The 71,574-nt window shown below is 51.6% G+C and overlaps 1 protein-coding gene and 1 long non-coding RNA gene across 2 annotated transcripts; both read left to right on the forward strand.

Moving 5' to 3' along the window:
• The first annotated feature begins 21,744 nt into the window (after positions 1-21,744).
• Positions 21,745-22,341, forward strand: LOC122465609. Its single transcript, XR_006290582.1, has 2 exons — positions 21,745-21,963; positions 22,287-22,341. It is a non-coding gene; the product is annotated as an uncharacterized LOC122465609 (long non-coding RNA).
• Positions 22,342-22,547: 206 nt separating this feature from the next.
• On the forward strand, positions 22,548-45,606 carry LOC119566010 (maestro heat-like repeat family member 5). The gene is made up of 21 exons (XM_043545682.1): positions 22,548-22,660; positions 26,711-26,853; positions 27,157-27,293; positions 27,633-27,726; positions 28,325-28,658; positions 29,400-29,578; positions 30,969-31,327; positions 32,009-32,124; positions 33,737-33,886; positions 35,311-35,465; positions 37,285-37,411; positions 38,478-38,668; positions 39,484-39,621; positions 39,781-39,898; positions 40,508-40,684; positions 41,414-41,569; positions 42,083-42,205; positions 42,594-42,696; positions 43,136-43,210; positions 44,055-44,208; positions 45,429-45,606. Exons 6-20 carry the CDS (start codon positions 29,562-29,564, stop codon positions 44,165-44,167), a joined length of 2,118 nt encoding a protein of 705 aa, XP_043401617.1. The 5' UTR covers positions 22,548-22,660; positions 26,711-26,853; positions 27,157-27,293; positions 27,633-27,726; positions 28,325-28,658; positions 29,400-29,561; the 3' UTR covers positions 44,168-44,208; positions 45,429-45,606.
• The last annotated feature ends 25,968 nt before the right edge of the window (positions 45,607-71,574 follow it).

The following is a 71,574-nucleotide window of genomic DNA, read 5'->3' on the forward strand; positions in this document are numbered from 1 at the left end:
CCGAGACAGGGACAGCATCTGTGGGGGCTGAATAGACACTGCTACCTAAAATCTCCTATCTGAGGCGTAGGGGGCACAAATACGCCTTCAGTGAAGTACCCACAGGACACTACTCGAAGAAGAATGATACTTCCTTCCTCCCACACTTTGTCTTATCTATTTAGCCCTTCAGGCCTTGTGCCATGTGTCTCTGCACGGTCCAGCACAACGGGGCCTCCAGTTCTCTTGTAACATCACCCATAATAATGTAACTCTGCTCAACTCACGAAAGGGCAAACCGCAGAGATTAGAAAATACGGAGCGGTGCAGAGACCTTCCTTCCTGCTGACAGTGAATCAGAGTCAAGAACATGTTGAACTAGATTTGATTCTTTGCAACTAGATGTGTAGCCCACTGGCGGTGTGAGTTAAAAGTCCCCCTGTGAGTCAATCCACAGAGAATACAAGATGTTACAGCCCCTAGCAGCGGTGAACTGCACCTTTCAGAGGATCTGGCCTGAGCCAGTTGGAACCCGTTGTTGTCACGCAGAGGCTCATGTCACGCAGTGCTGACTGTGGGGTGCTGGAGACTGTGTTCAGATGACAAGCTATTGTCTTAAGTGTGAGGGGGCTCCTGGTCCTGCTTGAAGGCTAGGGACCCTGTAGGGAAGTGTCAGTGTGTGATCTGGGGCCTGAGAACACAGGAATGGCCAGATCAGTGGTCCAGCTAGTCCATTGTCCTGTCTTCCAGCAGTGGTCAGTGCCAGAGGCTTTAGAGGGAATGAATGGAACAGGCCAATTGTCAAGTGATCCATCCCTGTCAAGTCCCAGCTTCTGGCAGTCAGAGGTTTAGGGGCACCCAGAGCATGGGGTTGAATCCCTGACCATCCTGGCCTGTCCTCCAGGAACTTATCTAGTTCTTTTTTGAACCCAGGTCTATTTTTGGCCTTCACAACATCCCCTGGCAACAAGTTCCACAGGTTGACTCTGTATTGTTTGAAGAAGTGCTTCCTTTTGTTTGGGTTAAACCTGCTGCCTAATAATTTTACCCGGTAACCCCTGGTTCTTGTGGTGTGTGAAAGGGTAAATAATCCTTCCTTAATCGCTGTCTCTAAATCACTGATGACTTTATAGAATTCTATCCCCTCCCCGCGTCCTCATCTCTTCTCTAAACTGAACAGTCCCAGCCTTATTCATCTCTCCTCTTAGGAAAGCTGTTCCACACCCCTAGTCATTGTTTGTTGTCCTTTTCCCAGTCTAATATATTTTTTGAGATGGGGTGACCAGATCTGCACACAGTATTCAAGGTTCGGGCGTACCAGAGACTGAAGTGTTCTCCGACTGGCTTATGAATGTTATAATTCTTGACATCTGATTTGTGTCCATTTATTCTTTTACGTAGAGACTGTCCAGTTTGATGCCCCTCTGCCATGTACATTGGTCAAACTGGACAGTCTCTACGTAAAAGAATAAATGGACACAAATCAGATGTCAAGAATTATAACATTCATAAACCAGTCGGAGAACACTTCAATCTCTCTGGTCACGCAATCAGAGACATGAAGGTCGCTATCTTACAACAAAAAAACTTCAAATCCAGAGTCCAGCGAGAAACTGCTGAATTGGAATTCATTTGCAAATTGGATACTATTAATTTAGGCTTAAATAGAGACTGGGAGTGGCTAAGTCATTATGCAAGGTAGCCTATTTCCCCTTGTTTTTTCCTACCCCGCCCCCCCCCCCCCCCGGCCTTCTGGTTAAACTTGGATTTATGCTGGAAGTGGCCCACCTTGATTGTCATGCACATTGTGGGGAGAGTGGTCAGTTTGGATGAGCTATTGCCAGCAGGAGAGTGAGTTTGTGTGTGTATGGGGGTGGGGGAGTGAGAAAACCTGGATTTGTGCTGGAAATGGCCCACCTTGATTTTCATGCAGGTTGTAAGGAGAGTGGTCACTTTGGATAGGCTATTACCAGCAGGAGAGTGAATTTGTGTGTGTGTTTTTTTTGGGCGGGGGGCGGGGCGAGAAAACCTGGATTTGTGCTGGAAATGGCCCACTTTGATTTTCATGCAGGTTGTAAGGAGAGTGGTCACTTTGGATAGGCTATTACCAGCAGGAGAGTGAGTTTGTGTGTGTGGCTTTTGGAGGGGGTTGAGGGGGTGAGAGAACCTGGATTTCTGCAGGAAATGGCCCACCTTGATTATCATACACATTGTGAAGAGAGCGGTCACTTTGGATGGGCTATTACCAGCAAGAGAGTGAGTTTGTGTGGCGGGGGGGGCGGAGGGTGAGAAAACCTGGATTTGTGCTGGAAATGGCCCAACTTGATGATCACTTTAGATAAGCTATTACCAGCAGGAGAGTGGGGTGGGAGGAGGTATTGTTTCATGGTCTCTGTGTGTATATAATGTCTTCTACAATTTCCACAGTATGCATCCGATGAAGTGAGCTGTAGCTCACGAAAGCTCATGCTCAAATAAATTGGTTAGTCTCTAAGGTGCCACAAGTCCTCCTTTTCTTTTTGCGAATACAGACTAACACGGCTGTTACTCTGAAAAGAGAAGTGTGGGATCAGAAATCAGTGAAACAAAATTTGTCAGAAATTAGGCCTAAATGGTGGACAAAATAATGAGCGGACGGGCTATTCCACCCCTCACTCCATTTTGGGGTTCTTAAAAAAAAGATTTTGGCGGGAATATATTTGAACAGATGCAGGGTACTGCTATTCTGGCTGAAAGAAGGGGAAGGAGTGAGCTTCACCATCATGGCTGCCACTCCTCCCTCCCCTGGAACCCCAGGCCTTCTTCGTCCTAATCCTGAGAGATGTCCTGACCAGAGCAGGCCAGAGAGAGGGACCCAGAAGGCAATGCCACGTCCACCAGCTCTGGCTGACTCCTGAACACCACCTGCAATGTGACGTCTGCCCCCACCAAGGCGTCCTTTTCCTGCTCTATATTATTTCTTCTCCTTCCAGTCTCTCTCCTTTTTCTTTCTGTCTAATAAGAATCTGGCTTAGCTGGCCAAGAAAGCTTATTTTGCAGCACTGCTGCGATCCTGCGACCAAAGAGGCAGCTAAAAGCTATGGCCCAAACAGCCCAGTGCTGGTGTGATTTTTCCAGAGTGGCTGATCAGGTTGTGGGCTGGCTTGTGTTTCTCCGCAGTGAGGCTGCCAGCGAGAGGCAGCACCAGAACAGAAGCTGCATTTTCTCTCTTTGCTACTCTTCTTTCTCTCTGTTGGAAAGAGGTGCCGGCATCAAAGGAAAGGAGCATCACACGCTGGAGAGAGGCAAAGGTGGGACAACTGGGGTGACTCTTGACTCTGCAGCCAGGAAGAGGAGGAACTGACTCCCTCCCAGGGTCACACAGCATATTGTCGAAAAACTACTTTATTGTGAATGATGATTTACAGTTTAATATATTCCTAAGAGAGTATTTGATGTTACTTTCTATTCTATCATGATTCCATACTTTCTATTATGGCTCCATGTCTAGTTGGCAGCCGGTATCTAGCGGAGTGCCCCAAGGGTCGGTCCTGGGGCCGGTTTTGTTCAATATCTTCATTAATGATCTGGAGGATGGCGTGGATTGCACCCTCAGCAAATTTGCAGATGACACTAAACTGGGAGGAGAGGTAGATACACTGGAGGGTAGGGACAGGATACAGAGGGACCTAGACAAATTAGAGGATTGGGCCAAAAGAAATCTGATGAGGTTCAACAAGGACAAGTGCAGGGTCCTGCACTTAGGACAGAAGAATCCCATGCACCGCTGCAGACTAGGGACCGAATGGCTAGGCAGCAGTTCTGCAGAAAAGGACCTGGGGTGACAGTGGACGAGAAGCTGGATATGAGTCAACAGTGTGCCCTTGTTGCCAAGAAGGCCAATGGCATTTTGGGATGTATAAGTAGGGGCATTGCCAGCAGATCGAGGGACGTGATCGTTCCCCTCTATTCGACACTGGTGAGGCCTCACCTGGAGTACTGTGTCCAGTTTTGGGCCCCACACTACAAGAAGGATGTGGAAAAATTGGAAAGAGTCCAGCGGAGGGCAACAAAAATGATTAGCGGTCTGGAACATATGACTTATGAGGAAAGGCTGAGGGAACTGGAGATGTTTAGTCTGCGGAAGAGAAGACTGAGGGGGGATTTGATAGCTGCTTTCAACTCCCTGAAAGGGGGTTCCAAAGAGGATGGATCTAGACTGTTCTCAGTGGTAGCGGATGACAGAACAAGGAGTAATGGTCTCAAATTGCAGCGGGGGAGGTTTAGGCTGGATATTAGAAAAACTTTTTCACGAGGAGGGTGGTGAAACACTGGAATGCGTTACCTAGGGAGGTGGTGGAATCTCCTTCCTTAGAAGTTTTTAAGGTCAGGCTTGACAAAGCCCTGGCTGGGATGATTTAGTTGGGGATTGGTCCTGCTTTGAGTAGGGGATTGGACTAGATGACCTCCTGAGGTCCCTTCCAACCCTGATATTCTATGGATCTATGATTCTATGATTCTAGGGACACCATCATAGGACCTAATCACATCAGCCACACCATCATGGGCTCATTCTCCTGCACATCTACCAATGTGATGTTTGCCATCATGTGCCAGCAATGCCCCTCTGCCTTCTACATTGGCCAAACTGGACAATCTCTATGCAAAAGAATAAATGGACACAAATCAGACGTCAAGAATTATAACATTCAAAAACCAGTCGGAGAACACTTCAACTTCCCTGGTCACTCAATTTCAGATCTAAAAGTCGCAATTCTCCAATAAAAATACTTCAAAAACAGACTCCAACCAGAAACTGCAGAATTGGAATTAATTTGCAAACTGGACACTGTTAAATTAGGCTTGAATAAAGACTGGGAGTGGGTGGGTTATTACACAAAGTAAAAACTATTTCCCCATGCTAAGTTCCCCACTGCTGTTACTCACACCTTCCTGTCAACTCTTTGAAATGGGCCATCCTGATTTTCACTACAAAAGGTTTTTTTCCTCCTGCTGAGAATAGCCCACCTTAATTGATTCGCCTGTTAGAGTTGGTATGGCAACCCCCATTTTTTCATGTTCTCTGAGTATATATATCTTCCGACTGTATTTTCCAGTGGATGCATCCAATGAAGTGGGTTTTAGCCCACGAAAGCTTATGCCCAAATACATTTGTTAGTCTCTAAGGTGCCAGAACTACTCCTCGTTTTGTTTTGTTTTTTGCTGATACAGACTAACATGGCTACCACTCTGAACTAAATGATTGCATCTCTCCCCACAATAGATCTAGAAGCACAAAGAACACCCTGGAGACCAGGCCTTTAAACATTAGGAAACATCAGAGTTAAGGTGACATGTACATACTTCGCGCAGTGCTGTTGTGCATGTGTGTTATGATACAGACTCACAAGTGTGGCCTTGGGGTCAATTCCCTGCCCCCTACAGCATCAATTTCCTCCAGAGTCCCAAGGGAAGTGGTGCTTCCTCCATCCCTTGATGAGATGCCTTTCTGGAGTCTGCTTTGGTCCAAAACTCGCTACTGCGCCATACAGGAGGCCTGTGATGTGTAGGGGGGCCAGATGAGATGATCTAACAGTCTCTTCTGGCCTTCAAGTCTCCAAATCTCTGCAAAACCGAGTGCGGCACATTGAGCATCCTCTGATGGTTCCACGTGTCGCCTGCGTGAGCCCTTGCACGACCACTGAGTGTGTGGGGGCACCCAGGGGGAGCAGCTCAAACACGCAGAGGAGCCGGCTCGGGGCAGGACATGAGCCCTGCAGGGCAGGGGTGGGGGTGGCAGTGACATCCCAAGGGCCTTTTGCAGCACTCAGCTGATTGGTGAAAGGAGGTTGGGAGGCGGTGACCTCACAGAGAGTCCACGACAACGGCCAGGGAGGACAGGCTGCAGGGCAGGGGGATCTCAGAGACCCCCGGGGCTTTGCTGCAGGGAGTCTCCTTCTTGAGGTGTCTCCTTGAGGACTGAGAGAGAATTCAGGGTCTCGTATGTGAGCGCGAGGTGGAGCCTCTCTGGAGTTTTCTCCTTTCCCACTGCTCATTGAGCGAGAAGACTGTTAGGATATAGATATTCAGGCCTGTCTGTAAAGGCCTGTACTTTAAGAATTTAGGGGTATTCTTATCACTTGGCTAGTTAGAGGTATAAAAGAAAGAATCAAAATCACTGTCTGCTGGTGTAAGGGCCTTCTCTTACTGTGACAGTCTGAGGCCCTGTTCTTAGGCTAAGGCCTTTGGCTAAGCAGCAGAGGCAGCCATAAGCCAGGAAGCGACCGGTCACATCCTCACATTCCAAACTAGTCACATTGAAAGAAGGTGCTATTGGGCTGTTAGGAATACAATCCTGTCCTGAATACAATCCTGTCCTGATAATTCCTATCACCTCCAGAGAAAGGGAAGTGGCTAGAAAATGTAAAAGGAAACTTAGTTTGATAGCATCCTGTCTGGCAAGAACTCACTTATCAATAGCTGGGATGTGAAATCCTCACTTCTGTATTGTTTTGTCATTATAGTTCCCACTTTGCTATTGTTCGTCTGTATAATCTCTGTCTGGTTCTGTGATTGCTTCTGTCTGCTGTATAATTAATTTTGCTGGGTGTAATCTAATTAAGGTGGTGGGATATAATTGGTTAGCTAATCATGTTACAATATGTTAGGATTGGTTAGTTAAATTTCAGTAGAATGATTGGTTAAGGTATAGCTAAGAATATTACTATATAAATTAGGGGCAAACAGGAAGTAAGTTGGGATTCAAAAATAAGGAAAAAGGAACTTGTATTTAAGCTTGCTGGAAGTTCACCCCAATAAACATCGAATTGTTTTCACCTTCGGACTTCGGGTATTGTTGCTCTCTGTTCATGCGAGAAGGACCAGGGAAGTGGGAGAGTGAAGGAATAAGCTCTCTAACATCTTGGTGCCGGGACTTGGATACATCGCATTGGATAGGTGAGTGGCAGCCTGTAAGTCCCCCTCCCCAACAGTCCGCGCAGCTGCTTGGAGGGGGTATGGCGAACTCTCGTGATGGTAGTTGCGGGTTCTGGCAAGCTGGGGTAACGGATTTTTTGAACAAATGGATAAGGAAGAATCAGGGCCCATACCAGGTGCAGGGGTTCACCTGGGATGAGATTGAGAAGGAGATGGGAGAGGTTTTGGGAGACCCCAAGGGAAAGGAGTGTAGGAAAAAGGGAATGGTATTACAAGGTTTGTGTGCTGGGATGGCATACTGGGTAAAAAGGGAAGCTGATCTCCTCCAACACATTAAGGATTTGGAGGGGATTGTGGATCAGCAACGCATTTTAACAGAAAAATCTGTGTTAGCAGTAGAGGTAGCGGATTTGAAGGCATGGGATGCTGCACGGACAGAGGAGTCTTGTGAGGCAATCCGGAGAGAGAGGGACGAACTGCTGGGGAGAGTAGGAGACTTAGAAGAGGAATTGTATCATTGTAAACATGGGGGCAATGGACTTGGGGACCCCAAACCATCCGCCCCACTAATGGAACTGAAGGAGACACCTCCACCACCCTACCCTGAAAAAACACTGTACCCACCACTGCCGGTGGATGTTGTAAGCCGGCGATCCACAGTTACAGCCCCTGCGAGAGAGGCTACCCGGGAGGAGCTGCAGGAGGCAGGAATAGTGGCCCCGGTTGCAGGGTGGGGGGACCAGGCCCCACAAGTAGTAGAACAGGCAGAAATCCGCCCCTTGTCCCTGAAGGACCGGGAGGCAGTACTGGGTCGTTTGGGAAAGGTACCCCGGAATGACTGGGATCAGTTTGTGCTGTGGCTGGTGGAGGTGGACAGGGAGATGGAGGGTCTAACTCGTGAGGACCAGGTGATCTTATGGCGTAGTCTTTTGGGACGAGGTACCTTGGGAATCGATGTGGCAGGAGTGGCACACCCATTTCTAATCCCCGGACAGGTGGCAAAACACTTGTTTGGGGTGTACTCTCGTACTGCGGGGATGAATAAGATGAAGCGAATCCCTGGGGAAACAGGGCGGGATACACTTAATCGCATACAGGCATGGGCACGGTGCTGGGTGGATCCCCTGGATGGTCCATGGGTGTTGCCACAGGCAGGGGCACCGGGACCTGGTGGGGGTGTGGAGCAGGGTAGGGGTGTGGAATTGCTGGAGAAATGGTTGGAGCTGAGCAATCCGCAGTTCGTGGGGCATTTAAGGTTGCAGCACCCTGAACTTGCTCCCAATCAGCTACCCCAGTTTCTGGAACAGGCAGATGTGTGGAGGCAGATGCATCAGGGGGAAGAGCCAGTCCATGCTATTACTGCGGGGGATCAATACAAGGTGGAAAGGAGTGGGTCAGCCTGGAGAGGAGGAGGTAGAGGGAGAGTTCGTGGCTTTGGGAGGGTAGTCAGGGACGAGCGGGCAGCTATAGAGCAACAGATCCAGAGACTGCAGGCTAAACTGACTACCCAGGATCTTACCAGATCAGGGGGAAAGTGGTCCCGGAGGCCAGGGGACTGGGACTGCCTGAAATGCCAGACACACAATTTTGCATGGAGACAGGAATGTGTTCGGTGCCAGGACCCCCGGTCCCCCCATGAACCAGTGGGAGGGACAGAGGTGGGTGCTGCAACTTAGGGGTGCCTTGGGAGGCATCCTGTCCATGTTCTCAGTTTAGGACGGGATGCATCTGGTCGCCCCACGCTCCAGGGGGCAATCGAAGGGAGTCCCATGAGGGATTTTTTGATAGACACTGGAGCAGCCATCAGTTTAACCACATGGGGGCAGGGGAGACCCTCAGAAGGGACTGTGACAATTGTAGGGGCAACAGGAGGGGAGACACAGTTAACCCTGAGGCGGGGACAAATCAAAGGAATCTGGGGGGAAGGGGAGATTATGTGGGGTTGTAATGAGATGCTTAATCTGTTGGGGGCAGGAGATTTACACAAACTGGGACTTGTACTGGATTTAGCCAATTGGGTGTGTTTACTGGGGCAAACGCAGGACGGTCAGGGCTATACCATTCCCATGGGGATAGCCACTATGACCATTAAAGCAGCACATGCCCTCCCACCACCCCCGGCTGGGTGGGAACACATCCCTGTGTGGGCGAAGGATAACCTGGATTGTGGTAGGGGCAGCATGGAGATACTGATGGAGGGAGGGGACCCTCCCCCACAGAAACAGTATCCTATTCCTCGGGAGGCATTGGCAGAGGTGGGGGCAACTATTGGGGAATTGGAACAGAGGGGACTGATTCGGGCAGTTGCATCCCCTTGTAATGCTGCTGTGTGGCCCGTGAGGAAGCCAAATGGTACCTGGCGCCTCACTGTGGACTACAGGGCACTAAATGCTCTGGCCAATTCGCCAGCCTCAGTGGTGGCAGCGTACCCTGAAATGTTGGCCCGTATTGGACCCCAATTCCGAATTTTCACTGTTTTGGACATAGCTAATGGGTTTTGGTCTCTGCCACTAGCTACCTCATGTCAGTATAAAACTGCATTCACATGGGAGGGCAGACAATTCTGCTGGACAGTCCTACCCCAGGGATATAGGGACTCCCCTGCAATTTTTCCCAGATACATGAAACAGGCTCTGGAGGGGGTGAATTCAGCAAGGTGCATACAATATGTAGACGACCTGTTGCTAATGTCAGGGACAGAGGAAGAAGACAGGGAACTAACTGAGCAGGTCCTGCAAGCTTTGGCAAGAGCAGGATTGAAGGTCAATGGGAAAAAGGCTCAGATGGGACAGACAAGAGTGACCTACTTAGGAGTGGAAGTGTCTCAGATGGGAAGGGAAATCGATAAGGGACGGGTGCAACTGATCCAGTCCCTGCCACTGCCTACGGATGTTAAAAGCTTGCAAAGTTTTCTGGGTCTAACTGGATTTTGCAGGGATTTTGTGGCCAATTATGCAGAAATAGCCCAGCCTCTATTTGATCTAACCCGAGCCTCAACTTGGGAATGGTCAGAAGAGTGTACTGAGGCAGTGAGAGTGCTGAAGGAAAACCTGGCCAGTGCTCCAGTGCTGGCCTCCCCGGATGGGGAGAAATTCTTTTATCTGTACCCTTTGGTATCAGACACTACCATTGGTTGTGCATTAACACAGGAGTATGGAGCAAAGGACCGACCTGTGGCCTTTGCCTCTCGACTTTTGAGTGCTGTGGAATTGAAGTACGGATGGTGTGAAAAGGTGCTGTTGTGCACCTACTGGGGGGTAGGGAAATTTAAATACCTTACGGGAATGCAGAAAGTAATAGTCCGATCTCATCATGACCCCCTGCGGCTGTTAAACATGCACACTATCTTACAGGGACAAGTGAGTGGGCAGCGTATTGCTAAATGGTTGCTGGCTCTACAGGCAGAAAACATTACAGCAGAGGTGTTAAAGGAACCCACAGTCTGGGTAGCTGGATTACATCTGGCTGGCACCCCACACCAATGTGAAGCCAGCCCAGGTAAAACCCAACATCAGGTGTTTCGGGCGGCTAACCCCAATCAGGTAAAAGAGGGGACACTGGTATGGTTTTTGGATGGAAGTTGTAGGTATCAAGGGGGACGGAAAACTGCAGGCTTAGCTGTTGTGGGAATCAGAGGAAATGAGACAGTCAGCACGATTGGTTTCTCACTAGAAGCAAAGTCAGCTCAGGAGGCAGAACTGGCAGCCTTGCTAACAGCTTTAAACGAAGTGGATCCCAAATTGGAGCCAGAATGTTGGGTGGTGGTAGATTCAGATTATGTATTTCGTGGTGCCACATTAATGCTGAGATGGTGGGCAGATAATCATTTCAGGGCAACAGACGGCTCCACAATCAAGCATGCTACCTGGTGGAAGCGAGTGGAGGAGCTGAGTCACTGTTTTACACGGATCAATGTGGTAAAGGTAAAGGCACACAAGAAAACAGGACCCCTAAGCAAAGGAAATAATCTGGCTGACGTAGAGGCCAGGCGGGCTGCAACAGAGGCACCCCCATGGCCCTGGGAGCCAGAAGAGAGAGTGCCTGTAGCAGTGATAACAAGAAGCGGGGTGGATACAGATCGGGGAGGGCGAATTCGAGAGTTGCAGGAATCCGACCCAGGACTGGAAGGCATCATGAAACTTGGGGACAGGCATGTGCCAAAGGTGGAACTAATGGAAGGGATTTGGTGTGTCTTAACAATTGAGGGACCGGTAATGTTGTGCCCTCAGGGAAGTCGGACGGCTTTCTTAAGCTGGGTGCATGGAAGCTTGGCAGGGGAACACCCTGGGTTTGAGGAGGCACTGGGAACTTTAAAAAGGTTGTGCTGGTGGCCAGGAATGGCAGCTGATTTAAAATCACATCTGGAACGTTGTTTGGACTGTGCCAGGCACAGCCCACCTCACAAGGTGCTAAGGGGAGAATTAATGAGACAAACCCCAAGGGGACCATGGGAAAGAATACAGATTGATTACACAGGACCCTTACCACCAGATCACAGGAAAAACCGATTCATGTTGGTGGTAGTGGATGCTTTCAGCCGGTGGGTGGAAGCTTTCCCCACAAAGTATCAAACTGCCCGGGTAACTGCTGCAATACTGGTAAATGAGGTATTCACTCGCTGGGGGGTCCCAAAGGTGATTGACTCAGACCAAGGAGCTGCTTTTCGGTCAGATCTGTTAGGGGAGCTATCAGCCCTCACTGGAATCACACAGTTGTTCCATATTGCTTATCACCCCCAGGCTGCGGGGCAGGTGGAACGCATGAACCGCACCATTAAAAGTGAGCTAAGAAAGGGAGTGGAAATCGGAGGAAAAAACTGGTCACAGTTACTGCCCTTTGTCTTAATGAGAATAAGGGCCCGAGAATCAAAGGGCACAGGATTTTCTCCATATGAAGCTCTCATGGGAAGGCCCATGGAACGGTGGGAAAATCTACTTACCCCAGTACCTGGGGAAGTCACTACACATGGCTTAACACAAGAATGGATTTTAACTTTAATCGAACATGTAAAACAAGTACAGCAGGCGGTGGCCTGGCGAGACGAGCAAGGAGCAGCAAGAGTCAAAGCATGGTATGACCTGCCTGGGGAGCGTAATCTACCCATGGTGGGAGATCTAGTGATGTACAAGATTCCAGGTCAACACCATCCATTCCCAGCTCCTAAATGGAAGGGCCCCTATCTTGTCCTTGACCAATTAGGGCCCAGTCTGCTATTACTGGGTACAGAGAATGGAGGACGGGAGTGGGTTCACTGCACGCAAATAAAAAGGTACAAACAGGGGATTGGGAAAGGGGACGTGTAAATTTTGTTATGTGTGTATTACAGGTTAATTCAAAAAGGAGAAAAGGATGAAAATTCCCTGGCCCTGGATGGAACAATTACTAGTGCTAATCACAATTGTCACATTTACAAATTCTATTCAGATCCCACGATGTGAAGTGTCAAAAGGAGGAAACACATGGACGGCTACACATGCAACCTGTGGTAATAAAGCTAATGAAGACTATGAGAATCTCCCCATAGAAAGATGTACCACTAATACTCCAACAGGAATTTGGCAGTGTCGGTATACGGTTTATGGATTAGATGGGGGAATCCCAACCAGGTGGAGAATATCAAATTTATCAGGAAATATCGCATGGTACTCCCTGGGTGCTGCCATGATTAACGATAGTGGAAAACACAGTTACCCAGCTATGTGGTTTGTTACAGAGGGTCCAAAGAATATAACCCTCTGGTCCCCTGGAGCAAATGAACCCTCTTGGGAAAATAGGGCCCCACATTTAGGGTGTGATGTTACCATATGTAACCACAATGGTACTTCCATGGAAGATAATCCCCGAGGGTGTGATTGTTATGTACATATTACATTAGGTGTAAAATCCCCTTTGGGACGCTGGGTGTACGATGAGTTAACCATTTTACAGAATGTAACCCTACAGGTGATATGGATGCCAAGTTGGAAGAATCCAAATTTAAAGTGGCCACAGCCTGGAGCCAAGAATATTCCCCGACGAGCAAATGTCTGGGAGCCATTGTGGGAGCAGGTGCAGCCAGCACTTTTTAACATGTCCTTTCACTCTATTACATGGGTGGTACGCCCCAAGGAATGGTGGGTGGACCAAATCCATCCTAACTGTAGTATGTACATAAGAGGATTGAAACAACAATTCAATGCATGGGTGAAGGGACACACCTGGAATCGTCGTCGGAAAAGGGGATTGTGGGCAGCTGGGAACACTATGCTGGGTACATGGAATCTGGGGGACGAGTGGGTAACCAAACAATTAGTAAGCCAAAATGTGAAATTTCAACAACAAATTAATGAATTAATGGCACAGCATCTATCAGCAGTTGCCACAGGGTGGAGGACAGCAGTAGAGGTAAACCTGCAGTTAACTCATTGGGCAGGGGACCTGGTGACATGGGTAGAGGATGGCTTCAGAAGACTAACATGGGGAGAAGTGTGCGTAGGTATTCAAAATGCTCAGTTAATAATGTTAATGGATATTATGAGAGATGCTTGGTCAGAACAATGGCCTTCAGTATTAAATCGGGAGGCTAGCCCATATCTATCCACAATTGCAAAAACATACCCATCTACCTGGAAAATAACATCCCCGACCTGTGGGGACAGTTCTTGTGTAATTGTTACTATGATACCATGGGAAGGAAATGCAAATAAGGTGGTTCCCTTGAACCCTATGGGAGTAAGTAGGGAAGGGGGAGCACGTTGGGAGCCACTAGGGAATAGGTGGGGGGGATGGAATGGGGTAAACTGGACTGTCATCACATTAAGCAGTTGTATATCCAGAGGAGGAATATGGATGTGCCCCTCTCCTATGACTATGGAGGAGCAGGATCAATGGCCTATTGCAAAGGGGGGGCATTTAGGGGTAATGTATATGGGGTACGGTGTATTCTGTTGGGAATGTATCCAATCCTGCAATATAACACTAGGAGGCAAAATCCTTCCAGTGTATGACCAAATTATGAACTTCTATACACTGCCACCTGGACTATGGTGCACCAATGGATCAGTGGACTTAATCGTTGTAAACAATCGAACCAGCACCTACTACCCCATACCGTACCAAGTAGTTGAATTGGTTTGGACAATACCAAATTTCACTGTGGATATTCAATGGACACACAATATGGACAAAAGTACACAAAGATTACAAGAGCAACTTGCTGCAAGCGCCAACAGTTGGACACACTTACAATCCACACTACAGGATGGCGCTGACAAAATTTTAACCTTATCAAAGGAGGAGAAGCAGTGTTTTTGGTGGTGGCCAGGATGTTGGACCAAACTGCAGTGGTCAGGACTCTCGGTGTTGCTGTGGATTATCATAGCAGCTGGTGTATTGTTAATTATATGTGTGTTACATTGCATATGGAAACGATCAAGGGGGGCACAACCCCCTAGAGAACAGCCACTAATTATAACCTATAAGTAATGTAGTAAGCCCCCCCAAGTGTACTAGACAACCCGGACCCAACCTTCTCGGGCCCACTATACTGGGAAGTCTGGAACACTAATTGGAATAGGTGTGGTATGCCCGTACGAGAGAAGGTGCAGGGCATGGTACTACACAAGGGGCAGTGGGACAGATGGAGCATCGACACCTTCCACCTTGATGCCTGGCCCTATCAGGAAATGTGTCGCCATATGTCCTATGCTTTTCCAGGGATACCTGGGCAGGAGGATCCCAAAAGAAAAAAGAAAAAAAAAGGGGTGGAGTGTTAGGATATAGATATTCAGGCCTGTCTGTAAAGGCCTGTACTTTAAGAATTTAGGGGTATTCTTATTACTTGGCTAGTTAGAGGTATAAAAGAAAGAATCAAAATCACTGTCTGCTGGTGTAAGGGCCTTCTCTTACTGTGACAGTTTGAGGCCCTGTGCTTAGGCTAAGGCCTTTGGCTAAGCAGCAGAGGCAGCCATAAGCTGGGAAGCGAACAGTCACATCCTCACATTCCAAACTAGTCACATTGAAAGAAGGTGCTATTGGGCTGTCAGGAATACAATCCTGTCCTGAATACAATCCTGTCCTGATAATTCCTATCACCTCCAGAGAAAGGGAAGTGCCTAGAAAATGTAAAAGGAAACTTAGTTTGATAGCATCCTGTCTGGCAAGAACTCACTTATCAATAGCTGGGATGTGAAATCCTCACTTCTGTATTGTTTTGTCATTAGAGTTCCCACTTTGCTATTGTTTGTCTGTATAATCTCTGTCTGGTTCTGTGATTGTTTCTGTCTGCTGTATAATTAATTTTGCTGGGTGTAATCTAATTAAGGTGGTGGGATATAATTGGTTAGCTAATCATGTTACAATATGTTAGGATTGGTTAGTTAAATTTCAGTAGAATGATTGGTTAAGGTATAGCTAAGAATATTACTATATAAATTAGGGGCAAACAGGAAGTAAGTTGGGATTCGAAAATAAGGAAAAGGAACTTGTATTTAAGCTTGCTGGAAGTTCACCCCAATAAACATCGAATTGTTTGCACCTTCGGACTTCGGGTATTGTTGCTCTCTGTTCATGCGAGAAGGACCAGGGAAGTGGGAGAGTGAAGGAATAAGCTCTCTAACAGGGGCTGAAGGAGATGGCTGGTGGCGTTCTGTTCCTTTCTTTGTTGGGCCTGTCCTGGAGTAGGTGACTTCTGGGTATTCTTCCTTTCAGCAGGTGGGGATTGTAGTTTGAAGAATGCTTGATAGAGATCCTGGAGATGTTTGTCACTGTCTGAGGGATTGGAGCAAATGCGGTTGTATCTTAGAGCTTGGCTGTAGACAACGGATCGTGTGATGTGGTCTGGATGAAAGCTGGAGGCATGTAGGTAAGTATAGCGGTCCAGGATAGGGTGGTGTTTATGTGACCATCGCTTATTAACACTGTAGTGTCCAGGAAGTGGGTGTCGTGTATGGCCTCTCCTTCTGCCCCTCCACCCCCACCAACATGATACAGTTCTGCGGTGACCTGAAATCCAACTTTCCACGTCTCCGACTGAAGGAATTTTTCCAACACACCTCTGAACAACACACTAATCCACAGAGACCTTCCGACCAACACGACAAAAAGAAGGATTCTGCCTGAAGTTTGAAACAGCAGACTGGACTTCAACTCGAGTGCTTCAGCCAACAAGCACGGGCTGAAGTGGTCGAAAAGCAGCATCACTTGGCCCATAACCTCAGCCGTGCAGAACACAACACCGTCCACAGCCTCAGGACCAACTGACATCAGAATCAAAAAGGCTGACAAAGGAGGTGCTGTCGTCTTCATGAATAGGTTGGAATATGAACAAGAGGCTGCTCGGCAGCTCTCCAACTTCACATTCTCCAGCCCATTCCCCTCTGATCCCACTCAGGGTTACCAAGAGAAACTGCATCCTCTGCTCAAGAAACTCCCTGAAAAAGCACAAGAACAAATCTGCACAGACACGCCCCTGGAACCCCGACCAGGGGTCTTCTATCTGCTACCCAAGATCCATAAACCTGGAAATCCTGGACGCCCCGTCATCTCAGGCACTGGCTAGGGGTGCTGGTCGCATAGGGCCTGAGGAGAGAGTCGACATAGCTAGATACTCCTGCTGTCATGATGCCAATGCCTGAGAGGATTTCATCGCAGTCTCAGGCTCCAGTGCTCTGCTCTATTTTCCCAGCCCTGTCCAGGGGGTTGTTTCCAGTTTCTTTGCATAAATCAGGCCCTATGCCAGGGGCTGGCAAATTTTTGGCCTGATGCCGGATCGGGTTTCAGAAATTGTATGGAGGGCCAGTTAGGGGAGGCTGGGCCTCCTCAAACAGCAAGGCATGGCCCGGCCCTCGCCCCCATCCGACCCCCGCTTCTCGCCCCCTGATGGCCACCCGGGGCCTCCAGCCCCATCCAACCCCTCTGTTCCCTGAGAGGTCCCAGATCCCCCCTCCCCTTAGAGCCCCCCACCACCCCATCCAATCTCCCCTCTCCTTCCTGTCTGCCGCCCGGATCTCCTGCCCCATCCAACCACCCCTTCTCCCTGACCACCCCGGGACCTCCTGCCCCCATTCATCCCCCTGTCCCCCGCCCTCTCACCGCCCCGACCCCATCCGACCCCCAGCCCCTGACCCCCTCCCGAACTCCCCTGCCCTCTACCACACCCCTCCCCCGCTCCCTGCCCCCTGACCATGCTGTCTGGAGCCCCGGGGGCTGGGGGCGGCTGCCCCAGGTCCGGCCGCCGGGCCGCACCGCACAGAGCCCCGGGGCCAGCCGGGCTCGTCGCCCCGCTGCCCGGAGCATGGGCCGGCGGCGCCGGGAGCGGAGGCTGCGGGGGGGGAACAGCAGGGTTTCCCCAAGACCGACCAACAGCTGTGAATGGTGTGGAGGAGAAGGTGTTGGTATTTGGTTGTGTATTGGTATTATGTGTATGTGTCGAGGCTTGTGGGGGCTTTGTGCTGGGGGAGAAGCTGAGCCCTGATTCGGGGCCGGGGCTTCTCTGACTCGGGGTCCTATGAAGGGAGCCAGCCAGTCAGGCCGTGGCACAGGAGCCAGCAAACAGGGCTGTAAACAGGGGAGTCTGAGGGGGAGTTTGTCTTGTGGTGCTTGTTGGGGGTTTGTTGTTGCTGTGGCGGGGGCGGGGGTTTGCGTGTGGTTTGTGTTTCCCAGGTGAACAGGATTTCGGTGGGAAGGCGATGACAGACACAGAGGCAGCAGTGGGCGTGACTCATGTCGTGGAAGACACAATGGAGATGACTGGCTGTGGAAGCTGCCGTATGTCCATGATCCTGGAGGGGGGACCTGGTAAGAGTTTTGTCTGCATGAAATGCCGTTTGCTCGAGCTGATGGAGGAGAAGATCTGAGGTTTGGAGATGCAGGTGGAAAGTCTGGTTGAGTTTAGAAAGGGGTTTGAGCAGATGATGGAGCAAAGACATGAGGTATCTGAACGGAAAAGCTCAGACTTGCAGATGGAAGCAGGAATGAGGAATTCTGAGGAGAGACAGCTGGGTGAGGAAAGTAGTCAGTGGAAGCATGTGACTAGAAGAACCAGGCAGAGGAAAAGACGGGCTCGTGAAGGAGAAATAGAGCTCAGGAACAGGTTCTGAGAGTTGGAAAATGAAGAAGGGGCTCAGCAGGTAGTCACTGAAGGTGGAGGGGCAAGGAAGAAGAGAAGAGCGGCTAGTCCTATTGGAAAAGGGGAAGAGTCAATGGAGACTACACCAAATATGAGCCCCAGGAGGATACAGGATGGGTTGAAGAGGATTACAAGGGAGAGTAGGAATGGAAAGAACTTGCAGCCAGAGGGAACAGGGGATAGACTGGAGAATAGCATCGTCATCATGGAAAGGAAGGTCTACGTTATCGGGGACTCTTTACTGAGAAGACTAGACAGGCCTGTAACCAGAGCTGATCCAGAGAATAGAAGGGTGTGCTGTCTTCCAGGTGCTAAGATACGGGATGTAGATCTGAGGTTGAAAAGGATCCTAAAGGGAGCGGGAAAGAATCCCCTATTTATCCTTCATGTGGGAACAAATGATACGGCTAGATTCTCGCTGGAAAGTATCCAGGGAGACTGTGCTAGGCTGGGGAAGACACTTAAGGAAATCAAGGCTCAGGTGATCTGTAGTGGGATTTTGCCTGTTCCTGGAGAAGGGCAACAAAGGTGTGACAAGATTACGACTATCAACAGATGGCTCAGGCAGTGGTGCTAGAAGGAGGGCTTTGGGATGTCTGGCCACTGGGAGGCATTCCTGGACAGAGGACAGTTCTCTCGGGATGGACTTCATCTGCGTAGGGAAGGAAATAGACTTCTAGGATAGAGGCTGGCACAACTGATTAAGAGAGCTTTAAACTAGGAATCTGGGGGAGATGGTTGGTTGGGAGATGTCCAGGTAATCTCCACGTCGGATTTTAGCCTTGAGAGGGAAGAAAACAAAGTAAGAAAGGATACAGCCGTGAGTAGGAGAATGGCTATAAGGAGGAAGGGCAGTGTGGATACCAGTCTAATAGGTTCTACTGGCTGTAGAATGACCGTGCCTCATTGGGTAAAGAACGTGAGCGAGGCCAAAAAGCAAAAATGAAGATGTTTGTACTCTAATGCGAGGAGCCTAGGTAACAAAATGGAGGAACTAGAGCTACTGGTGCAGGAAGTGAAACCAGATATTCTAGGGATAACAGAAACAGGGTGGAATAGTCGTCATGACTGGACTATGGGTATTGAAGGGTATGTGCTGTTTAGGAAAGACCGAAATAAAGGTAAAGGTGGTGGAGTAGCATTGTCTATCAATGAGGAGGTAGAATGTAAAGAAATCAGCGATGGAATGGATAAGACAGAGTCCGTCTGGGCAAAAATGACATTGGGGAAGAAAACTACTCGAGCCTCCCCTGGCATAGTGCTTGGAGTGTGCTAGAGACCGCCGGGATCTAATGTGGATATGGATCGAGCCCTCTTTAAATGTTTTTAATGAAGTAAATACGAATGGAAACTGCGTGATCATGGGAGACGTTAACCTCCCAGTTATAGACTGGAGGACGAGTGCTAGTAATAATAATTGGGCTCAGATGTTCCTAGATGCGATAGCTGATGGATTCCTTCATCAAGTAGTTGCTGAACCGACAAGAAGGGATGCCATTCTAGATTTGGTTTTGGTTAGAAGTGATGACTTCCCAGAAGAAATGGTTGTAGGGGACAAGCTTGGTTCGAGTGATCATGAGCTAATTCAGTTCCAACTGAACGGAAGGATCAACAAAAAATAAATCTGCAACTAGGGTTTTTGATTTCAAAAGGGCTGACTTTCAAAAATTAAGGAAATTAGTTCGGCAAGTGGATTGGATTGAAGAGCTTTAGGGATCTAAAGGCAGAGGAGGCCTAGGATTACTTTAAATCAAAGCTGCAGAAGCTATCAGAAGCCTGCATCCCAAGAAAGGGTGGAAAATTCATAGGCAGGAGTTGTAGACCAAGCTGGATGAGCAAGCATCTCGGAGAGGTGATTAAGAACAAGGAGAAAGCATACAGGGAGTGGAAGATGGGAGGGATCAACAAGGAAAGCTACCTTCTTGAGGTCAGAACATGAAGGGATAAAGTGAGAAGGACCTTGCAAAGAGAATTAAAATCAATCGTAAAAGGTTCTATAGCCATGTCAATCAGAAGAAAACCAAGAAAAAAGAAGTGGGACCGCTAAGCACTGAGGATGGAGTGGAGGTCAAGGATAATCTAGGCATGGCCCAACATCGAAACAAATACTTTGCCTCAGTCTTTAATAAGGCTAATGAGGATCTTAGGGATAATGGTAGCATGACAAATGGGAAGGAGGAGATGGAGGCAGATATTACCATATCTGAGGTAGAAGGAAACTCGAACAGCTTAATGGGACTAAATCGGGGGGCCCAGATAATCTTCATCCAAGAATATTAAAAGAACTGGCACATGAAATTGCAAGCCCATTAGCAAGAATTTTTAATGAATCTGTCAACTCAGGGGTTGTACCGTTTGATTGGAGAATTGTGAACATAGTTGCTATTTTTAAGAAAGGGAGGAAAAAAGGGATCCGGATAACTACAGGCCTGTTAGTTCGACATCTGTAGTATGCAAGGTCTTGGAAAAAATTTTGAAGGAGAAAGTAGTTAAGGACATTGAGGTCAATTGTAAATGGGACAAAATACAAGATGGTTTTACAAAAGGTAGATCATGCCACACTCAACAAACACTCAAGACAACACACACACAACCACGTCTCCCACAAAAGACACCACATGACACACAATGTCTCACACACACAAACACATCTCTCACACATGCCGACACACACTCACACACACATGCACACGATGGCTCTCACACACACCGACACATGCTCACACGCTCGCGCATGGCACACGTCTCTCACACACGCCAACACACACACACGACACATGATGTCGCACACACGCCGACACACACACCCATGCCAAGATACGACGTCTCTCAAATGCCGACACACACACACGCCGACACACGACGTCTCTCAAACACGACATCTCACACACACACGCTGACACACACAGACCACACACACATGCCGACAGACGACACTGACACACACGACACCGACACACATGACACACATGACACTGACACACACGACACCAACTCACACACGTGATGTCTCACAGATGACACCAACTCACACACACGACGTCTCACACACACAAAACTGACAAACACACACGACACACGACGTCTCACACACACACGACACCGACACACACCACAGTCGACGACTGACACACACACCTGCGACACGACATACGACACGTCACACGACACACAAGACGGCAGAGGACACGACACCGAAATCACAACCCTGGAGACGACCCCCAGCGGGTGCGAGAGCGGAGCGGGGGCGGGCGGGGTGAACTCGGTCTCCGGGCAGCGCGTGGGGCCGGTGTGGACGGGAGGGAAGAGGGCGGCAGGGCCGAGGGCGAGATTCCCAGCCCCCGTCGAGCGCTGGGGAGCGAGGGCTCCGGCTCGGCTCTCGCAGCGGCTCTGGCGAGGAATGGTGCCGGAGCTCTCGCCGGAGGGGAACACGGCAGGAGGGGGCCTGAGCCGCTTGGGCCTCTTTCCAAGGAGGCGGAACCAGGCCTCCGCTCTCTGCCCTCTGCAGACCTGGCTGCGAGGTCAGTGCTTCCAGTTCCTCGTCCGCACTCGCCGTCGTCCTCCTCACCGGCCGTGGGTGTCCTCGCTGGGGACTGGGCTCGGGGGGGTTAAGCCTGGGGAGGGGCCAGAGTCTCCTGAGCAGAGTGACTCTGTGGGGTGCCATTAGAAAAGGGGCTTTTGGGTTATGATGCTCAAGGTGTAATCGGAGGAGAGTGGAGGGCGGATCCCCGCCGTGTGGGAGAGGCAAACAGAGGAGCCGACGAGACGTTGCCGACTGAGATGGTAACTTACTTGTTTTTTCCCCTTGTGCTGGGTTTAGTACCAAGGAAAAAGAAGTCAAGCCTCAGAGTCTACTGCCCTCATGCAACGGAAAGTGAGTGAGAGCAGCGAGCCTGTGACCGTTGGTGATGCCAGGCAAGAGGCCTCCATCTGGGAGCCGAGCAATCGCCAGTCTCGGTGAGGTAAGTGTCTGGTTTGGTGAGGACTCTGCTCACGCCCCACCTAAGTCTGTGTAGGGAAGCCCCGTAAATTAGGGTTCGGTTTGTAAGAAAAGGTTCCTGATCAGCTGTGGTTACGAGGGAGAAAAGGTCCCATTTTCAGAGGCTGCTCGTTTCTCTGGTCAGGAACGGTGTCTCCTCCGCAGCAGAAGGTTGGATCGAAGAGGATGACTCCAGGTGGTGAGTGGCTTGCCCTGCTCTCATGTTTCTCTGTCTTCTCTCGTGTGTTTGCCAACTCTCTCTCTCTCTTCTCTCCTCTTCTCTCCTCGTGCCGTGTCCCTTCACAGGACACGGGTAGGTGTGCATTCCCACAGGTGAGGTCTCGGGAGCCATGGAGAAGTCGGAGCGGAGGAAAATCATGCCAGGCAGTGGGTGCGAGCGTGGAGCAGTGACTGTCGGGGTTAACTCTGTCTCGGTTCATCGCGTGGGGCTGATGCGCGGATGAAGGCAAGATTTCCAGCACCAATGGAGCATTGTATAATGATAGCCTACGCGATGTGGCCCACTGAGATGGTAACTTCTTTGTTTTTCTTCCTTGGTCTGGGTTTAGTACAAACAGTTGACTCCCCTCATCGGATGGAAAGCGAGCGAGAGCGGTGAGCCTGCGAGCACTGTTGATGCAGCCAGGAGTCGTCCGGTTGGCAGCGGAGCAGTCGCGAATGTCAGTGAGATAAGTGTCTGGTTTGGTTAAGGCTTTGCTCACGGCCCGCCTGGCTCCAGGTGGGGACTCCCATCAGCTGGGACTGGGTTTGTAAGAAAAGGTTCCTGACCAGCTGTGGTTAGGAGAGAGACAAGGTCCCCATTTTCAGGGGCTGCTCATTTCTCTGGCCAGGAACGGTGTCTCCTTCGCAGGAGAAGGTGGCATCTAGGAGGATCACTCCAGCTGGTGAGTTGCTTGCCTTCCTCCCATATTTTTCTCTCTTCTCTTGTGTGTTGGCCAACTTTCTCAGTCTCTCTCTCCTCTGCTCTCCTGGTGCCGCCTCCCTTTGTAGGACACGGGTAGGTGTGCATTCCCACAGGTGAGGTCTCGGGAGCCATGGAAAAGTCGGAGCGGACAAAAATCATGCAGGGCAGTAGAAAGGCTGCTGAAAGTACCTGAAGAGACAAAGGAAGTGAGAAGGGGGAAGTCCAGACTAAGACAGGAGTCTAGTCTGTAAAGAGAAACAACGGGAAGTCTAAGCTACAGAAACTCTTCAAGATGCCAAAAGACATTTAGGATGGGAAATTACTTCTTGAATCCAGTCTCTTTAAGATCTTAGGCTTAGTATGCGTGTGTATTTGTATTTGCTTAGTAATCTGCCTTCTTCTGTTTGCTATCCCTTATAATCATTGAAAATCTACCTTTTCTAGTGAAACTATTTTTTGTTTATTATTATTATTATTAAACTCAGTTTGTGCAACTGGTGCTCCGTGAGGGAAATGCTTTGTGTGTTACTCCAAGGGGCCGCCCGGTTTCACTCTTGCTCCATGAGGGAAATGATTTGAGCATGACCTGAATTGGCCACCCACTGTCACTGTTGGTCCAGGAGGGAAATGATTTGTGCATTACACGGACTGGCCACCCGGTGTCACTGTTGCTCCGTTAGGGAAATTATTTGTGCATTACCCTGAGTGGCCACCGAGTGTCACTGTTGCTCCATGAGGGAAATGGTTTGTGCAATACCTGGATTAGCCACCCGGTTTCACTGTTGCTGCACGAGGGAAACTGTTGGTGCATTACCCTGAGTGGTGTGAAGGAAAAGTTAGCATATGTGACTCCATTTTGGTTTGGGGCCCACCATTGTCTAAAAGCAAGCACATCATGCACCAGGAGGAGTGTTTCTTAGATACTGCATTCCTGTGAAAATCCTCCGCCCCCCTGCCCTTGTCTCCAGCCTGTTTTATCTCCCGGTTTCTGTTCTTTGTCTGTTCCTAACTCCCTGCCTCCTGGCCTTGATGTGGGCCTCCCGTCCTGATAAGAAAAGTTACTGGTGCATTGCTTTAGGACCATGCAATGTAGTTGAAGTCATGGTTTAGCGCGGGGAATGTACCAAGCAGGGATAGGTGGTAGGTAAGGGAAGGGTTTGTCTATTGGCTAAGGTTTCCGATGCACGAGGGCAACATGCTTTGCTGAAAGGTCTATAATCTTTGTATAACCTGCATGCGGGGTCCCCTCCTGATGAGCAGGGGGGCACCACGCTCGAGCGTAATAAACTTAGTATTTTTGGGAACCCTGCCGTTGTGGACTTCGTTCGTGTGCCTAAGCCTAGACTCGACCTGTGTGGGACCAATCGGGTATCATTCGCAGCAGTTCCTGTGCGTGACCTATCAGGTATAATTCGCAGCAGCTTGTGTGCGTGACCTGTCAGGTATAATTCGTAACAGTGGCCACCCACTCTCACTGTTGCTCTGTGAGGGAAATGGTTTGTGCATTATCTGGATTGGCCACCTGGTGTCACTGTTGCTCCATGAGGAAATGGTTTGTGCAGTACCCTGAGGGGCCACCCGGGGTCACTGTTGCTCCATGAGGAAATGGTTTGTGCATGACCTGAATTGGCCACACACATCACTGTTGCTCCCGGGGGGGTTGGGGCGGGGGAGGAATTGTTTGTGTGTTACTCCTGAGTGGCCACGTTGTGTCACTGTTGCTCCGTGACGGAAGTGCTTTGTGCATTACCCTGTGTGGCCACCCAAGACAACACACACATCACACACAAAACATCACACACACAAAACAAGACAGACGACACTGACACACACACACACAACACGACACCGACACACAAACAACATGACACACAAATAAAATGACACACAAAACAGCACACAACACGACACACAAAAATCACACAGAACACACGACACCGACACATACACACACACACACACAAGAGACGAGGCACAAAACGGCAGACAATGTGACACAGAAATCACACACGACACCGACACACACACACACACACACACACACGAGATGAGGCACAAAACGGCAGACAACGTGACACAGAAATCACACACAACACCGACACACACACACACAAGATGACTCACAAAATGGCAGAAAACGTGACACAGAAATCACACACGACACCGACACACACACACACACGAGATGACGCACAAAACAGCAGACAACATGACACAGAAATTACACGACACCGACACCCACACACAATATGACACACAACACCTCACATGACACACAAAACGGCACACGTGACACAAACACACAACACGATGCACAAAACATCGCACACAAAATATCACACACCCACACACAACACGACACACACACAGACAACACGACACATGACACCGACACATGACACACAAAACGGCACACGACACGAGACACAAAAATCTCACACAACACATGACACCGACACACACAACATGCACACAAAATGGCACACAACACGGCACACACCGTCACATGCACACAACACGGCATACAACAGGCACACACACACTCAACATGGACCACAACACGCACACATAAACACGTCTCACACACACAAAACGACACACAAGTCACACACACAGCACGTCACACGACACATGCAACACGACACACACAACACGTCACCCAGCAGAAGGTTTCATCGAGGAGGAGGATGTCCCGGAGTCCCGGGCGATGCTCTGGAACTGCTCCCCAGGAAGCCAGGCAGGACTCTGGGGAAGTCTCCTCTCGGGGAGCAGCCTGTCTGCAGGACACACAGCTCCCCCGGCTCCACCTTCCTGGCTCTGACCTCGGAGCCTTCAGCCTCCTCTGCCCCTCCCTGCGCTTCCCACAGCCAGTCCGCCCAGGCGGGGTCCTGGGGAAGCCAGAGGGTCCTGCCCCTCAACTCCGCAGTCAGACGGGACTCTCAGCCAGCCAGGAAAACAGAGCTTTATTAGACGACAGGGACATGGTCTAACACAGAGCTTGTAGGTGCAGAGAACAGGACCCCTCAGCGGTCCATTTTGGGGGGCAGTGAGCCAGACAACCCCGTCTGCCCTTCACTCCATGTCTCCAGCCAGCCCCCAACTGAAACTCCCCCCAGCCCCTCCTCCTCTGGGCTTTGTCCCTTTCCCCGGCCAGGAGGGCACCTGATTCTTTGTTCTCCAACCCTTTACCTCTCACCTTGCAGGGGGGAAGGGCCCAGGGCATCAGGTGCCAGGAAAGAGGGTGTCGGCCATTCTCTGTGTCCAGACCCCTGCACACACCTGCCCTCCAGAGCTCTGCAACGATCATACACCCTTACCCCACCACCTGGATCCTTAAGAACTGCCTAGGGGAAACTGAGGCACCCCCACGCGATTCAGAGGAAACATGAAGTCCCGCTTCATCACAGATGACTCCAGGAGGTGAGTTGCTTGCTATCCTACCATGTTTTTCTCTGTCTCTCCTCCAGTATGTTGGCCATCACACACACTCTGTCTCTGTCTCTCTCTCTCTGTCTCTCTGTCCTTGCCTTTCCCTGTTCTGTCTCCCTTCACAGGACACGGGCAGGCACGCTAGGTGTGCATCCCCGCAGGCTATGTCTTGGAAGCCAAGAAGCAGTAGGAGGGGACGAAAATCATGCAGGGCAGTGGGTGCGAGAGTGGAGCGGTGACTGTCGGTGTTAACTTCGTCTCTGTGCGTCGAGTGGGGCCGATGTGGATGGGATGAAAGAGTGAGGCAGGGCTGAGGGCAAGATTTCCAGCACCCATCGAGCTTTGTGTAGTGATGGCTCATGCCTGGCTTTTGCAGCTGCTTTCGCAGAGGAATTGTCCAGGAGCCCTAGCCGGAGGAGAATATGGCAGGAGTGGACCTGAGCAGCTTGGACATCCTTCTAAGCAGACGTGAAGAGTCGTCAGCTTTCTGCCTCCCGCATAACTGGCTGTGAGTAAGCGGTCAGTGCTTTCAATTCCTCATCTGTACTCCCTGTCGTACTCTTCACAGGCCGTGGGCTTCCTTGTTGAGTACGAGGCTCTGGGATTAAGGCTGAGGAAGGGACCAGAGTCTCCTGAGCAAAGTGACGATTTTGGGTGCCGTTACAATGGGCGCCTTCTAGTTGCAGTTGTAAAGTAGGAACGGGAGATGGGTGGAGGACAGAGCCGTGGGATACGGGAGATGTGAAATGAAGAGACTATGCAACACTGCAGACGGAGATGCTCATATTTTTTGTTTCCCCCCCACCCGTCTGCTGGGTTTAGTACCAAGGAAAAAGAAGTCAAGCCTCAGAGTCTACTGCCCTCATGCGATGGAACATGAGTGAGAGCAGCGAGCCTGTGACCGTTGGTTGTGCCAGGCAAGAGCCCTCCATCTGGGAGCCGAGCAATCGCCAGTCTCGGTGAGATAAGTGTCTGGTTTGGTGAGGGCTCTCTTCATGCCCCACCTAAGTCCAGGTAGAAAAGCCCCGTAAGGTAGGGCTGGGTTTGTAAGGAAAGGTTCCTGACTAGCTGTGGTTACGAGGGAGAAAAGGTCCCCATTTTCGGAGGCTGCTCATTTCTCTGGTCAGCACCGGAGTCGCGTCCGCAGCAGAAGGTTGCATCTGGGAGGATGACTCCAGGAGGCGAGTTGCTTGCTATCCTACCATGTTTTTCTTTCTCTCTCTCCTCTAGTATGTTGGCCAACACACACTGTCTCTGTCTCTCTCTCTCACCTATCCTTGTGCTGTCTCCCTTCACAGGACACGGGCAGGCACCCTAGGTGTTCATCCCCACACGCTATGTCTCGAGAGCCATGGAGAAGGAGGAGGGGACGAAAATCATGCAGGGCAGTGGGTGCGAGAGTGGAGCGGTGACTGTCGGTGTTAACTCGGTCTTTGTTCATGGAGTGGGGGCCATGTAGATGGGATGAAAGAGTGAGGCAGGGCTGAGGGCAAGATTTCCAGCACCCATCGAGCTTTGTGGAGTGATGGCTCATGCTTGGCTTTTGCAGCTGCTCTTGCAGAGGAATTGTGCAGGAGCCCTAGCCAGAGGAGAATATGGCAGGAGTGGACCTGAGCAGCTTGGGCATCTTTCCAAGGAGACATAAACAAGCCACATGTTTCTGCCTCCCGCATAACTGGCTGTGAGTAAGCGGTCAGTGCTTTCAATTCCTCATCTGTACTCCCTGTCGTACTCTTCACAGGCCGTGGGCTTCCTTGTTGAGTACGAGGCTCTGGGATTAAGGCTGAGGAAGGGACCAGTCTCCTGAGCAAAGTGACGATTTTGGGTGCCGTTACAATGGGCGCCTTGTAGTTGCAGTTGTAAAGTAGGAACGGGAGATGGGTTGAGGGCGGAGCCGTGGGATACGGGAGATGTGAAATGAAGAGACTACACGACATTGCAGACGGAGATGGTATTTTTTTTTGTTTTTCCCCCACTCTGCTGGCTTTAGTACGAAGGAAAAAGAAGTCAAGATGGAAAGTGAGTGAGAGCAACGAGCCTGTGACCGTTGGTGATGCCAGGCAAGAGCCCTCCATCTGGGAGCCGAGCAATCACCAGTCTCAGTGAGATAAGTGTCTGGTTTGGTGAGGGCTCTCTTCACGCCCCACCTGAGTCCAGGTAGAAAAGCCCTCTAAATTAGGGTTCGGTTTGTAAGAAAAGGTTCCTGATCAGCTGTGGTTACGAGGGAGAAAACATCCCCATTTTCAGAAGCTGCTCATTTCTCTGGTCAAGAACGGTGTCTCCTCCACAGCAGAAGGTTGGATCCAAGAGGATGACTCCAGGTGGTGAGTGGCTTGCCTTGCTCTCATGTTTCTCTGTCTTCTCTCGTGTGTTCGCCAACTCTCTCTCTCTCTCTCTCCTCTCCTCTCCTCTGCTGGTGCCGACGATGACCAGGCCCCGGGTGCCTGGGCCCCAGTGCCCTGCCTGTGCTCCATCTCTTCCTGTATCTGCCTCGCCCCTTCTCCCAGCCCACACTGTGCACCGCTGCCTGGATGATTTCCCCCTCTCCTCCACTGCACCCCCCTCTGTGGGGTCCCTGCCACTCACCGTCTGCCTCCTCTCCTCCACCCCCTCCCCCGCTTCCCCACGGGTCACTCCTGGGGCCGGTTTTCTTCACCATTTTCGTGCATGATCTGGAGGATGGGAGGGATTGCACCCGCAGCAAGTTCGCAGATGACACTAAGCTGGGGGGAGAGGGAGATACGCTGGAGGGTCGGGATAGGGTTCAGAGTGACCCAGACAAATTAGAGGATTGGGCCAAAAGAAATCTGATGAGGTTCAGCAAGGACAAGTGCTGAGCCCTGCACTTAGGAGAGAAGAATCCCATGCACTGCCCCAAGTATGCCATGTCCCCGCCCCTAACCGACCCTCCCGGAGCATCCTCAATTCCATGAAACAGCTGTTCTGGGGTGGGCAGGAAGTGCTGGGAAGGAGAGTGGGGAGTTGCTCAGTGGGGGTGTGTCTCTCTGGGTGGGGTCTGTGTGTGTTTATGCACAAGCTGATTGTGATGTCACGGATGCCAACAGCAAAGAGTGTTCGGCGTCAGCATTCTTGCCCTCCCCTCAGTCTGCCAACTGGCTTGGTTGACAACGGCTGGTGAGCCAAGGAGCTGCTGAGAGACGCGGACCATCCCTCTGTCAACAACTTCTTGAATCAGCTATTTCCACAGGTGTTTGAGGAACAAAAGGATGAGTTTTTACAGAAGGTAATTCCCAGATTCTTTCCCTGCTCATTAGATCGCACACGACAGGTCGGTGCCTCCTTCTCCTCGGGACGGGTGGGGGCTGGTGTGGCAACAGGCAGGTCTCAGCGTTCCGTTTGGATTTGAATGTGGCCATCTCTCAGGTCTCCTCCTGCTTCAGCCTGTCAGGTTCTTTGGAGGCAGATTTAGATGATTTTATCTTTCAGCAGACTAGTCGGGGGGAATTTCCATGGATAGAACCAAAAGGGAAGATAACAAAACTCGTGTAGAAGTTAGATTGATATCTCCATCAATAGTATTTCCCTTGGAGTTGCCCCTAATGCACTCCTTGCCTTCAAGTTGGGAATAGAAACGCTTTGTCTCCTGTCATGACTGCCAAAGAAATGTGTATTGAGAGAATATCGATCTCAGAATTTACATGATTGAAATGCACATAAATGAGCTCAAATAATGCAGAAGAAATGAATCTTAAGATATTGAAAGTGATACAGCTCCACTCCCATCCCCTGGCTGTCATCTTGGTAGTTCTCTCAGAAAGAATCTCATGGCGATAGATCTCAAAACTCTCTACAAATTCTACTCTACCCCCTTGGGCTATAGAAAAGAGATGTGTCGATCCCCCCGCCGCCCCCGCAATTCCTTTCCAGGAAAGGGGTTTCAATCAACTGTCGCCTACATTTGTCATGGGTCTCGCTGTGATTTCTTTGTCCTTGTTTTGGAGGCCTAACTTCTGACTGGATGTTGGAAATAATATGGGTCATTCTTCATTTCAAGTTGATTGATTCTTTCCCCCATGCTAATACATTCCAGATTTTCAAATAGTTGAGAAGAAGTCAACATATTTGCAGCTGCTAATTCATCCTTCCAGACCCTCAAACCCTCGAGATGACAATCTTTTCTTCCTTTTCCTGGCTTCTCTGGGAACAGAGCTTTCTTGGTTTTCAGCTTGGCCCGATCTGTTCCCAGAGTCCCAACATTCTGTGCACAAAGGAGTGGGGTTAAGAAGGAAGCATTTTGGCAACTAGGCCCAGGCAATGAGCAAAGAACATAGAAACTGACCTTTTGCTCTTTCTATCCCTAGCCTCTGTTTGCCAGGTGCCAGGAATGAGCAACAGGAATGGATCGCTTGATGATTCCCTGTTCATTCCTTCTGGGGCACTCAGCACTGGCTACTGTCAGAAGACAGCGTACTGGGCTAAATGGACCTTTGGTTTGACCCAGTCTGGGCGGTCTTGTGTTGCTGATCTTCTTGGTTGCAGCAACCTGTCCTGGCTATTAGAGGAGCAGATGGCTTCAAAAGACCACTCTCGTGGATCTGGGAATCCTGGGCAAACTAATTCCCTTCCTTTCGAGAAGGACAGAAAAACCCATTTCCTCCTTCTTTCTATTCCAGGCTTCGTTCCTTTTTCCAAAGACTCGCCTCTCGGGAGCACAGAGAGATCCATGTGCACAAAGTGCTCGTCCAACCTGCAGCCATTGAGGCATGCTCTGGCCTCAGCCCCCAAGAACAGGCCTTGCCAGAGAAGCCCCAGGGAAGAAAATGCTCATGGACCATCCTGTCAGGCATGAAAAGACTCTGTGTCTGTTGCCAATCCCACAGCGCGATGGCAGAGAGCAGTGAGGAGAGAACAGCTTCCTCTCCAAGAAGGTGGACACACTTGTCCCTGAAGAAGAAAGCAGCTGAGACCCAGGTGGAGGCAGAGGAGGTGAAGCTGCAGGAGACGACAGACAAAGACGAAGTGGATCTTACAGGTGAGATGGTTCAATCCACATGGTTGGCGAGGAGCATGTGAGGAACACTCACACCAGTCACTCGACAAGCCTTCGACATCAGGGCCGTCTCATGGGACAGTGATGGGCACCTCCGGCTCTGGAATCCATGTAGAGGGTGGCAGAGGTCCATGGCTGAGGTGGGGAGAGCTGACAATGTCAGGTCACCCCCCTCTGGGGATCTGGCACGGTGGGGTGGGGACTACTAACATTGTTCCAGGCTGGAAGGAGAAGAGAGAGGCTGGATGTTGGAGGAAATCATTTCTTTTCTCCTCGATTGGGTCCCTTTCCTCAGGAAAATGCTCCAGAGGTCTCAGCAGGTCACAGCTGGGAACCGTACCAGAGCTGAGTCATTCCTTCTTGGGGGGTTCAATGCAAAAGGAGGCCAGGTGCCCATCACTGACAGGAAAGGGGTGCAAGGGGAGGGGAAGTGTAGACGACACCATTGAAAAGAAACTGGCCCCGAGGGAAGAGGAAGCCTTGTGTGGTCAAAGCCCCCAGCTAGGAGTCAGGAGAGCGGAGTTCTCTGCTGAGCTCTGCCAACAACCTTCAGTCTGACCCTGGGCAATTCGCTTCAGGGCTCTGGGCCCAACTTCCATCCTCTGTAAACCAGGGGGAAGACGTGGAAAAGCAAAATGTTAAGAATGTTTCTTTCTGCTGCAGGGACGAAGAAGGAGCCGTCTGACACGAAGGGGAAGTGGGAAAAAGGAAGCCCAGAAGAGCAGGAAGAAGAGCGCACTCCCAGCCCCTCATTAACAAGCAGCTCCCATATGACGATGGTAATGATGCTGTGTGGCCGTGCTCATGGAAAGCATCCCTTGCTGTTTGTAGGAATATCTCCCAGGGGCTGAAAAGAAACACTCATCAAGGGTGATCAACTCCAGCCAGTCTTTATCTGGGTTGCTTGAACGAGGCCCGCTTTGACAAAGGGGTTTAGGCACCTAAAGAAGTCCAGAGGTGCTTTGTGGGATTGGCAGAAGTGCCTGACTCAGGTGCCCGATTCTGATGCACTTTCTATGGCACACAGGCACGGCTGAAAATCAGACCAGGCCCATCCCTGCCCTGGTCGGGGGAACCCACATATCTCCTGGCTGTGGGGTTCTGGCCCATCTCGTGGCACCAGGACCACTTTGAGACACAGAGAAAAGGAGTCTGCTCTAGAGCCTTAGCTAACAGCCTCTTGGCTTTTCGCTCCTATGGTCGAGGCTCCTGCACTAAGCTCCAGAGGTCCCAGGTTCCCTCCCGCCTGCCAACATCTGGGCTCTGTACGAGTTACAAAAGCCTCTAGACACCTTTGTAACTCTTCCTCTTCGGGACAGAGCACCCTGCAGCGCATACAAAAGGCTGCAATTCTGGGAGCTTCTGACCCGCCGGGGGTCTGGAGTATGGAGGCGAGTGTGCCACTCCGCTGTGCTCTACTGCATCCTAGGATATCAGGGTTGGAAGGGACCTCAAGAGGTCATCTAGTCCACCCCCTTGCTCAAAGCAGGACCAAACCCCAATTTTTACCCTAGATCTCAAAATGGTCCCCTCAAGGATTGAACTCACAACCCTGGGTTTAGCGAATGCTCAAACCACTGAGCTACCCCTCAGCTGTTGGCAACCAGGACAGACGGTGCTAATCCAGCGCCATGCAGGCCAGCTGCAGGAATCCCCAGGGGGTGCCCTGAGACACCAGGGCAAAGGCCTCCAGCACCCCAGGCCCTGGGTTGAGGTGACCGTGGAACCAGGCCCCCTGGAGTAACATTGTGCCCAGTGAGTTCTCACCCCCAGGGCTCTGGCCCCAGAGGCCCACGCTTTGGGCTTCTCCTCAGCCATGCAAACTTGCTTCTTCAGTCTCAGTTACTTTCTGTCCTGACGGCGATTCCTGCCTGTTTTCTGGCAGCCCCACGGGCTGCGAGGTGGGGAAGGAAGAGGGCGTTTCCGTTTGGGCCCTATTCTCAGTCCCTTCCTCGCAGACACTGTGGGCTGCCAGAGTTGCTGAGCCAATCTCCTCAGGCGCTCGGGGTGGGATGGGACATGGGGCAGGTTCTCCAGTGACCCCTCGGTGACGCTCAAGGAGCAACTCGAATGGGCTTTGCAGGACATTGAGGCTTTCTCAGCAAAAGCGGGGTTTCCTGCGAGGAGGGGCTAGCGAGGGAGGAAACGGGGTGGCCCTTGGGGTCCCAGCACTGCCCGAGAGGCTCCCGTCTCTTCTCAGGAGAGGGGGCCAGAGAGGGGACAAAAGGCTGAGGAAACCTTAGCACCTGGGGAGGCTTTTGAAGAAAAGGGCTCAGCCGGAGTCTCCACGCTCCCTCGGCACTGCCAGCCTCCCCCGGGGACAGACTGTTCCAGGGCAGCTGCCCCAGGGAAATACTCAATCCCAACAGGCTTTGTCCCTGTTCTTTGCAGACCCCCAGGGAGCACCCTTCCTCAGCCCCGCTCCATGCCCTGCTGATGGCAGCCGTGAAGGGTCTGACAACACCCACCCTGCAGAGATTTAGAGCCGCAGAGGAAGAGCTGAGGGCCATCGTATCTCTCCACGGAGACAAGATGGAGAGAGTAAGAGACTCCCGCAATGGGGCAGGGGGATGCTGCGCAGAGAGGGGGATGGGAGAAGTTCCTCTCCTCGGAAACCATTCCTGGGACACTGGCATGGGATTGGAAGGTTGGCTAAGCCCCTTGCCATTCATCGCTTGGCCACGGGGATAGGTGACATTCAAGCCCTTCTCCAAAGACCGCCTGCACGTGGTGCGGAAGTGCCGACTTATTCCCTTCCTGGGCTTTGGCTTTCCTGGAAACTCTGAGACTAATCAATGAACAGAATCCTCAGCCTGAACTTCCTCCCCAACCTGCCTGTTCCTAGGGTTTCCTGCAGGTCGTCCCTGTCTCTGCCCGAGTTCCTTCTTTCCAACAGGTCCCAGCGGAAAGTTAACAAATGGCCCCTCAATCAGCAGATTGATTTGTGCAGGGCTCTAACTCCTGCTAGCAGAACAGGTCAACAGAATCCAGCCACCCGCCTTGTAGCTCCTGCTCCTTGTTCGAGAGAGGAAAGAGCAATGACCAATTCCTCACGGAAGAGTCCTAGGGGGTGGCTTGTCCCTTTAGGGTCTGTCTCCCTGTGTTGCAAACTCTGCAGCAGGAGCCTGAAAGCCTGGCCCTATGGCCTTGGGTCCCAGGGCTGGCACTGAGGGGCCAAAACAGCAATGCAGACTCTTCTGGGCTGGGGCTGGACCTTGATCTCTGAAGCCTGGGGAGGAGGGTGGCTTCAGAGCCTGGGCTCTGCCCAAGTCACCTTGTCTACACTGCTCTTCTACGTGCCATAGCATGAACCCGAGGTTAGAGACCCGGCTTCAAGATTTCTGGCGGAAGATTTTAAAATCCCACAGTATGGAGGTTCTCCTTAGGGCTGGGGCCAGGAGCTGGCTAGCCCCACCCAACTAGCCCTGCCTCCCATCTCTGCCATGGGCTCTGGGATACATCGGTAGAACCAGCTGGGTCTGGAGCAGTGCTTCTCAACCTGTGGCCCGCTCAGCACAGAGCTGCGCCCCTTTGGGACATCCTCAGGGACAAACAGGTCGGATTGGATGTGCCCCACAATGGAACCTAGGTTGAGAACCACTGGTCTGGAGGAACGGATTGTGCAAGAAAGAGCTAAAAGGAAGTTGCGGAGATGGAGGAAAGGCTCCTGGAGGGAAGCCCTTGAGAGCGGGGCTGAGAGCCGTTTGCTACGGCAGGGAAGGCCCTGGGACATCAGGGGAGTTAGGACTGTGCCCACTCTAAGGTTTTGTGCGTGTTTTGGAGCTTGAAGGTGCTAACCCAGACCTCAGGAAGACTGGGGTTCCTGGACTTGTCAAAGCCTCTTAGGGAGCAGCCAAGATGGGCAACCGAGGTCAGAGGAGGCTTGCAGGGCTGCCAGGAGGGCTTCCCTGGGAGGAGGCCACTCATTGATAAATCCATCCCTCAACTTTCTGGCATTCTTCCAGGTTGGAGACGTGGTGGGAGGGATCTTAATCTGGCTCGACAACAGCTGTGATCCCAGAGCCAGAAGAGCAGTGCTCAGGGCCATGGCCTTGCTGGCTCGCTCCCACCCTCAGGACGTGGTTCTAACCTGTGTGGCTCACACGCTCTCATCGCACAGGTAGGGAGCTGCTTTGTTATCTCCTCAGTCCAGTAGTTCTCTTCCTGCTCCTACTGACAGGCCACAGGCCGGGAGGGGTCCGTGGGGCTCACACACTTGGAGGGAGTTTCCTGCTGTGCAGAGAGCTGTCCACGCTTCCTAAGAGGAGATGGCCAGGCCCAGCCACAGAGGAGCCAACCCCTCCTCCTACACTCCCCGGGATGGAGACATGCCACTTTTCTGGAGAATTCCAGCATTGTCCTGATTTTTATGGGTCACCCCACTTCCTCTCAGATCCAGTACAGGGCCAATCAATGATTTGGGGGCTCACTCAACATCCCTGGCTCATGAGGTCTGGCTGCTCCTTACTGCAGGAGAGAAGGCAGAGATGGAAAAGGCCCATGAGGCCCATCTGTCTATCCCCTGGAGACCAGTGCAGGATTCTTATCTGTCGTCAGACCCCCCACTTATTCCATGGCTGAGGAATTGGTGACAAAATGCACTCATCCTTATGGAGCTGTGGGGCAGAGGTCAATCTCTTAAGACAGACATTTCCAGCCCTTATTGATGCAAAAGAAAAGAAAAGAAAATCAACAAAACAATCCTCCCCACATGACCAGAGCCTAAATGCAGTGCAGCGAGCAGACAGCCAGCATTAATAGCTCTGAGAGGGGGGAGTGCCTCTTTCCACCTCAATAGATTGTTAACTTTCAGTCCTGCTGGTTATTGCTGATCACTTGGAAGGGTCAGCCAGCTGAGGGGTTTGTAACACAACCCCCATGTGCCTCGGGGCCAGGAAACCCAACTGAACCCTAGCCAGAGGTCAAAAGTCCAGCTTTCCTTGGCATCTTCTGCAATGCAGTTCTGCACTGACCTGAGCGAAATTTGTGTCACACTGCAGAGCAAATTGAAGAGCAGCAGGAAAGAAATGGAACTTCTTACCCAAGTCAGTTATCAGAGGAATAGAGTGTTGGTTTTAAGATTTCTTTGAGGGTTTGATTTGTAAACCTTTCTGAATTTCAGAATCAGGTCTGAATTTCTTGGAACAGCCACAGTGCTTTTCAGGGGCTGTGCTCAGAAGTCACAGAAACTCAGCAGCATTGGCACAGAAGTTCAGCCAAGCTTCCTGAAGACCTTGCTTCCAGGCCATTTGCTCTTGAGTTGTCCAACCTAGTTCTCAATGTCCTAGGGCTTGACCACCACCTCCGACCTTCCTCACCAAACTTGGAAGTCAAATGACTGGAAGTCTTTTGGATCCATCTGCAGTCTTCCTCTGCAGATGCCTGCGGGGACCAGCAGGACTTATGTCCGCAAGAATGGAGGAGGGGGATTTCAGTCCTACTTTCCTTCCATCTCTGTCACATTGGGCTTTACAATCTCCTCTTCCAAGCTCTTGAATCTTCTCAGATCAGGGCATGTGCTGACTCACTCTCTGACCCTGTCCACCACACTGCAGTAGAATTGAGCTGCTACGAGACACTTGGCCAAACGCTGGCTCTCCGTTAGACCCCCAAACAGCCAGAGTAACTCCAATGATGTCAGGCAAGTTTCTCGGGACTGACCCAAGTGTAACAGAGCAGAATTCTGCACAGTCTGCGGGTCACAGTTTGGTGGTCATTCTGTGGTCAGTACATGGTCACTGTCTTGGAAAGAGTGCGTTAGCTTTCGAAACAAGAACCCATGAGGGGAAAGGAATAAATACAACTTTCTCTGAAGGGACTTGCCCTGCCTTAGCCTCCCTGCACCAGTGGCTGTCTCCTCTGGTATTCCAAGCCTCTCCCTGGGGAGGGCAAGAGATGGCCAAGCAGGAAAGCTCTGACGTGTGTTTCTGAATTTGCAGATGTGCCATTGAGTTGTGGAAGGCCTTGGGTGAAGAACCACAGCTCACCAGGGAGGTGCTGCAGCAGCTGCTGGACAAGCTCCAGCAGAGACGCCGGGAGGAGAAGAGCAGCCATGTGTCTCTGGCTGTAAGTGAGATTTGAGATGTCACCTTGCGAACCCACCAGAGGCACAGGGAATATGGTGCGATCTGTGTGTGTGTGCGAGTTTCACCTCTTCTTAGCTTCAGGCCATGGCTCCACCACACACTGAGGCCGACCTAACTTAAATGGGCAGACAGCCGCCACAGCGATTCCATCCCTGGTGTGTGTCCGCACTTTGCTGCTTGTGTCGGCAGTGCACGTCCTCACCAGAAGGGCTTGTCTTGATTGTAGGGTCAGGGTGGGGCATTGTGGGAAGGCTCCTGAAAGCCAGTTGACGAAAGCGACGCGGTGTCTGCACTGACGCTGCATCAACCTAACTGCATTGACCTGGACTCTCTGCCACTTGTGGAGGTGGAGTTACGAATTTGGCACCAAGGGGCAGTTCTGACGACGGGAAGGAAATTCCATCCTTAGGGGGATGCAGAGTGAGCGGCCTTGCGTTGACCTAACTCTGGAGTGTAGACCAGGCCTTAGTGTGTCCTCGCCACTTCCAATCAAACCAAAGGGGTGTCAGTAAAGTTTCCCCCAGGTCAAAGTTACACATCTGAAGTGGTTTATCTGCTGGTACCCTGGCTCAGTTGTCTTCTGCTCCAGATGGCCCTTTAGTGAGCAGGTGCAGTTCAGGTGTCTCTTGGAAGTCTCCAGGTTTCTGGCTCTGTAAACTGTGGCTAGAAATCTTCTCAACATGGCATCCTGAGAAGTCCAGTACTTTTGACTGGGCCAGAAACACTGGGCCTAGGAGAACGGATCTCCTCAGCATGGTTTCAGCCCTTCCAGTCATGGCTGGAAAGCCAAAGCACAGGCTCTGCACCAGAAAAAGAAATCATGGGGAATAACGTCATCCAGACTCTTCTCATCTTTCCATCCTGCTTCCGTTCCAGGAATGGGGGAAGGTTCAGGAGCCTCCAAATGTCCCCACCCCTCTCAGAAGCCAATACTGTTTTGTAATACGCTGGAGAGGAAAGGAGACATGACAAAAGGACCAGAGCGAATGGCAATGGGGGCAGGTGGCAGATTGGGAGAGCTGAGTGAAATTCTTTCCCCCCTCCAGGCAATGAAGACCATTTATGAGCTCCTTTTCCTACGGGGATACCGAGAAGCCATCCTGCAAATGTATCCCCAGCTGCTCATTCTCTGCGTCAGGCAAGTGCAGTACGTGCTGGATCTGCACTTGCCAGGGACCTACATGGCCAGGCAGACATCCAGCCCCGAGGAGGGATCCAGCTGCCTCAGCCTCCTAAGGTAATGACTGAAAGGAAAAGGAAGAACAGATTTGTTCAGCTAAACACATGGGGGCTGTTCATGGCCATCAGTTGTTCGGGTGCTGTCGTTAGCCCAGGCTCAGTTGGGAGCAGGTCTCTCTTGAGGGAAAAGGGTTGAGAGCCGTGCGTTCTTGTGAGTCACACTCGCTCATCTGACGCCGTCCACAGGCCAGCTGCTTTCCCTACACACTCAGGCAGCAGCCATGTTTGTGCATCCATCCACGTCTGCCACCCGCCAAAGGGTCAGTGCTTTCCTCAGTGCCTGCTGAGCAAATCCGTGGGCCTCTCTCCCCGAACGTGGACAGAGCCACACCGGCAGCACATGGGGACAGGCACCGCAGGGCGTCAGCCTCACAGGCAGACAGGAGGAAGAGGGACCAGTTCATCTGGTCCTGTGGGGACAATTAGGGGCTTCCATCTGCACGGGAAAGAGAGAGCGCCAGAAGACACCTCAGGTGGCGTAAACTGATCGAGCTTTGCTCGATTCCACCAACAAAGGATCTGGACCCACATGCCCGCTTGAGTCCTGTTACCTGTCACAGTAAAGAATCAAGTATTCAGCCATCGTGAGTGATGACACCAACCATCTGAAGAAGCTACAGGGTCCCTAACTGGTTCCAAACTCAGTGAAACTGCAGTGTAGACAGGGTATCACACTGGATCCATCCTTGGGGAGGCTAGCTACTGCTGAGCATGCTGGGTGTCTCAGGACTTGTGCAGATTTGCCATGCTTGGGGCTGATCTCATTGCTTGACACTCTTTTTTGTGTGTTTGTTTGTTTGTTTTTGTCTTTAGCACCTCAGTGGAGGCTGTGAAGACGCTTTTCTCCATGCCCGGCTACTGGAAGGAATTTGCCAGCATCCACTTTCATCGGGGTTGGGACATGATAGCCTCCCGATATCACTACTCGCAGGGGGTTGGCCTGATTGCAAGGTAGGAGCTCAAAGTTTCCTCTTCTTTGGGTCTCTCTTGGGAATGGGATTTCCGTGTGAAATATTCCTCAGTTCTAGGCTGCCAGCTCAGCCCAGCAACTTGAGCTGAACGCTCTCTCCCCCTTGAGAATCAAAAGGGACTTTCTGTTCCATGTTCCAGAGCCATGATCGAGTTTGAGAACCCTCAGCTCCCTGCAGTTTTCAGAGAGGCACTCACCATCGTCCAGAGTGGGAAGGAGGAGGAGCAGAGAACTATCGCCCTGGCTTTCTGCACTGAGGTGAGATTCATGAGTTGACAGGCAGAAGTGGGCTTTCTGGAGAGCAGCTCAGGACAGTAAGCTCTAGGCTACATTGTCAGCAGCTTAGCAGCCCTACCGCCAGCTAGCTCCTCTCCGCACATGGATGGTTGCAGGGCATGGCAAAGAGAGGGAGGGAGAGACAGGGTGAGATTGCTCCTGGCTGGATGTGCCTAGATGGGGTTATGGGAGAAGAAGCCATGTTTCTCCAGTGCCCCAAGGCCATGCTTCTCTCCTCACCTTTTCCTGGGCTTCTGCTTTTCTTCTGCCCCACGGCTCTCTCCATGGCACTCAATGAGGTCTGGAGATTCCCCTTTCCAGATGGTGGAGGTGCTTTCGGAGCAAATCAAGGCATGCCGTGCTCCCTGCTCCCGTGAGCTGAGCCCTGATTGCAGATGGGATGCAATGGGGGAGGCGGGGTGAACAAAGACAAAGGTGACAGTGAGCAACTGGCACAGAGTGACAGGAGAATGACTTTCTGCCCCATTGGGGGGCTGTGCCCTCCGTGGTTTCTCGTCGGTGGCAGTGGTCCAGCATGTGCTCCAGGCTGTCACCTGGGAAAGTAATGAGCTGCCTTCTTCATTCCGGCAGGTGCAATTCTTACGGGCCCAGCTGCCAGCAATCCTGGCCGTCTTTTGTGACAGGGATGGAGGGCGTGTCCTGGAGGCCATGCATAAAGCTGCAGACATCATCCACCTCCTCAACAGGGAGGGGCTTGGCTCCATCTCCCAGGATATTGCAGTCAGCCTTCGCCCCTTCATTGATGATGTAAGGCTTGGAACCCCCTCAAAGAAGCCCACTCCCCCTCTCCACCTGTCTCTGATGCCCTTGTATCTCTCTCCCCATCCCCTTCCTCCCGCCCCTCAGGCCTGCCATGGAGCCTCCAAGGAGTGCCCCCGCCATGGGTGGGGAATCTCCTGCTGAGCCACCGCCCTGTCAGAGCTCTTCTCTCCAAAGCTCAAGCTCAGTGCCATGCTCCCAGCCCCTGCTGCAGCCTGGCCTGGGGGAGAGGGGGCCTGGCACTGGGCAGATGACCAGCTGTCTGGAGAACACAGGCTCCCAAAGAGGTGGAGATTCTCAGCAGGAAAGAGGTGGGTCGGGAATGGCCCGGCTCTCAGGGGCACCCAAGAGCAAAAGAAATGCTGTCTTTTGGAGCAGCCAGTCCCTGCCAGGCTCCAGCAGCTGCTTCTCCCCTTCCCCACACCAGTCTCCAGCAGCCTTCCTGCCCTCTCCCCTCATCTTCTCGGGTTCCAGGATTCTGTGCTCTCCAGACAGAAACTGCCTCTGGGACACCCTGGGCTGCACTGTCCCGCACAGGGTCTCAGGCCCTGCACAAGATGTCTATGGCGCTGGCCTGGTGGCCTCCCTGCTCCCGCCAGCCAAGGTAGTTCCCACAGGGGGAACCGGAGCAGCGTGCGCATTACCACTCAGTGGCGTTCTGCTCTGATGCTGCCTGGCTTTAACCGGGGGTCCCCACCCCCTGTGTGTCATTGCCAGGAGAAGGGCAGTGTGCGCTCAGCTGCCATTGTACTGCTTGGCAACGTGGTGAGCAGGGTGCAGGACCCCGACAAACCCTTGGTGCAGCAGGAAATCATCCACTGCTTGCTCCCCCTGCTGCTGCATCTTGAAGACCAGGAGGAGAGTGTGAAACTGGTAAGTGCCACGGTCATTATTGCCTTAAGAGCAAAGAGCCAGGATCCCCTGGGGCCCCCACTCCATTCATCGCCAGAGCCCCTTGCCCAAGTGGAATCTTCTCCTCCCTGCTTCACTCCATGCTGGAGCCAAGTGCCTCATCCATCCTCACAGCACACAGCACAATTGGGAAGAAAAGCCTTCTTCTGGGAAAGAGGAGGGGCCTAGCGTAGCGGGGCCGGGAGTCCTGCTGCTGGCCCCGGCACGGCCCAGGGCCTGCGTCCCCCTGAAGTGCGGGGCCCCCCAAAGCACGGGGCCCTGGGCAACCGCCCCAAACCATCCAAAGGACAGGACAGCTCTGGCTCTCTCCAGCCAACTCTCCCTTTCCTCTCCTCAGCACACTCCTGTGGAGAACAAATGACAGGAATCTCCACTGGCAGGAAAAGCAGGAGAACAAGGGACGGGGAAGGTTCCATGTCCCCCAGACTATCCCTCTCTCAGGGAGAACCCTCTTGGTCTCCTCTTCTCTTGCAGTCATGTAAACTGACGCTCTTCCGCTGCGCAGTCTTCCTCAGGTGGGCTCATTTGAAGACGCTCTTCCGCAGCATGGCCTGGGATGGCTCCTCACAGCTCTTGAAGTGTGTCTGGATCTGCTTGGTAGGTGAATTCCTTGTGCCTTGAGAGTGCTGAATGGCAACTTGAGGAAGACCTTTCTAACCCCACACCCTGAGTACCCGTCCGCTTCGGTCGGGCTGCAGGACTCCGTTCCAGGCTCTCTGCTGGCTCATTTCGGCAGGAGTTACAATCCCTTCACATTGTTGACATTTTTCTCCACAATTCTCCGACCTTCAAACTTTTGTCTTTTCCAATGAAAGCTGAGGTTCTGGAGAACACAATGGGAACTTCAGAGGGGTGCTGCTCTGGTGTATGGGTTCATATTGGCGGTTGCCATGGCCTGGCTATATGCTTTGGCTTTCCTGGACTATTCGCTGTGGAAAGAACATGTCATTTCTATATTGTGCATTTCTTCCTTCTTTCTTCCTAGATGCAGAACAACGAGAGCCACATCCCCAAATTCCTGTTCCAGGCCTTACAGTACCTGGAAAGCTCACAGACAACAATAAGACATTCAGCAGCCCGATTCATTGGTAAGCAGAGCAAATTCACTTGATCTTTTCTCAATGCTTCCTTCAGAGCCCTTTTCTGGACGGCTGCTCTGTTCCCTCCAACAGCACCAGAATCCTAAAATGGGGTGTGTGTGTGTGTGTGTATGTTTGTGTGAATTAACGTGTATTCCAAGATGATGGGAGCAACTTAGCTGAATCGACTGCACCAACTTCACCCGCCCACAACAACTCTTTGGCTGTGCCTAGGGGAAACCAGCAGGATGTGAATTCAATCTCCTTTGGAAATCAGCCTCTCAGTAACTTCTGGGCGTCTGATGCTTTCTCGAACATGCTTTGTGAACAGATGTAAGGAATGTCTGGAATTTCCCAAGGGTGTCTTGGGGGAATGGCTGCATCATTAGCAGTTTTCAGCGAAGGATCTGAAAAGCCATGAGACCCATTGTATTCATTGTATGTCTAGGAAATACTATCCACCATTACTGCGATTTGTTGTCTGAAACCGTGAATGAAGATGGCATCTCCCGCCTGTATGAAGGTAAGGAAATACCTCTGTGTATTTGGGCCTCTGTGGGAAGCACAGGGGTGCAGCACAGGGCCTGAAGACAGCTTTGCATGTGTCCCTCTCAGTCTAAGGACAGCGTTGAAGGAAGAAGGGTGGTCACGCGAGCTTTCATCAAGGTCCCACAATCTGTGCACGGGAGCAGGGGAATTCCATCCCTAGCTCCTAGTGTAGACGTAGCCTTAGAGCTGTGTGGGGAGACTGTCTTCATCAAGGTCAGAAAGTCTCTAAAGGAAGGCCTGACCGAATTGAAAAGGGCTCTTGTTATTCAGGATGATGATGATGATGATGACGATTCCCCTCTGTAGGGAAAGATTCATCACCTGCCCTCCCTGGAATGGAGTGATTGCAGGCCAGGGACCTTCACTCCGAGATTGGTTATCAGCTCCTAGGAAATCCCATGAGGGCACATGGGTAACACTTTTCCCTGTGAGCTCTTCAGGAATGAAGGCACAGGGCCACAAAGGATTTCAGGAGACGTTAGGAGCCGAAATCCCTTTGTGGATCTCGGCCTAAATGTTGGATGGTTTAACGTGGCTGCCGCTGTCACTTGCCTGTTCCATCCAAAGAACAAGTGCCCCCAACCGTCTGTGTGGACGGGTGTGTGGAGGAGTGTCTGCCAGCAGAGGGGGAAGTTAGGCAAGAATGGGGTCTCCTCTCTGTCCAGGGCTATTTTGGGAGGAGCCGAGTTGTTGTTCTTGTGCCCTTAGAATCTCGGGGAGCGAATAGCAGGGGGCAATGGCCATCGGAAGGGGAGGTTTCCTAGGTACCAGTCACATCAGCACCATGGGGTTTTCAACCCATTTCCTCTTGGTTTCAGCTTTTCACGAAGTGCCTTTGAAATCGGACAGGACTACGTGGTACATCCTCAACAGATATTATAAATATTTGCAGCAGCTTGAAAATCTCGTGTTGGGTTCTGCATTCGACTAGGGAACCGGGACCGACTCCGAAGAGCTCTTTGTCCTGCTATGGTAAATACAACAGACGCTTCTCAACTTTTTGGTGTCCCTAGACTCTGTTTGCCAGAAGCTGGGAATGGGGGACAGGGGACTGATCACTAGATGATTGCCAGTCCCTTCATTCCCTCTGGCATTGGCCACTGTTGGAAGACAGGATACTGGGCTAGATGGACCTTTGCTGTGGCCTTTCTTATGTCCTTATGTTTGGAACCGGGGCTGAACAACGAGGTGGATATCAGCAGATGACCCAAAATGATGTCGATTAGTCAGGCCTAGAGAAGACTTGGAAGAAATTCAAAGGGATCGAAGAAAGCCATGTCACTGGGCAGCACCATGGCAGATGAAAACCAGCGCTGACCAAGGCAGGGCCATACACATGGAAAGCAGTGAGGTGAACGACTCCTCCATATTGCTGGTGTCAGAAGCCAAAGCACGGCTGGTTGGGCCCAGTGGTTGGAGCAGTGGCGTTGGGGCCTCGTGCTCAGAGTGGTGGAGGCCGAGCCGAGGGGAGCCAAGGGTTGGAGCCGGAGTCCAGAGTCAAGAGCAGGATTGGAACAGGCTGGGGAATAGGGCAAGGGCCGGATTAACGATCCCCGGCCAATGGGAGCTGCGGGGGAACTTAGCCTACAGGCAAGATCAGCTCCCGGGACAGAGGTTCCTGGTGTGGTGCTCGTCGCGCTGACGTGGCTGGCGGGGGGAAAGGAACGGCAGCGTGCGGAGCCGCCTCGCCCCCACCCCAGCCAGGCAGGGGTTTAGTGGCTGCAGCCTGGGCCCCCCTTAGCCCTACTCCTTTCCTGAGTGCACCATTGCCCCACTTCTGCCCCATTCCCACACACTGGTACAGGGCAGAACCCTGGAGCTGATCTGTGAAATCTCTCTCACTAGAAGGAAGTCACTGCAAAGGCAGGACAACCCCACCTTTGGGCACCATGGAGGACATCTCATCCCACTGCACAGAGCCCTATATTCACACAGCTTCTCGCATGTGATTCCCTCACTCATCAAAGCCAGGCGGAGAGAGGAGAAATTCTCCCCGACTCCCTTTTACCATTGCCAGCCCACAGGGGAGCGGAGGTTGCGGGGGGTTGGGTGCTCTCTTTAAGAAATGCCAGCTCTCAGGGAAGTTGCCAGTGAGCATCAGCAAAGTGGGGTGGGGTTGTGCCGTGGAAAACTACCCTGCTTGAAGGTTTTGTTCTTCTCATTTGGGTTCCTGCCCTTTCTCCCTCTTCCAGACATCGAGAGGCCAACAGCAGCCAATTGAGCCCACCACTGATCCCATCTCTTGTGAGACGGCAAAGCAGCTTTGATGGGAAGGAGGAGACAGAAGAGGCCGAGCAGCATGTGCCGGGCTGAACCAGCCACACAGAACCCCATAGTCTAGGTGGAGAAAGCCAAGCCCCTCCCCAGCCCTGCCGGAAATGCTCCAACTGGAGCACCAGAGTGTAAGGGAGCAGCTCAGCTCACGCTAGGCAGACCGCTGAGAATGGAGGATGCACACTGTAGGCTCCAGTCCAGAAACAGCTCAAGCCCCTGACTGCAGAGCTCCGAGGCGCCGAGACCCAGCCGCATCCCCGGGGGCCTGCAAACATGCAAGGGAGATCGGAGACTCTGGGAGTTTCCCACGCCGGGAATCCAGAGACCCCCAGCCCATGGCCTAGAGACATCTCCTAGGAAATAACCTGGGTGAACTAGCCATTGTCATCCCCAGGCTGGATCCCCACTGACTCAATGGCAAACACACTGGCCACGGACGAGGCCCTGGGCGAGGAGCCGGTGGAGTAACGAGGGCCTGGGTCCACCTGCCCTGGCTGCCATCCATCCTTTGGTGGCTGCCCACGTCCCCATTAACCCACTAGACTGCACAGCCCCAAGAGGAGGGGCAACCATCTTGCCTCTGAACTCTCAGCCAAACAGCCCTGCACTGACGGGCAGCTATACTGACTCCGGCCGTTGGGCCACACAGCATTGAGGGAGAGAGTAACCATATTGTCCGTTGCCATCGGGCCACACGGGCGTAAGAGACAGGATAGACATATGGACTCTAAGCGTTGAACCACACAGCCCCGACGGAGAGGACGGCCGCACGGACTCTGGTCGCTGGGCCACACAGCCCCGACGGAGAGGGCGGCCGCACGGACTCTGGTCGCTGGGCCACACAGCCCCGACGGAGAGGGCGGCCGCACGGACTCTGGTCGCTGGGCCACACAGCCCCGACGGAGAGGGCGGCCGCACGGACTCTGGTCGCTGGGCCACACAGCCCCGACGGAGAGGGCAGCCGCACGGACTCTGGTCGCTGGGCCACACAGCCCCGACGGAGAGGGCGGCCGCACGGACTCTGGTCGCTGGGCCACACAGCCCCGACGGAGAGGGCGGCCGCACGGACTCTGGTCGCTGGGCCACACAGCCCCGACGGAGAGGGCGGCCGCACGGACTCTGGTCGCTGGGCCACACAGCCCCGACGGAGAGGATGGCCGCACGGACTCTGGTCGCTGGGCCACACAGCCCCGACGGAGAGGGCGGCCGCACGGACTCTGGTCGCTGGGCCACGCAGCCCCGACGGAGAGGATGGCCGCACGGACTCTGGTCGCTGGGCCACACAGCCCTGGACAGAGAGGGCGGCCGCACGGACTCTGGTCGCTGGGCCACACAGCCCCGACGGAGAGGGCAGCAGCACGGACCCTGGTCACTGGGCCACACAGCTCCGATGGAGAGGACGGCCGCACGGACTCTGGTCGCTGGGCCACACAGCCCTGGACAGAGAGGGCAGCCGCACGGACTCTGGTCGCTGGGCCACACAGCCCCGACGGAGAGGACGGTCGCACTGACTCTGGGCATTGGGACACACAACACTGCATGGGAGGGCAGCCATTTTGACACTGGGCATTTGGCCAAACTACCCTGAGGCTTAGGGAAGTTATTTGACGTCAACCATGGGACCTGGCCCCTTCACTCCTCAGACATCGCTCATCTGTCACCATGAGACCGACCCCATGACATAAGACTTTTGGGGTCAAGATGCAAACAGGTGTAGAAGCAAGGAGTGCCATGTGACCCCTCTAAGAGATCCTCCCACTCCTTTACCAATCTGGGGGTGTTTTATCTCCATCCACCTGCCTCAGGAATGGATTTGAGCAATTGGGGAATGTTCTGGGGCAGAGTGACCCATCCGGACGTGGGTCACGTGACCCTCCGAGAGCTCCTCCCACTTGGGGTGGGCCTCAGCCCCTTAGGACCAACCAGAGAGGGGATTTCACCAAACAGGGTAAGTGCCGTGGTGGGGTGACCTGCCCGCAAGAGGGGTCCACCACCCCTCCATGAAATCCCCGCACCGTCCTCTGCTAATCAGTCAGGGTTTCGCACACACGCTTTAGGCCATCCCAGAAGGGAAACGTAACGATCAGAATAGGCAGTGCCCGAAGGTCTAGGCCAGAAGCCGCCGATCTCTGGAGCTCCATGTTTGCGTGGCTGGCAGCATCGTCCTGGAAGTCGCAACACAACACTGCGGGGAAGAGCCCGTCTCGTTCCAAGGATGTCTTTTGAAGAAACTGTGGCCTAGACCTTGGGGCTATACCTGTTCTGGATTGGTACACATTTCCCTTCTGAGATGGCCTAAGGTGGGAGTGAAACCCTCGCCAACTGCTGGAGGGTGGTTTGGGGACATTTTAGAGGGACCACGGGATCCTGTTGCGGGCAGGTCACTCCACTGCAGCACTTCCCTTCTTTGGTCAAATCCCGTCTCGGGGTGGTCCTACAGGGCTGACGCCGACTTCATTTGGTAGAGGACACAGGGAGGAGTTCTCAGAGGGGATATACAACCCCCTTCTGCATGGGTTACCCTGCCCCGCAACGTCCCCTGATTGGTCAAATCCAGTGTTACGAATTACACCTGGTAGGACACACACGCAACTGCTGCGAATTATACCTCGTAGGACACGCACACAAATGCTACGAATTACACCTGGTAGGACACGCACACCAGTGCTGCGAATTATACCTGATAGGACACGCACAGTTCGAATCTAGGCTGAGGCACAGAAACAAAGTCCACAACTGCAGAGTTCCCAAAAGACACTAAGTTTATTACGCTCAAGCGTGGTGCCCCCCTGCTAGCCAGGAGGGGACCCTGAATACAGATTATACAAAGGTTATATACTTTTTTCGGAAACCTTAACCAATAAACAAACCCTTTTCTTATCTACCACCTATCCCTGCTTGGTGCATTCCTCATGCTAAACCAGTATGTTAATTACACAGCATGGTCCTAAAGCCATGCATCAGTAACTTTTATTATCAGGATGGGAGGCCTCACATCAAGGCCAAGAGACAGGGAGTTAGAGACTAACAAAAACCAGATACTGGGAGTCAAGGCAGGCTGGAGACAAGGAGGAGGATTTTCACAGGGATTCAGTATCTAAGGAACACTCCTCCTGGTGTATGATGTGCTGGCATTTAAACAATGGTGGGCCCCAAACCAAAATGGAGTCACATGTGCTAACTTTTCCTTAACACCAGTCTCCGGGTGTGTAAAATGCTGGTTGCCCCGGCCAAATTTTCCTGAAAGAAGGGAAGAAAGGCATGTACCTTTTGGGTTATCTGTCAGGTGGCCATCTTGGACTTGGGAAAAGAATCTGGTGACTTTTAGCCATTTCCTATATTAGTTTGGGTTGGGAAGCACACTCCCACGCACGGACTGAATCCGCGTAGATAGGGTCTAACATCCAGGCAGAGACGACGCAAAGAGGGATAGGGAGGGTTTTTAGTTAGGTCTACTCACCCATTCCTGTGTCCATCATGGAGTCCCTCCCTGACGTCCAATGTCAAGAGAGCAGCAGCTGTCCATCGCTGTCCCTGCAAGAGAAGGGAGAGAGAACATCAACATGACCTCCTGGGTGTAATTGTTTGGGAGACTGGAGCACTTCCAGAGTTCTGTTAATCCACCCCTTCTCTAGCCTAGCCTAGTCCTTTTCCCACTTGTAAATAAAGTTTTGTTTGTGTGCTTACCACTGCCTGGCATTATTTTCTTGTGCTAAGGCAAGCTCTGACAGACTGGCTTTACAAAGGGGACCATGTGGGAAGAATTTACTGTAAGATTCCCTGCATCTTCTGAAAGGGGTTTCGGTTCTGCCCTTTTGAAAGGAAAGAAAAATCCTTCCAGGTGATCCTACGGGGCTGAAACTCACTGTGATTACTTAGTAATCTGTCCTCTTCACTACCATGTTTGTGACCCTCTGTGTCATAGGGAAGTAGCCCATGGCTCATTATGCATCTTTTGATTTAAAATGGACACGTGTGGTGTACAGACGAAGAAGGACAACTTTTCAAGTCCAGTGTGCACAGAAATGGGATGGACACTTCAAGGATTGAATACAATGCTTTGATCTTCCATCTGTTCATTAAACAAAGACAAAGGTGCAGATTTGGGAGGCTCGGCACTGACTTCCCCAGGATCATTCCTCTCCGCGTAGTTCCCATGATAAATCTCCTCTCAAGGAAGAGCCTGAGGAATTGTGATCAGGGGAACTACCCAGAGCACCAGATAAATCAGGGCCCTGAGCTGAGAAAAACCAAGCCTCAGCCAGTTCACATTAATTCAGCTGTCCTCAGCACAGACACCCCTGAAGCACCCGAGGATTCCTTGAAAGGCTTTGAGAGGCTTGGCTCTGCAGAGCTCGAGATGAAGCCTATTACTGCGGGGAAATCAATGACAGAGCACTGTCCACACCAGCACTTAGGTCGGTGTAACTTGTCTCACTCAGGGGGTGGCTTATTCACACCCCTGAGCGACATACGTTCTACCGACACAAGGGGGAGTGTAGACGCAGCCTTAGCAGAGAAGCGATTTAGAAAACAGGTTTTGTTTTGGAGGAAATGCAGGAACCCCGGGTTTGTAATAACCCAAAGGAGAGTCCGACCCCACCAGTCACCTTCCCCACTTTGCACTTGTCCCTGGGATAGTTGTTTTCTCTCAGCCTGTGCCCACTATCATGCCATGTGAAGGGGAAGGAGCCATGCACCTGTCTAGGGTGCTTCTGACATCCGAGAGGGGAGAAAGGAAAAAAGAGGCTCAGTCCCACATGCTACTCACACAGGGGGTGGGAACTTTTGTGGTCATTTCAGTCGAGTCAAGGGGCTCCAAAAGAGTCAGAGCTGCTAATGTGACCCTGTCCCTGTTGTTGGGGACACTGGGGCATGGCCACTAGGTAACTCGAGGGGATGGAAGACCACGAGTGTCGATGAAGCCCCCTCGCACTAGGCCCAAGTGTCCTTGGCCCCCCGCCTGGAGGCACTCGCAGCAGTTATGCTGAGGATCCGCAACAATATGTTGCAGAGTCAGACTGCCTGAAACTAAACAAGGCCGAACAGGGCAGATATGGAAGAACAATGCTGAAGGAAGCAGCTTTATGTAGAGGTTAACAAATGATACAAAAAACAAGGGAACTAGCTGGGAACTGGATTGGCTGGCTAGATGGATACTTAGGGCAGCTTGCTATTGGATAAGTATGCTGAAGAAAGGATGGATAAAAGCCTGTGTAACTTCCTGCTCTGGGTGCAGGATTGGAGATTCTATTCTCCCTGGACCTTTCTGAAGCTTCAAATTATCTTTTCTGCTTCTCCACCCCGTTGTGATTCTTGGGTGACGCACACCGGGTAATGAACCCCTCCCCCCTGCTGTTGTTTTGCCTCTCGGCACTGGGTGCCGGCTACACTGTCCAACATTAAGCAGGCGAAACAAGGCTGGCAGTTTGGGCTGCTGGACAGAACAAGCCTTCAGGCTGAAAAGCCAGCAACCTTTCTTTCCATTTCAGCAAAAAACAACATTCAACAAACCCCCACAAAAACAGGCACCTGAAAAAGTCCTGCCCCCGACTTCACCTTTCCAAGGTCTTCTCCGCACTCTCTCCCGCCCCGAGTGAGAATCCCACACCTTGACCAACACACCACAGTCAGACCCGAATGCAGCTCTCCCTCTGCAGGCAGGATGGTGGAGAAAAACACAGGTGAAAAAACCCTCCCGGCTCAGCTGCGCACGGAGCCTTGGCAAGGACGTGGTGGAAAGGTGACCCCGGGATCTCTCGCACGGTAAAGGAGACTCGTGCCCGACTCCGACAAACCCTTTGGGAACTGGAAGGAAGCCGCATCCCACAGGCGTTTCCACAGACCAGCCACCAGCCACACACCCAGGCCGGAGGGGCCGGGACACGGGAAGGGGCAGCAGCAAACGCCCCCGGGGGGAGGGCTGGGGCGGGAGCTGCAGCCAGGCCCCTGGACCCGCAGGGAGACGCAGACCCTGACAGCAACCAGCCACGTTTGCCCACGTGTGTGTGTGAGACACGTTTGTGTGTGTGATGTCTTGTGTGTGTGCTGTGTGTCGTGCAGAGTCTTGTGTTCAGTGTGTGTGCTGTGTTGTGTTTTGTGTTGTGTGTGTGTAGTGTTGTGTGTCGTGTTGTGTGTTGTGTGTCATTTAGAGTGTTGTGTGACATGTTGTGTGTTGTGTTGTGTGTGTGTTGAGTTGTGTGTCGTTTTGTATGTCATGTTGAGTGTGTGTTGTGTGGTTGTGGTGTCATGAGACGTCTTGTGTGTGACGTGGTGTGTGTCACACGCACAGACACAACACATCGCATGTCACACGCACAACATGTCGCGTGTAGCACGCACTCACAACACGTCATACATCACATACACAACACGTCGCCTGTCGCACAATGGACATCGCACATTGCATGGACACACACAACACTTCGCACGTCGCACTCACAACACGTCGCATCGAATGTCATACACACAGCACATCGCACTTCACACCCACAACACGTTGCACGTTGCATGGACGCACAGCACGTCGCACGTCACACTCACAAACGTCTCACACACGCACAACACGACACACATCACATCACACAGACAGAAAACACTACACACATGTCACACACACAAACACACAACACGACACACAACACGTCACAGACACAGCACAACACACAAAACGGCACACAACACAACACAGGCAAACAACCTGACAAACAACATATCACAGACATCCACATAGACACACACACAACGACACAGAACACATCACACACACTCAACACAACACTCTAGATGACACCCAACACACACAATGCGTCACACACACACAAACACACACAAGACGACACACACACACTGCACACACCATGTCACACAAAACACGTAACATGACAGCACACACACAACACCACACACACACACAGAATATGACACACAAAACGGCCCACAACACAATATACACACACATCACACACACACACCACACCACAAAGACACACACACAACACGTCACACACACAGCACACCGCACGTCGCACAGACACAAAGCACTACACACATGTCACACACACAATAAAACACACATCACACAGACAGACACAAACACACACAACATGACACACACCACGTCTCACACACACACACACACACTACGTCACACACAACACATCACATGACACCAAAAACACAACACCACACACACTCAACACGTCACAGAGCATGACACACAACACGTCACACAGACAGACACAAAGAAACACGACACACAACACGTCACACACACACAACGCTACACAAAACACGTCTCACACACACACAATTTCACATGTCACCACAAACACACCACCACACACACAATCCACACAACACTCTAGACGACACACAACACAACACACAAGACGTCTCACACACAGACAACCCGTCACACACACACATATCACGAGACACAAAACGGCTCACACACACAAACACACACAACACGACTGTCAAAGGAAAAATGAGTTAGCCGGTCTCTCACCAATTTAGGTGTTCGATTCGACTCTAGGATCCCACGAACTTCTCAACTCTGAGTCCAGTTTCTACAAGCGTCCTTTATTAGGCCGCCGAAATACAGCCCGAGCTGGGGGCCTCCGGAGAGGGACCCCGCCCCTCAGACACTGCAAGCGTGTGTACCCTCGACGGTTGGTAACACCGCCCTCGCCCACGTCCCAAGTCCGATCCCCTCGTTTGAGTCGGGGTCTCTGCTCTTCCCGACTGGGCAGTTCTGCTGCGGAGTGGACAGGCCGTTGCGGGTGCCAGACGCACTCCTGAGGACAATGAGCTCTTCTCCCTTAGCTCCAGGGATAACGGGCGGCCCCCACTGGTTTGGCAGCTGCTTCTCCAGCCTTCCTCGCAGGTCAGCTCGACCTCGGCCTAAGGCTTCAACTACTTTACTCGCGTCTGCGGAGTTAGTAACTCCTGCGAAGTCAGAAGAGCAAACTTATTAAACAAACATTTATAGAAACTAGCATGTCAGCCCTTTCTTATCACAACGACACACACAGGAACACGTCGCACGTCCCACACAACACGTCGCAGGTTGCAGGTTGCACAGATACACACAACACATCGCACGCACGCATGCACGCATGTCGCACGTTGCACGTCGCATGACACACACGCACAAAAAGGTCACACAAACACACACACAACGCGACACACAAAACGTCACACACACACAAAAACATCTCATGCACACACACACAAGACACACAACCCATTGCACTCACACATAACACGACACACACAACACGACACACAAACACAACACGACACAATATGTCACACACACACAAACACACACAACATGACACACAACACGTCACACAGACAGACACAAACACACATAACATGACACGGACCATGACACACACACAGAACACTACACAGAATACGTCACACACACACACCACGTCATATGACACTACAAACACACCACACACACAAATCACACAACTCTAGATGATACAAAACAAGACACACAACATGTCACACACACACAACACGTCACACACACAAAAACGTCTCACACACATCATGACACACAACCCATCTCACACACATACATAACACAACACGACACACACAACGTGACACACACAGAAACAAATCGCATGTCCTGCACAACACGTCGCAGGTTGCACGGATACACACAACACATTGCACCCACACATGCACGAAAGTCGCATGAAAAACACACACACAAACACGTCTCTCACACACACACACAACACGACACAGAACCCGTCTCACACAGACACACACAACACGAAACACAATACGTAACACACACAACATGACACACAACACATCACACATACAACACATCGCATGTTGTACGTCGCATGGAAACACACAACACATCGCACGTCGCACAAACACTTTGCACATCGCATGTCGCACGTCACACCTGCGCACACAACATGTCGCTCATCGCACGTAACACACACAACACGTCGAATGTCGGACACACAACACGTCGCACATACACTCAGCATGTTGCACGTCATGCGTTGCTCGCCGCACGTTGAACACACAACACGTCACACACAAAAACGTTCCACATCGCACACACAATATGTTGCACGTTGCACGTCGTGCATCACACATACAACATGTCGCATGTCACACAAACACACACAATGCGTCACACACACAACACGTCAAACACACACAAACAGGTCTCTCACACACACAGACACACACAACACAAAACACAACACGTAACACACACGACACACAACATGTCACACATACAACACATCGCATGTTGCACGTCACACATCTCACACACAACATGAAACACAACACGTCACACACAACACGACACACAACATATCACACAGACACAAACACACACAATGACACATGTCACACACACACACACCACGTCACACACCTTCATCCATTGGTCTCGTTAACAGTTGCTATGGCAACCCCCATTTTCTCGTCTTCTCTGTATCGATATATCTAGATCTATATCTTCCTGCTGTATTTTCCCCTGCATGCATCTGATGAAGTGGGCTTTAGCCCATGAAAGCTTATGCTCAGATAAATTGGTTCGTCTCTAAGGTGCCACAAGTCCTCCTCATTAGCTTTTCCTGACTGATTGTGCTGGGGGCTCTGCCTGGCTCCAGCGCTCCGGTCCCTCCGCTACCAAGGCCACCTGGGAACGCTGATCGATTCCAGCTTCAAGGAGTGCTGAGATCCATCTGTCTCTTTCTGTGCCTCTGTCTCTCTCTAGGAATAGCCTCCCGACCCTGCCTCCTGTGATCAGTTATAGTTTGCTAGCCCCCCACCCCACCTCCATGGGTGTTTTTGGCTGCTCCATGCACTCTGCAGCAACGCTCCTTGTACCCAAGCTAAAGATCCCTGCAGCCCCAAAAATCCTCGGGGGTTTGCTCAGCAAGTGGGTTACGAGCAGAATGGTTGTGGGGTGAAGGTGGGGATAGGGAGGTGCTGAACCTGGGGGCAGAGGAGGGTGGCAGATTAAGGTGTTGTTCAGCCCAGCCTGCTGAGTCCAAGGACATATGAGGGGACCAGCATTAAACTGCTGTTCGATCCAGCCCACTGAGTCCCGGGACACATCAGGGGTCAGCTTGCGAGTGCTGATGACCCAGTCCTCTCTGACATGCTATGTTCATGTGTGTATGCTTGTGTGACTGTTCATGTTCATCACATTTGGGGGCTGGAAGACCCCAGCCCTGGGGAACTGAGGTCCTGCAGGGTAGCTCCATTGGGAGGGAACTTGCAGAAGGAAGGAGTAGCGCTCCATAGGAAAACACAAGTGACAAAAGCAGCACATTGACAGAATTGCAGAATCTCCCCCCACCAGAAGAGTAATCCTAACAAATGGGCGTACCCCAAGGTAAAGGGCAATTCTGGTAACAGCTCAAATGGGGCTTGTTTGGAAGAGGGATTGACGTCATGCTTGCGACAAGGAACCTGCTATGGCAAAAAACACTTTAGCCCCGTGTGCCCTTCCAGACAAGTCTTACGTCCCAAATACTTTGGGTCTTACGGAATAAGTCCCTGAATAATCAAGGATCTTGACCAAAAAGGTCGTCACGTCTGAAAAGGAAGAAAGATTGTTGTTGTGGAGACCATGAAACAAGCCCTGCAACTTTTGGACACGTATCCCGACAGTCCACAGGGTGCACGTCAAGGAACGTTCAAAGCGAGACGGGCGTTCTTTTTGGGGAGACTAACCCCCATTGCGCTGACCAGGAGAAGGGGGAAGTGGGAGCCTGCAGAGCCATCTAGCGGCCAAAGGAGAAATCGCCGGCTTCTGGACCTGTGTGCGCCCTTGGTTCGGTTCACATGGAAAGCTGTGTCACGCCAGGTTGGGAAAACGGGGTTCTGCTGCACGACATCATCCTCTGGAATGACTCAACCCGATAGGACACCTCCTACGATACACTGCTACGAGTGACGCTCTCAAACAGGTCCCCACAGCTCCCCAGCCTCCCCCCACCGGGAGGCAGGTGTGAGAGGATTGTTCTCCCCAACTGACAGAGGGAGAAACGAAGGCTGAGAAAGACGAAGGACCTTGTCTTACATCACACAACCTGTCGGGATAGAGTTGGGAACAGGACCCGGGTGCCCTGACTTTCAAACTAACCATCATTCTATGACGAGATAACTGGCTCTGTGGATGAGGGGAAAGCAGTGGACGTGTTGTTCCTTGACTTTAGCAAAGCTTTTGACACGGTCTCCCACAGTATTCTTGCCAGCAAGTTAAAGAAGTATGGATTGGATGAATGGACTATAAGGTGGGTAGAAAGCTGGCTAGATTGTCGGGCGCAACGGGTAGTGATCAATGGCTCCATGTCTAGTTGGCAGCTGGTATCTAGTGGAGTGCCCCAAGGGTCGGTCCTGGGGCCAGTTTTGTTCAATATCTTCATTAATGATCTGGAGGATGGTGTGGATTGCACCCTCAGCAAGTTTGCAGATGACACTAAACTGGGAGGAGAGGTAGATACGCTGGAGGGTAGGGATAGGATACAGAGGGCCCTAGACAAATTAGAGGATTGGGCCAAAAGAAATCTGATGAGGCTCAACAAGGACAAGTGCAGGGTCCTGCACTTAGGACAGAAGAATCCCATGCACCACTGCAGACTAGGGACCGAGTGGCTCGGCAGCAGTTCTGCAGAAAAGGACCTGGGGTTACAGTGGACGAGGAGCTGGATATGAGTCAACAGTGTGCCCTTGTTGCCAAGAAGGCCAATGGCATTTTGGGATGTATAAGTAGAGGCATTGCCAGCAGATCGAGGGACGTGATCGTTCCCCGCTATTTGACATTGGTGAGGCCTCATCTGGAGTATTGTGTCCAGTTTTGGGCCCCACACTACAAGAAGGATGTGGAAAAATTGGAAAGAGTCCAGCGGAGGGCAACAAACATGATTAGCAGACTGGAGCACATGACTTATGAGGAGAGGCTGAGGGAACTGGGGATGTTTAGTCTGCGGAAGAGAAGAATGAGGGGGCATTTGATAGATGTTTTCAACTACCTGAAAGGGGGTTCCAAAGAGGATGGATCTAGACTGTTCTCAGTGGTAGCTGATGACATTACAAGGAGTAATGGTCTCAAGTTGCAGTGGGGGAGGTTTAGGTTGGATATTAGGAAAAACTTTTTCACTGGGAGGGTGGTGAAACACTGGAATGCGTTACCTAGGGAGGTGGTGGAATCTCCTTCCTTAGAAGTTTTTAAGGTCAGGCTTGACAAAACCCTGTCTGGGATGATTTAGTTGGGAATCGGTCCTGCTTTGAGCAGGGGGCTGGACTAGATGACCTCCTGAGGTCCCTTCCAACCCTGATATTCTATGATTCTGTGATCAGTCTGGAGTTTCACACACTGAATGATCAGAATAAAGGGACCTGCAATGAGCTACACACCAACAACCACTCACACTGATTCTTCAGCAAGAGTTTTAGAAGCACGAGAACACCAGCGAGAACCAGGGACGGCTCAGAGACAATCAGCAGCGAGAAGGAGAACAATTCACGAAGCAGATGATTGGTTCTGGCTTATTTGCTGGGCCTTAAACGAGAACAACAAAGTCCTGATTCTCCTCCCTGCCACGAGACCCCCTGCTCAGCCAATCAGCGTGGAGACTCTGGCGGTGGGCTGAGGGTTCCCCAGATGGCCCAGGGATGGCTCAGGTCACCGGTGAGGATCACTCTCAGAGCACCCTTCCTGTCCCATCTCTTTGGGAGGCCTCCCACCATGAAGGCTACAGAGCAGCCCCCTCCTCGCCAGTGGAGGGAGGGAAGCAGGAAAAGGGAAACCAAAAAAGTCAAACCCCAAAGACTCGAAGGGACAAAGGCCTAGCTGCAGGAAAATTGTCCCACCTTAACCTCCTGTTTTCCGTGCCGAGAATTTGGCCAGCACCGGGCGGATCAGGCTCCCTCGGTACCAAACCGATCTGGGGCTCTTACCTTCTCCACAGGGATGTCTGTCTTCTCGCTCAATGAGCAGTGGGAAAGGAGAAAACTCCAGAGAGGCTCCACCTCGCGCTCACATACGAGACCCTGAATTCTCTCTGCGTCCTCAAGGAGACACCTCAAGAAGGAGACTCCCTGCAGCAAAGCCCCGGGGGTCTCTGAGATCCCCCTGCCCTGCAGCCTGTCCTCCCTGGCTGTTGTCGTGGACTCTCTGTGAGGTCACCGCCTCCCAACCTCCTTTCACCAGTCAGCTGAGTGCTGCAAAAGGCCCTTGTGATGTCACTGCCACCCCCACCCCTGCCCTGCAGGGCTCATGTCCTGCCCCGAGCCGGCTCCTGTGCGTGTTTGAGCTGCTCCCCCTGGGTCACCCCCACACACTCAGTGGTCGTGCAAGGGTTCACGCAGGCCACACGTGGAACCATCAGAGGATGCTCAATGTGCCGCACTCGGTTTTGCAGAGATTTGGAGACTTGAAGGCCAGAAGCGACTGTTAGGTCATCTCATCTGGCCCCCCTACACATCACAGGCCTCCTGCATGGCGCAGTAGCGAGTTTTGGACCAAAGCAGACTCGAGAAAGGCATCTCATCAAGGGATGGAGGAAGCACCACTTCCCTTGGGAGTCTGGAGGAAATTGAAGCTGTGGGGGGCAGGGAATTGACCCCAAGGCCACACTTGTGAGTCGGTATCATAACACACACGCACAACGGCACTGCGCGAAGTATGTACACGTCACCTTAACTCTGATGTTTCCTAACGTTTAAAGGCCTGGTCTCCAGGGTGTTCTTTGTGCTTACAGATCAATTTTGGGGAGAGATGCAATCATTTAGTTCAGAGTGGGAGCCGTGTTAGTCTGTATCAGCAAAAAACAAAACAAAACAAGGAGTACTTGTGGCACCTTAGAGACTAACAAATGTATTTGGGCATAAGCTTTCATGGGCTAAAACCCACTTCATCGGATGCATCCACTGGAAAATACAGCAGGAAGATATATATACCCAGAGAACATGAACAAATGGGGGTTGCCGTACCAACTCTAACAGACGAATCAATTAAGGTGGGCTATTCTCAGCAGGAGGAAAAAAACATTTTGTAGTGAAAATCAGGATGGCCCATTTCAAAAAGTTGACAGGAAGGTGTGAGTAACAGCAGTGGGGAACTTAGCATGGGGAAATAGTTTTTACTTTGTGTAATAACCCACCCACTCCCAGTCTTTCTTCAAGCCTAATTTAACAGTGTCCAGTTTGCAAATTAATTCCAATTCTGCAGTTTCTGGTTGGAGTCTGTTTTTGAAGTATTTTTATTGGAGAATTGCGACTTTTAGATCTGAAATTGAGTGACCAGGGAGGTTGAAGTGTTCTCCGACTGGTTTTTGAATGTTATAATTCTTGACATCTGATTTGTGTCCATTTATTCTTTTGCATAGAGATTGTTCGGTTTGGCCAATGTAGATGGCAGAGGGGCATTGCTGGCACATGATGGCAAACATCACATTGGTAGATGTGCAGGAGAACGAGCCCATGATGGTGTGGCTGATGTGATTAGATCCTATGATGGTGTCCCTAGAATCACAGAATCATAGATCCATAGAGTATCAGGGTTGGAAGGGACCTCAGGAGGTCATCTAGTCCAACCCTCTGCTCAAAGCAGGACCAATCCCCAACTAAATCATCCCAGCCAGGGCTTTGTCAAGCCTGACCTTTAAAACTTCTAAGGAAGGAGATTCCACCACTTCCCTAGGGAACGCATTCCAGTATTTCACCACCGTCCTAGTGAAAAAGTTTTTCCTAATATCCAACCTAAACCTCCCCCACTGCAACTTGAGACCATTACTCCTTGTTCTGTCATCAGCTACCACTGAGAACAGTCTAGATCCATCCTCTTTGGAACCCCCTTTCAGGTAGTTGAAAGCAGCTATCAAATCCCCCCTCAGTCTTCTCTTCTGCAGACTAAACAATCCCAGTTCCCTCAGCCTCTCCTCATAAGTCATGTGTTCCAGTCCCCTAATCATTTTTGTTGCCCTCCACTGGACTCTTTGCAATTTTTCCACCTCCTTCTTGTAGTGTGGGGCCCCAAACTGGACACAGTACTCCAGATCTCCAGAATAGATATGGGGACAGAGTTGGCAACGGGTTTGTTGGAAGGATCGGTTCCTGGGTTAGTGTTTTTGTTGTGTGGTTGCTGGTGAGTATTTGCTTCAGGTTGGGGGGCTGTCCTGTCTCCCAAGATCTGTGAGAGTGAGGGATCATCCTTCAGAATAGGTTGCAGATCCTTGATGCTGCGCTGGAGAGGTTTCAGTTGGGGGCTGAAGGTGACGGCTGGTGGCGTTCTGTTCCTTTCTTTGTTGGGCCTGCTCTGGAGTAGGTGACTTCTGGGTATTCTTCCCTTCAGCAGGTGGGTATTGTAGTTTTAAGATCGCTTGATAGAGATCCTGTAGGTGTTTGTCTTTGTCCGAGGGGTTGGAGCAAATGCGGTTGTATCTTAGAGCTCGGCTGTAGACAATGGATTGTGTGGTGTGGTCTGGATGAAAGCTGGAGGCACACCACACGATCCATTGTCTACAGCCAAGCTCTACGATACAACCGCATTTGCTCCAACCCCTCGGACAGAGACAAACACTGACAAGATCTCTATCAAGCATTCTTACAACTACACTACCCAGCTGCTGAAGTGAAGAAACAGATTGACAGAGCCAGAAGAGTACCCAGAAGTCACCTACTACAGGACAGGCCCAACAAAGAAAATAACAGATCGCCACTAGCCGTCAGCTTCAGCCCCCAACTAAAACCTCTCCAGCGCATCATCAAAGATTTACAACCTATCCTGAAGGACGACCCATCACTCTCACAGATCTTGGGAGACAGGCCAGCCCTTGCTTACAGACAGCCCCCCAACCTGATGCAAATACTCACCAGCAACCACACACCACACAACAGAACCACTAACCCAGGAACCTATCCTTGCAACAAAGCCCGTTGCCAACTGTGCCCACATATCTATTCAGGGGACACCATCATAGGGCCTAATCACATCAGCCACACTATCAGAGGCTCGTTCACCTGCACATCTACCAATGTGATATATGCCATCATGTGCCAGCAATGCCCCTCTGCCATGTGCATTGGCCAAACTGGACAGTCTCTACGTAAAAGAATCAATGGACACAAATCAGATGTCAAGAATTATAACATTCAAAAACCAGTCGGAGAACACTTCAATCTCTTTGGTCACTCGATTACAGACCTAAAAGTTGCAATTCTTCAACTAAAAATCTTCAAAAACAAACTCCAACCAGAGACTGCTGAATTGGAATTAATTTGCAAACTGGATACAATTAACTGAGGCTTGAATAGAGACTGGGAGTGGATGGGTCATTACACAAAGTAAAACTATTTCCCCATGTTTATCCCTCCCCACCCCCACCCCCCCACTGTTCCTCAGACTTTCTTGTCAACTGCTGGAAATGGCCCACCTTGATTATCACTACAAAAGGTTTTTTTCCCCCCCTTCTCCTGCCGGTAATAGCTCACCTTAAGTGATCACTCTCGTTACCGTGTGTATGGTAACACCCATTGTTTCATGTTCTCTCTGTATATAAATCTCCCCACTGTATTTTCCACTGAATGCATCCAATGAAGTGAGCTGTAGCTCACGAAAGCTTATGCTCAAAGAAATTTGCTAGTCTCTAAGGTGCCACAAGTATTCCTTTTCTTCAAGTGAGATGGTAATTCATTCATTCCCTGGGTTACTTCCTGGCCATTTCTATGACTTTAGTGCCATTAATAAAACTGTTCTCAAAATCTCTGGGTCTCCTTGCCCTACGCTGTGGATATGAAAGCTCCTTCTCAGCTCCTTTTACTTTCCTGCTTTCCACTTACTGTAAATAAACCATTAACACAATTCTTCTTGTTTCTTCCACATTCATGTCCTAGTTCCAGTTGTTGGGGGCAGAGTCATGGGATGTGTTTGTGACACTCTACACTTTGGGGGAGTGTCTTATGCTTAGAAGAAGCACACGGGATCTTTTCAGGGGAAAAGGCAATACGCCGCATTTCTTGAAAATACAACTCTTAGCATACGCATTTAATCACACACACACACACACACACACACACACACACACACACACGTCCTGCAGATGGTTTTACAGTTACCAGTTTGCTGTAGCTCTTGTCAATCTAACGGCCAGTTAGACTGAACAAAAGCGAGGAGCTGGGCTCCGTCGGTTGCGATCCCATGCTCCGAGGCTTTGCAGGACTGAACCCAGAGTCTTATGGCAAAACACCCCAGCTTTAGACTTGTGAATTCCCACTTTCGTTTACGGATTTTGCAATGTCATTCTGTAATCGTTAGTCCTTAAATGGGGTTAATCTCCGGGTTTTCCGCTGTTATCATTTGGTGGTTTTGTTGGCTTCCCATCCTGAGCTCTTCTTTGTCTTGCATTCAGGGTGCCTGCCTCGCCGCTGAGGTCATCAATGCTGCTAACATGTTTAGCGTCGGATACGGTGGATGTTTTCTGATTGTCTCCTGCTGTTTCCAAGTCTCTCACGTCTCCTTGACCATCTGGACATTTGTGATGGCTTTTCACAGACATCAGAATCTGGCTGATGCACCTTTACCCATGGCCCACGAGGCCTTTCCTTCCTGCTCTCAGAAAGGGTGGCTGGCAGAACATGGTCACATCCTGTCCTGCATTAATCCATTTAATACATGATTATCCCTTCTCTTTCATTATGCAAAATGCAAATATCAAATCCTCCTCCTCTAGGTGCCCTGTAACCCCCATATTCCTCATCTTGTATTGAATTGTGATGTTACCTTGCATGGCATGGTTTACATGTATCAGGGGAAAGGTTAGGAGATACCATCAAGGAAGTTCAACAACCCCCGGGTGGGGTGTGAAACAACCCATCAACAGCCATTGCCCAGCAAGGAAGCTCCCATTCAATGATTCACCTGCCTGAGGCCACAGCAAGGGAATTGCTCCACCTTGCTGGGAGATTGAGCAATGCCCCCATTCGCACCCCAGACATGCCTGGACTGGAGCTTCCCAAGCACGGGGACTGAGGGTACAAAAACCAAACCCAAACCCGGGGCCCATGCTTGGCCTTTCTCCTTCCCCCACCGACACTGCAAGCAAGAAGAAGACTGAAGACTTGAGACTGCAACTGAGGGGACTGGCCCAGATTCCAAGGGAGAAATCTGGGTGCTCGGGACTGCAAAATCCAGGAGGGGGAGAAAACCGGCTTCGTCTCCTTGCTGCCCAGTCTAGGAGGGTTGAGAGTTCAGACTGTGTGCTTAGGTGTTTATTTCCTTTGGTGACTAACTCGGATTTGTTGCCTTTCACTTAATACCACTGAAAATCTCTATTTTGTAGCCAATAAACGTGTTGACCTGTTTAACTTGACCAGTGAGTTTCCCTGAAGCGGATGGTAAATTCCTCAGTCACCAAAGGCTGGTGTCAAGCCACTTTCCACTGCTGAAGTGGGGAAGCAATTCATACGATAGAGAGCCTACTCCTGAGATACAGGGCTGGGAGCTGGGGGGATCCGGCTGGTGCCTCCCTGTGTGACTCAGGAGTGGCTCGGGGAGCATTCATGCGATCAAGCTGGGTGATAACAGCACCTGGCGGGGGTGCTGCTGGTCCCTAGCAGGGCATTGTGAGAGACAGCCCACGCTGGCGAGGGTTCAGGGGGCACAGCAGTCCCTTGGTCCCAGGCTGCACTCAGGGAGATCCCATCACAGGGTCCCCCTCCAGCACCCACAGGCAATAGCGAGCCTCGAGGAGCAGCGTTTGGGCTTTGCTGTGAGGTGTCCCTTTCCAGTCTGTGTTCTGTCTCTTGTCCTGGACACACCCCTGTCAATCAGGAATTGCTCAGCTGTGCTCTGCAGAGAGCTGACTGGTGACACAGGGTGCAGCCCAGGACGGGACGGAGGTGTGGCAATGCTGAGCGTCACAGGGCATGGGCTTAGACAGCTAGAAAATCACAGGAACAACACGGATCCACACAGCGGAGTTAGGTGCCAAAACTCCCCGTACAGCGCATGGGCCACACAGGCACCTTACAATACAACTCCCGAAAGCCAGCTCACTGGGCAGGGAGCCAGCCAAGCCCTTGAATGGGAGAGACTGAGGAGGGGGAGGTGTCCGAGCCAGACCCTTGTCTCACAGCACTTAGCTGGGCTGTGTCCAGCTGCCTAGCGTAGCTCGGGGCGCGAGTACCAACCTCAGGGCAGAGTGTTACACACCAGGGCACACACCCCATGGGGATTGGGAGCTCGATAGTTTGATTTCACCCACCAAGAGCCAACTCCCCAGGCAGGGCAACAGCCTGAAGAGGGAGTCCCAGACACTCCCCTTGGGCCCTCTGCTCTGTCCTGCCACCGAGGCAAGCCTGCCTTTGGGCTCCATCTGTGGCTCAGGAAGGCCTGAGCAGGAGCTGGTGCTGCCAGCGTCACCCCCCACTGTCTGCAAGGGAGGAAGGATTGAACCAGGGTCCCCATGTTTCAGGTCAGGGTGTGGAGCACGGTGCTGTGGTGGGGCTCTCTCCCGCGCTCCTGTGGAAGTTGGTTCCCTGCGGCTAAATAATGAAAGAGCTCGGGCCGGGGGATTGGATCACCGGGGTTTCCTAATTCCGACCTCTCCGGTGGGTTCCTGCTCCACTGGACAGTGTCATCCAAAGAACATTGTTAGAAATCAATCATGAAAAGATGCGGAACGACAGCAAGCCAGGGGGTTTCAGGACGGGGAGACCAATTCAGGCAATCAGAACAGCAGATAGGACACATTTGGAGCTCCTATGAGGCTCCAAGCAGACACGTTATAGAGACAGAAACTGGCCAGGAATGCTTGGAAACTGGGTTAACACTTATCAAAGTATCCGTTTGCATTATATTGAGGGGGTTTGTGGGGAGGGTGTAAACTATTTCCCTGAATCAAGTTTCCACTGGCAGCTCAGGCCACCATGTCAGCGAGAGAAGAGCTGTGGTACCTGGGCATTGGGCTCCCCGGGGCCTTTAACACCACAGCCCTGGAGCAGGGGTGTGTGTGTGTGTGTGTGTGTCGTGGGGGTTATTCTGGGCACACTCCGTTCAGGGAAGGGGTAGAGTTTGCCAAAGGGGCACGTTGAATCCTTAGCAGAGAATTCCTTTCTCCACGATGTTAGCTGAGCGTTGCATTTAAATGTCAGCCGACGAATGCAGCATTTGAAACAATCTGACAGTAAATCCCTTGCCCTCTCAGTTGCTGGAGTTCTCACACCCTCTGCTCTTGGGAGGTCCCCACGTGATGTGGTGTCTTATTTCCATAGCGTCTTGTAGATTAGACGGGACCTCAGTTTACACGGTAAAAAATGAAGCATAACTCCTTCCCTTCCCCCATTTGACTTAGGAAAAATAAATCCTGTCCCCTCCCGCAGCCCCAAACCAGCCCCACAGGAGGTGCTGTGGCCAGGAGAGAGGTGCCTCACCCCTGGCCCTGAGCTGCTGTGGTAAGAGAGGGCTCGGGTCGGAGGGGGAGTCCTCTCTCCCTGGGACAACCTACACCCCAAACCCCTCATCCCCAACCCCACCCTGTAGCCCACAGCTCCAGCTGGAGCCCTAACCCCCCCACCCTCACACCCCAAACCTCTGCCCCATCACCATCTCCAGAGGGGATCACTCTCAGATCCACACTCCCCTCTTTGGGAAGACCCCCCACAATGAGAGCAACCCCCGCCCCCTCCTCGCCCACACTCCACACACACCCCTCCTTGGTAGAGGGAGGGAAGCAGGGAAAAGGGGAAAAAGAAGCAAGAGAAGAGGAGAAAGAGGGAGGAAAGAGGAAAAGGGAAACCAAAAAGGAGAAACCCCAAGGGCTCCAGTGATTCCAAGGGTCACAGTCCGAGGTAGGAAATCAAATTCTGCCCCTTAAGCCAGTGTTTTCTGTGCCGAGAATTCTGCCTGCAGCAGGTGCATCAGACCCAACAGGTTCCAAACCTCTCGGAGCCTCTGACCTTGTCCAAGGGAAGTTCGTTTTCTGGCACAACCAGGGGTAGGAAAGGAGAAAACTCCACAGAGGCTCCTCCTCACGCTCACAGTCGTGAATCCTAATTCTCTCCCCGGCCTCGAGGGGAGACCTGGAGAAGGAGACGTGCGGCAGCAAAGCCGGGGGGGTCTCAGAGACTGCCCTGGCCCTGCACCTCGGCCCTGCCCGGCTGATGTCGGGGTCTCTCTGCGAGGTCACCCCCTCCCCACCACCTTTGCCCAATGGGCTGAGTTCCTGCAAAAGGCCTTGGTGATGTCACTGCCCCCCCACCCCTCCCCTCCAAGCTGATGTCCTGCCCCTGCCCAGCCTCTTTGGAGGTTGGAGTTGTTGCCCCTGGATCTAGGGTTGCCACCTTCCGCACCCAACAAAACTGAACACCCTTGCGCTCCCCTTCGCCGAGGTCCCGGCCCGCTCACACCATCTCACTCCCCTCTGTCGCTCCCTCTCTCCCACGCTCCCTCACTCGCTCATTGTCACCGCGCTGAGGAGGGCTGGGGAGGGTCCCTTTTGAACTGGGTGTTGTCGGGACGGACCTGGGAAGGAGGGCTGCCTGCCAAGCACCTCTGGGAGGAGGCGTCCCTCCCTGTCAGAAAATCATCTCCCTCCCTCAGCTCAGTGGTGGCCTGAATTGCCCCTTCTCCCGGCAGAGCCGGAGGATTGGAAGCCTCACTCATTGCCACGCTCAGTGCTTCCTACACACACAGACTCACACACACATCTTGCAAGGAAAACCTCACCAAGGAGCCACATGCACCTGTGGCTTCCCTGCACCCCTGCTCTCCAGAATCCAATCACCAGGAAAGCTTGTCGGGCCCAGAGCTGGCAGGGCGTCCGGTGCTGGAGTATTGAAGCTACAGTGACGGCACTCAGAGGAAAGATGCTGATTGAGTTAAAAATTGGCCGGTCAGGTTTCCAGTCCCCTCACAGGTCATTCCCTCACTCGAGCAAAGGGGCACATCTCAATTCTCAGCTGGCTCAGTCGAGCTGCATCGTTCTTGTTTCCTCTCAGTCAGGTTTGAGGCCTGTTTTGCACCCTGTCTTTGAGAAGACAGCCAGAAACTACTCTCTGAAATAGCAAATGCAGGAGGACGTGTTATCGCTCCTGCCCCAACACAGACGGACAAAGAGAGAAATGTTCTCACCTTGAGGGTGGGACTCCCTGCCCTTGGCCAAAGACGAGCACCTCTCCTTGACCTTGGTCGCTCCTTCAGCTTTTCTTTCAACAGGGAGCCCGAGAGCTCAGGTGCTGGAGCGCTGCGTTTGTCAGTGAAGCTCGGTGAGCTCCAATGTCACTCGGCTCTTCTACCAGCAAGTCAAAACACAGGAAGGATTTCCTCCTTTGACTATACTGGGGTTGTCTGAGGGTCTGTCCACGCTGCACACTGAGCCTGTCTCTATGTGGCCTGGGCTTGCTGACTTGTGTTGCCAAGCCGGTGTTTGAGCATCCAGACTGCAGGGGAAACTCAGGCCTCACACTGTGTCTATCTGTCAAGGTCCCTTCCCCACTCTGAATGCTAGGGTACAGATGTGGGGACCTGCATGAAAACTTCCTAAGTTTACTTTTACCAGCTTAGGTTAAAACTTCCCCAAGGTAAAAATTATTTTACCTTTTGCCCTTGGACTTTCGCTGCTACCACCAAAAGTTTAACCGGGTTAGACCCCCAAAAATACTCACCAATCATTGCACCCCCCTTCCTGGGGAAAGTTTGGTAAAAATCCTCACCAATTTGCATAGGTGACCACAGACCCAGACCCTTGGATCTTAAGAACAATAAAAAAAAATTCAGTTTCTTAAAAGAAGAATTTTAATAGAAGAAAAAGTAAAAAGAATCACTTCTGTAAACTCAGGATGGTAAATACCTTACAGGGTAATTAGATTCAAAACATCGAGAATCCCTCTGGGCAAAACCTTCAGTTACAAAAAGACACAAAAACAGGAATATCCATTCCATTCAGCACAGCTTATTTTCTCACCCATTTAAAGAAATCAGAATCTAACGCATATCTAGCTAGATTACTTACTAAGTTCGAAGAAGCCATTCCTGTTCTGTCCCCGGCAAAAGCATCACACAGACAGATCCAGACCCTTTGTTTCTCCCTCCCCGCAGCTTTTGAAAGTATCTTGTTTCCTCATTGGTCATTTTGGTCAGGTGCCAGCGAGGTTATCCTAGCTTCTTAACCCTTTACAGGTGAGAGGATTATTCCTCTGGCCAGGAGGGATTTCAAGGTGGTTAGCCTTCCCTTTCTATTTATGACTCTATCCTACTGCAGTAAGTCGTCCTAAGAGACGCTGCTCCAGCTGCGTGAATAACAGAGCTGGATTTGACGTCGCTTCGGTCGACTTACTGCTGTGTCTACACTGGGCTGGGTCGACGGGAGACGCTCTTCGGTCGACTTCCCTTCCTCCTGCCGTTCCCGGCGCAGTCCCAACGGCGACCGGAGAGCGCTCTGCTGTCAATTTCATGGGTCTTCACTTGACCCCCACGACATCAACCCCCAGTGGATCCACCGCAGCAAACAGAGCCTCCCAACCGTGCTGCCCCATCCACACGGCACGACTTAGACCCGAGTGGGAAATTCAGCTCCTGTGGGGTGTGTCACCCTCATCCGCTGAAGATGCTCCCCGAGTCTCCAGGGATTCCTGCCCTAACTGCTCTCCAGCCGGTTTGTGTCCATACGCTCCCCGCGGGGAGGCTGTGAGTGGCCTGGTTACAAGCGCTGGTTGCTCAGGCCTGGCAGGGAAGGGAAGCTCCGGGCAGCACTGGCAGTCTGGAGATCCCTCCGGGGAAGCACAGGCGGTGGGTGGAACAGGTGGGGAGGCGAAGCTGCGGGGTCCTGTGGACGCCCTGAAACCAGCTCACAGACCCCCGGGGGTCACGCTGCCCTACACGCTGTTGCAGTAATGTTTGTACAAGGTGTGACGCTGACAGAGCAGCTTGTGTCAGAGTGTGTTCAGGCCAACAGATGTGTGTGTTAGTAGAGATCAAAGCGACTGTTAAATGTTCAACTGTATTGGGTGTTTAAACCTCCTGAAAACTCGTGGAATGTTGTTTGCACTGTTTTCACTTCTCTGTGTCCTGTTACGCTGGAATAGCAAAGAGTTGCCTTGTGTAGACCCCTGTCACTAAATAACCCCTCAAAGGAGAATGAAGGTGTGTGGGATGCAAGTGGAGAAAAGGTTCATTTCCAAAGAAGGGGTGGTAAGAAGCAGGATTCCTGGGCGGGGGGCAGGAGGGTGTGGTTTGCACTGTTGTTGCCCAGGGTGGGAATGGGGAACTGGGCTCTGGCTTAAAGCGGTGTCGGGCTTCGAGGGGCTGGGTTCAGAGCTGGAGGTTGGGGTCTAGAATGGCACCCCCTCTTGTCGGTTCAGCAACTACTTGATGAAGGAATCCATCTTACAGCATCTAGGAACATCTGAGCCCGATTATTATTACTAGCACTCGTCCTCCAGTCTAGATCTGGGAAGTTAACGTCTCCCATGATCACGCAGTTTCCATTCGTATTTACTTCATTAAAAACATTAAAGAGGGCTCCATCCATATCCACATTAGATCCCGGCGGTCTCTAGCACACTCCAAGCACTATCCCAGGGGAGGCTCGAGTAGTTTTCTTCCCCAATGTCATTTTTGCCCAGACGGGCTCTGTCTTATCCATTCTATCGCTGATTTCTTTACATTCTACCTCCTCATTGATAGACAATGCTACTCCACCACCTTTACCTTTATTTCAGTCTTTCCTAAACAGCACATTCCCTTCAATACCCGTAGTCCAGTCATGACGACTATTCCACCCTGTTTCTGTTATCCCTAGAATATCTGGTTTCACTTCCTGCACCAGTAGCTCTAGTTCCTCCATTTTGTTACCTAGGCTCCTCGCATTAGTGTACAAACATCTTCATTTTTGCTGTTTGGCCTCGCTCACGTTCTTTACCCAATGAGGCACGGTCATTCTACAGCCAGTAGAAAATATTAGACTGGTGTCCACACTACCCTTCCTCCTTATAGCCATTCTCCTACCCACGGCTGTATCCTTTCTTACTTTGTTTTCTTCCCTCTCAAGGCTAAAATCCGGTGTGGAGATTACCTGGACATCTCCCAACCAACCATCTCCCCCAGATTCCTAGTTCAAAGCTCTCTGAATCAGTTGTGCCAGCCTCTATCCTAGAAGTCTATTTCCTTCCCTACTCAGATGAAGTCCATCCCGAGAGAACTGTCCTCTGTCCAGGAATGCCTCCCAGTGGCCAGACATCCCAAAGCCCTCCTTCTAGCACCACTGCCTGAGTCATCTGTTGATAGTCGTAATCTTGTCACGCCTTTGTTGCCCTTCTCTAGTAACAGGCAAAATATCACGACAGATCACCTGCGCCTCGATTTCCTTAAGTGTCTTCCCCAGCCTAGCACAGTCTCCCTTATTACTTTCCAGGGAGAATCTAGCCGTATCATTTGTTCCCACATGAAGGATAATTAGGGGGTTCTTTTCCGCTCCCTTTAGGATCCTTTGCAACCTCAGATCTCCATCCCGTATCTTAGCACCTGGAAGACAGCACACCCTTCTATTCTCTGGATCAGCTCTGGTTACAGGCCTGTCTAGTCTTCTCAGTAAAGAGTCCCCGATAACATAGACCTGCCTTTCCATGATGACGATGCTATTCTCCAGTCTATCCCCTGTTCCCTCTGGCTGCAAGTTCTTTCCATTCCTACTCTCCCTTGTAATCCTCTTCAACCCATCCTGTATCCTCCTGGGGCTCATATTTGGTGTAGTCTCCATTGACTCTTCCCCTTTTCCAATAGGACTAGCCGCTCTTCTCTTCTTCCTTGCCCCTCCACCTTCAGTGACTACCTGCTGAGCCCCTTCTTCATTTTCCAACTCTCAGAACCTATTCCTGAGCTCTATTTCTCCTTCACGAGCCCGTCTTTTCCTCTGCCTGGTTCTTCTAGTCACATGCTTCCACTGACTACTTTCCTCACCCAGCTGTCTCTCCTCAGAATTCCTCAGTCCTGCTTCCATCTGCAAGTCTGAGCTTTTCCCTTCAGATACCTCATGTCTTCGCTCCATCATCTGCTCA

Source organism: Chelonia mydas, chromosome 4 (genome assembly GCF_015237465.2).
Source record: "Chelonia mydas isolate rCheMyd1 chromosome 4, rCheMyd1.pri.v2, whole genome shotgun sequence".
Taxonomy (NCBI): Eukaryota; Metazoa; Chordata; order Testudines; family Cheloniidae; genus Chelonia; species Chelonia mydas.

Excerpts from the sequence above, each read along its gene's own strand:
- LOC119566010 (XM_043545682.1), top strand. Across the intron at positions 39,622-39,780 it reads GGGGTTGGCCTGATTGCAAG|AGCCATGATCGAGTTTGAGA; the intron begins GTAGGAGCTCAA and ends TCCATGTTCCAG. Across the intron at positions 41,570-42,082 it reads AGGAGGAGAGTGTGAAACTG|TCATGTAAACTGACGCTCTT; the intron begins GTAAGTGCCACG and ends CTTCTCTTGCAG.